Genomic DNA, 72,089 nt, shown 5'->3' with positions numbered 1-72,089 from the left:
GTTCCAGTGGGGTCGGTCTGCAGGGGGGCTCAAAATCCTGTCCGGGCGCTTGGGAATAGGCTCCACAGTGTCTGGCTCCTTCCACGCCCTGGTGGTCACAAGGTCCACCAGGGGGTCGGCCGGAGGGGACACCCAAGAGGTTGACGGGCCTGCTTCGAATGCCTCCAGGAACACTGACTCGGAGGAAGACTTGTGGGCAGACCCCCCCCCCCCACCCGAGCCTAAGCATTTCCATGATGTCTCCAAAGGAGACATCCTCGGGGGGTGAACTTGGGGAGCCTTCCAAGTCCGTGTCCTCTGTTAAGGACTCAGGGGAGTCCACGTGCCGCCTCTTACACTTGCGAGGCACTTCCTCGGGGGGCTGTCCGAAGAGGTCTCGCCAGCAATGTCCTGTTCCAAAGGAACAACCTGGGACATCTAAGCAGGCTGTCCCTGTGGCCGGGTGATGGAAGCCTGGCCCAGCAGAGAGGGAGTGCAGGGCGGAGCCGAGATGAGGGCCGGGGGTCTGGATGCTCTCGACAGAGCCCTCTCCACTACATCGAAGGCAGAGGGGGAGCTGCTCTCCCTGGGCTCAGAGAGCAGACTCCCACTCGGATCTGATGAAGGGATCGGAACCGGCACCGAGACAGTCTGATCCGAGGGACCAGTGTGCTCCAACCTGGATGGAGCCGAAGGCACACTGAATCCCTCGGATCCGAAGCTCGGGCCACGGCTCCGAGAGGTCGGATCCGACGAAGGAACAGACATACTCAAGGGCAGGGTTAGATCCCAAGTATTCAGTACTGTCGGTGCCGACCCACCCCCGGCTCCAACGCTGCCCGGCTCCAAGCGCTCCGAACCCGGGAAGCAGGTCGGAGAAGGAGCTATCTGAGTAAAAAAGGGTTTCGAGCTCCCCCCCGAAGGGCGGGGGGGGAGGGCAGGAGCACTCCCATCTGCAGCTGGGCATGGATGAACCTTATCATCCGGTCCAAGTCTGCATCAGAGGCTGTAGGTGGATCTCGACGAGGCCACCGAGGCAGGCCTGGAGTGCCACCACAATGACCTCGACGGAGATCGGGTTTCCTCCTCCTCCAGTCCCGGGGAGAAGCAAGGCGACCGGAGCCGAGGAGGAGACTACCTGGAAGCCGTGGAGGGAGAAGCCCGCTTAGCTGAGGGGGGCCAAAGCGGAGGCCTCGGCCCACCGCTTGTGGTGCTTCTCCCTCCATTTCTCCCTCCTGGCCTCCCTATCCTCCGGCGCTTTAGTGGGAGTTTGAATCCCGGCCAAAGGGGGCAGGAGTGGCCACCACCACAGGCTGGGGAGGTGCCACGGGAGTAGCGAAGGCCGAAGCCGACTCCGGGGGCAAAAGTCCCGCCAGGACCAGCTTTGACCTCCGCTCTTTCAGTGCCCTGGGGTTGAACCCTGCACAAACCGTGCATCCTGAGGACAGGTGTTCAACCCCAAGTCACCGAACACAGAGTGTGACCATCTGCCGGTGAAAGCTTATGGCCACACTCGGTGCAATTAGAAAAAATGGGCTTTGGGGCCTCCATTTCTCAAGAAAGAAAAAGCTACACAAGCACACCAGGCCCCAAAACACACACACCCACACCCTATGACCAGCGAGGGGAGGAAATACACTAAAAAAGAGAATAAAATTAACCTAAAGGGATCCTAAACACACACGAGTTAAGAAAGGAAAGATTCTGATTTAACAAGTTTTTTTGAAAACTTATTTGAGTCGCCAGAAGCTCTGCAATCCAGCTGTCTCTTCTAAGAGTGGCAAACTAGATCTGAGGTCAATTGGGGTTGGCAGGGGATTATGGGTGAGGGGAGGAGCTAGGAGCTCGGATCCATAGCTGTATAAATAGTTGCCGGCTCGGATCCAAGACCCACAGGTTGCTGACAAATGAAGTCCCTACTCCAGATCAGAAGTTATGCACTTCATAACGTTCCATGTTTGAAGTCCATCTCGCCTATATTCTTGCTGGATGGGTTCGGAACTGGTATTCGGCTCAGACTCTACCTATACTAAAGCTCGAAAGCTTTTTTCTGGCTCGAGGCTAGCCCCTATCCCATGGTGCCTCACAGCAATTCCCCAGATCTAGTTTGCAAGAATCTTTAAAAATACAGGAAGGGATTAGAAACAATCATTCCAGGTGGGCAACAAAGAACAAAGTCAGGCAGCTCCAAAAAGAGGTCCACTAGATCCCCCAGAAACAGGAAGGGGGTTGGAGGGAGGGACGCAAGAATATAGTCTAGATGGACTACAAACATGGAACGTACGTAACTTCTTTAAGTTATGTAGTCCTATCTCGCAGTAATTCTTGTTGGATGGGACAGCATCCCTAGCACCTTTATCCCGGGTGGCTCAAGCAAAGAGACTTCAGCACAGTGGGCCCCAAAAGTGACCTGTCCCGGGAGGCCAAATCCAATTTGTAATAAGTGAAATGTATGTGGTCTTACCCAAGTAGCTGCTGCACAAATAGTATCAATTGGGAGCCTAGATCTAAAGGCGCATGAAGTAGCTACAGCCCTAGTATAGTGACCTTTAGCTTAATGTCTACCAGCTTGTTGATAAGCAAAGGATATGCAATCCGAAAGCCATTTTGAAAGAGTAATTTTTGAAACAGGCAAGCCTTTCCTTTTGCCAGAAAAGGAAACAAAAAGTTGATCAGATTTCCTGAATTCTTTGGTCCTGTGTATATAGAATCTGAGTATCCTCTGGACATTAGTTGGTGAAGTCTATACTCTGATTTAGAGTAGTTTGCAAAAAACACAGGTAGCTCAATGGTAGTATCCATGTTGTGTTCTGAGCATACCTTAGGAAGAAAAGAAAGGTTTGTCCTAAGAGAGACTCTATCCTTGTGAAAAACAATGTAAGGAGATAGAATAGTTAGAGCTTGAAGTTCAGAGACCCTCCTAGCTGATGTTATAGCTACCAAGAACAGGGTTTTCCATGATGACAATTTTAAGTCCAACGAAGAGGATGGTTCAAAGGGTGCAGACAAAGATGAGAGGACTAAATTCAAGTCCCAGGGTTCTAAAGGTTGTTTTATTGGGGGCCTAAAAAGAACTCCTTTTAAGAAGATTTTACAGAGGGAGTGTTGCATGATTGGATTTTCCATTAAACCAAAATGGAAATGGCAGCTAATTGAACTCTCACTGTAGTGGCTGCCACTCCATGAAAAACTGTTAGGAAGGATAAAATGGATTCTAAAGGAGCTGTATATGGATCCAAGCCCTGGTTCGTAGCCCAAAGGGAAAACCTTTTCCATTTGCTAGAATATAGTTTGAGTGGAAGGTTTATGGGATGAAATTAGGATGTGTTTGACCGTTGGGGATAAAGGAACGCACCTGGCTATACGTGGAATTGGAGTAGCCATGCTGTCAATTTGAGGGTGTGGATGCAGGGGTGGAAAGTACAGTTTTGTACCTACCATAAATGTAGATGTTCGAGTACTAATACAACTGCAGTCATAACAGATGGGATTTTCCTGCCGTCAGGCGGGTCCTCGGTCGGCCAAATTCCAAAGTCTACGTTCGGCGTCGGTTGTCGTCGCTTCTTCCCTGACGTCAGTGCGACAGGGGTATAAAAGAACCAGCCGACGCCATTTTCTTCAGTTTTACTTGCCCCAGATGTCAGGTGCTCCCAGAAGGAAGGCAATACATAAATTTTTGTAATAATGCAATATAATCAAAAAACAGTAGTTGCAAGCAAATACACCATAAAAGAATACCCCAATCAGGTTGTATGAGGAGGTGTTAGCCATTAGGCCTGTCCCAAGAGGGGAAAGAGGGAGGGAAACCTGGACTGCAGCTGTATTAGCACTCTAACATCTACATTTATGGTATGTACAAAACTGTACTATGTTCATCGTGCACACAGCTGCAGTCATAATAGATGGGTAGAACCCCAAAGCTAAAAAGGGGTGGTAGGCACTAGGTGGAACTAGGAGCTAGGATGCCCTGCAAGACTGCAGTGGCAAAGCCTGCTCTAGATTTTGAGTATAATGGTAGGTGATGGTGCTTGGAGAAGGTATGTACAGAACTCCAAGTGGCTGCTTCCAAAATATCTTTGGTAAGAACCCCCCTGAGGAAAGCTGCAGAGGCAGCTGTGGCCCTTGTGGAGTGAGATCTGATGCCTGCAGGTACAGTTTTACCATGAAAAGAGTAACAAAAATGTATGCAGTGGGCTATCCATTTTGAAATTGTCTGTTTGGAAATAGACTTCCCTTGAGCTCCTGTAGTATAGGACACAGAGTTGCTCTGATTTTCTGAAAGGCTTTGTTCTGTCCAAATAATAATGCAGCTGTCTGTGAATGTCCAAGGTATGTAGCAGTCTCTCCCCTTTGTTTTGAGGATTAGGGTAAATGGTAGGTAAGTGGATAGCCTGATTCAAGGCCACCCTGGATACTACCTTTGGCATAAAGGACGGATTGGTTCATAAGGAAACTCTGTCCTGATGGAAAATGATGAAAGGCTGCACAGCCATGAGGGCTTGTAGTTCCGAAACCCTGCGAGCTGAGGTGATAGCCAGAAGGAAGGCTGTTTTCCAAGACAAATTATTGCAGTTCTGTTGAAGCAGCTGGCTCAAAAGGAGGCAAGGTCAGTTTTTCTAGAATGAAATTGAGGTCCCAAGCAGGTACTGGTTGTTTCCTTGGGGGTTTTATATTCTTAGCCCCTCAGAGGAAAGTACAGTTTTGTACCTACCATAAATGTAGATGTCCGAACTGGATAGCATCTGCAGTCATAACAACTGGGTTGTCCTGTCGTCAGGCAGCCCTTCGGTCGGCCGGATTCCAAAGTCCGGTCCGCTTCGCTGATGTCGCACTTCACCCGACGTCATCTCTGCTGGTCTCGGTATAAAGGCATCAGCCGACGCCATTTTCCTCAGTCTTTCTTGCCGCTGGGCTCAAGCAGAAGCTGTTCGCAAGTGCCGGTCGGTCAGATCCAGAGATTACTACTACCAATACTCCTTCAAGACTTCTAAAAGCTAAGTACCCGTTGGGACTCTTTCTTGCCTCAGCCGATGTCAGAAAAAGTCAATAACTGTTCAACTTGTGGGAAACAAATACCTCAAAGATTTCCACTCTTACTGTTTGCCTTGTTTAGGCTCAGACCACGACGTAGCAGCCTGTTCGGCCTGTGCTTCTTTCAACCGACGAACGCTTAGACGTCGGTCGGAGTTTGCTGAACAGTTTTCGCTCTGATTTTGCGACATTATGCCGCCGGATCCTCCGACTACCCAAATTGTTAAAAACGAAAGAAAAGACAGACACTTGCGGTCCGCGGTTTCGCCGAAATTAGAAGTTATGTACTCACCATATAACGCATCTGGAGTAGGTATATTCATTTTGTCTGCACTGCAACCTGGGTTATGGATCCGACATCGAATCCGGCCGCATGGTTTTCCAGCCATCCAAGCCCAAGCTCTCTCTCCTCCTCCCCTCTAATGCCCTGCTCCCCCTCAGACCCTCATGACCTCAGCAACAAATAAGCAAAAAAGCAACAATACCTAAAAAGGGGCAAGAAAAATAACAGGGGAAAGGAAAGGGCCAGGGGAAAGGAGGGATGGATGACCCAATACAACTACAACACGGACTGCATATGGTGAGCGCAATAACTTCTAAATCTGAAGTAGGATATTATCATCTGCAACCTGCAGAAACCTGTCCCAGCAGCCTGCAATTAGACCTGGCGCCCTCATCATGGAAGGATAATGATTCTAAGGATGGGATGCAAGATTCAACTGCCTAGACTTATCTAACGATGAGTGCGGAAATAAGCTGAATGCTAAGAAATAAGTGCTGCTGGAATCAGCTGCTGCACAGGAATCCTCGAGCCTGAAGGAGGCGAGGTAGATATAAGCCTGGTGGTGAAGGGCTGAATGCCAAAGCGGCAGACCGCCTTTGAATGCTTGTGAAATCTTTGAAAAACAACAAAAACCACAAAAACAGAGAAAAGGAAAACTTGCTTTAAAGAGAACAAAATGAAATAAAAAATTTGCGATAAAAGGGAAGTTGCCTTGTATACATCTAATTGGCGTCCATTATGTCCTTAAACTTAAAACATCTTAGGGAATGTGACATCTAATTCCAAAAAACACTAAGAAAAAAGAAAAAATACATCTATTGATTGATGGTTGCTTCAGAAGCAATTTTAGGAGGAATTGAGGACGGGAGATCAAGAGAGGATTAGGGACGGTCGGATGAGATACCAAGTAAGGAGGTTTGCTGATGTAGGTTTAACTGAGAAACTGGTCTTAAGTGATGTAATAAGAGAGAAAAGGCTGACCGCTGGGCTGAAATTGAGGTCCACCGGAGTAAGGGACGCCTCGGCAGGGCCCAAGGAGGAAAAGCCTGTAGGACCAAGGGAGGAAGGAGAAGGAAAGTAGAGTTATAGGAAGGGCTACTTGAAGAAAGTGCCTTAAGAAATATTTACCTTTAAGTTGTATTGATAATGAGAACCATAATGTAGTTGTGGTTGAGTCCAATGTGAAAAGGAGAGAACTTTGACTTTTGAAGTGGTTGACTGTGGAACTGTCGCTAGAAAGAAGGAAAAGAGTGGTTAGAAAGAAAGAATGGCAGGGAGAGAGGAAAAACCGTTTCCACACAGAAAAAATGCCCATTTGCTTCAAAAACCTTTCTAGTGGATGGTATAAGAGCCGCCACTTTAAAATAGCCTTAAAGGCGAGAAAATAATAGAGGTGGAATATAAGATGGTGGAACTGCAGCTTCATCAGCCAGAGGTTCCAGGGTTGTGTCAGGAGGAGGAGATGGAGGTTGATGGGATAGAAGGAGATGGGGATGGGATCTAGGATCCAAGGAGGAGGAGAAGTGGTGAGACCTTGGGAAGGAGAACCAGTCGATCGAGGGAGGGAGATGGGAGCTGGAGAATCATTCTGCAACCCACCCGAGAGAATTTCTGAAGAACTTGCAGCATCAGAGGCAGGGTGGTAGGCAGAGGTGTGACAGAAGGGCCACCATGCACCAGATTCTTGGGTGGGTAAGGAGGTATTAGAGCGAAAAAACTCGAAAATGGTGTATTGAGGGTGAGGCAAAAGAAAGCTTGAAGGGGTTCCCCACCGGCCGATGCGAATAAGCGGTCCTTCCTCGACAAATTGAGAGACCGGATGGGGGGTCAGGCGATCTTGACAATTGTCTCGTCCGGAGAGGATGTTGGACCGAATGCGCCAAGCTAGAGAAAGCGATTGGTGGAGGAGATTGCCCATTCCCAATCTCTCATGGCCTCTCGATTGCCCATTCCTGACCTCTCATGGCCTCTGTTGATGTACCAGTACACAGACAGCAGCAGTCTGATTGAAGAAGAAAGTCCTCCCCTGGGAAAAAAAGTCCTGAAGTGCTCGCAAACGCAGAGAGCACTGCTCTCATCTCTAGGCGTGAACATCGTACGTGGTCTGAACTGTCTCCACGGCCTTGTGCTGCCACCACTAGTGGGAGCCCACCGGGCCCCCCGTGGGAGCGTGGGCAGGGAAAGAAAGTGGTAGGGGGGAAGTTAGGGGAGGGGCGGCCTTGTGGAGCCACGAGGAGTGGAGCCACCACAAGAGGGCGGCCTTTGCATGGGAGCATGGAGAGCAGGACCATGCTGTGGGGACTGTAGGCTAAGTGACAGGTGCACTAAGAGAGCCTGAGCAGAGGGAACATATTGAGCCTGCTGGCAAGTAGGAGAAGGCCCTATAGCTGGCCCGACAGAGGAGAGAAGAAGCGACCAAGGGCTGGAACAGAACTTTACCCAGCTACAGCTCCTGAAGATGGAGACAGGAAATCTGTCCTGGTCCAGTGCCCTAAAAGAAGATTGTTAGGAACTCTTACTGGCCTGTCTAGGAGGGCGGCTGTGTGTGGGCTTTCTAGCCTTGCCCCTATTATAAATTGTGAGAAGGGAGAAAGAGGGAGAAAAGCAAGGTGGTAAAGAGATGCCCTCCAAGAGGAAAGGATGTAAGAAGGCAGGTACCCAAGGTGAGAAGATGCCCTGAAAGACCTGCACCCCTCCAGCCTCAGGTGGGCCGCTACCACTGCTACCTGAAAGCCCTGGGGGGGCGGGGAAGAGACTGAACTGAAGGTGACTGAACCCTGGGGCCTGGGGCAGAGGAACCCTGTGAGGGACCCAGGAAACCGTAGTGAGCTTCTCCACTGTGGGAGATGAGACGCTGAGATCTATCGATCGGGCATCCAGATATTTTTCGACCAAGAGAGGATTTTCTTGAGGACAGACAGATCGGGAGAATTCTTCTTTGGGGCTGCCATCGGAGAAGAGAGGTCTAGGGGATGTCTTTTTCCCACTGGGATTTGGGAGATAAAGAACCTGGAGTAGAACCTGGTCTGATCCCATCTGGCCTGGGGAACGCTCTTGGGAACTCCCGGGCCGCTGATGGCCGTCTGGGGAACCAGCGGGCTTCCGCGGTGGGGGAGGGACGCCCCTCAAGACTGCTTTGAAGGAACCCGACGGGGAAATATCCCGGCTGGACCTGGATTCTTCCCCAACGGAAGGTGAAGGCGGACCCTGACTCCCATCCCTGGCCTCGATTTGGAGAACCCCAAGGCGCTGGGTTATGGACTCCCAGCCTACGCGGTGCCCCTCCCGCCCCTCAGAGAGTTCTCGGCTGAGCTGAGTCCTCGCCTGCGGCTCGCGGGCGCTTTGGGCGGCTCCTTCTTCTGGACTGCTGGAACCCGACGGGTTCTCTCTGGAGCAGGCCCTGATGATCCCTGTGGAATCTTGCCTTCCTCTGACCCTTCGGCCTGACTCAGCTGGGGCTTCTGGTGCAGGTTCCCCTGTCGCGACTTCTGCTTGCAGCGTCATTCTGAACCTTCTGGCAACCGCCTCACTTAACGGTGGGGCCTAGCCTGAACCACGCTGGGGCAGCCCTAGCGCTCTCTCAACGCAGCTGCGCCTGTCCCGCACGTCTAGAGGGCCACCCAGCGCTGCCAGAAGCCTACTGAAACGCTCAGAAGGCAAGAGGCAAGCGCTGTACATGAGAGCCGCCGACAGTAGCCATTCCTCGAGACCCCTGAGTGGTCTCGGTGGGAGACAGAACTCTGTGAAGTAGCGTCCTCTGGGGGGGATACCGCTTATTCCTTTAAGCTGAACACCAGGCCTTCCGAAGAAATCTTTCGATCCAACCCGGCTTCCGCCACCGTCCATCTCCCTACATCCGTCTCCGAACTGCCATGGTCCGGTGACTCCTTGCTCGACCGAGGACCTCCCTCTCTCAGTCCGTCACTCCCTCGGCCACGCCAACATCTAAAATACACTCCAAAAACCAAATTTTGGGTCAAGGTACCTTTTAAATTTCACAACTTCAAAGGAAAAAACTTAAACAAATACAACAACATGGCAAAAAACAAGCACTTAGCAATCAGAGAATACAAAGCGTCCAAACAGAACGAGATTAGAGCAGGGCAGAGTAAATGAGGAGGGAGCGGCTGAGGAGCAAAGAACCCAAATCCAGTCACCAGCGTGGTAGTTGATATGAGAGCATGAGGATCCATTGTCGCATCCATAACGAACAGGTTGCACAGGATCCACGGTTAAGCAAATCATGAGTGTCTCGGTTTCGCCGAAACCGAAAGCTGATCAGAGTACAGCCGAATCAATGACTACTACTGAGGTACCGGCTACTTTACTTGAATCGGCCTCAGAAATTACCTACTACAGTGGTTACTAGTGACTTAATCAGACACCATCCCTTTGGATGTCTCTACCCCAGCACGTGGTGCGGCTAGGCCTCCTGCAGCCATGTCTATTAAGGCCTTTGCCAGGGCTAAAGCAGCCAAATCTACTAAATCAGTGCCTGTTAAACCCCCCTCAACCAGGCCCACTTCTAGTTCACAAATGCTTACTCTGGCAGAAGATTTAATATCCTTAATTAGGGGATCTCAATCACACCCAGACAGGGCCTCTCAGCCCCCAGAAAAGAGACCTAGAGCAGAGCCCCTCGAGCCTGTGTCCTCTGATGATTCTGCGGATGACTCAGATATTACAGACCAGCCAGAGGCTCCTTTCTCCAATTATGAGGACTCAGATGCTGAAGAATCCATTCCAGCTGCTTCTCCACCAGAAGAATTCTCCTTTGGGGAAACCTTACATGCCATGAGAGAACAATTCCAATGGCAGGAACAGGATTTCTCAGACTCCAGAAAAAGACTTAGGACTTTTCTGCACCTACCACAACACAGGCCCTTAGCTATACCTCCTGTCCTCTCTGTTGTGGACGATGCATTTAATGATGTTTGCACTGCACCAGATTCCTTACCTCCAGCACCTGCCAAACCAGATAGATTTTACAGGGTGCCAGACACTCATCACCTATTCAAGGCCCCACTTGCAGACCCCAAAACTATATCCCAGGGCCCTAAGGCAGTAGCCTCGACCACAGCAAAAAACCCTATTCCTTCTGAAAGGGAAGCCAGGTCTTTAGACAGATGGGGCAAAAAGGTTTACACCTCTGCTACTCTCTCAGCTAGAGCTTTAAACTGTCAATTTCACATGATACAATACCAAGAGTTTATGCTTGATCAGTTAACAAAAAAGCTATCCTCTGATGACCCTATAGATAAGAAATATCTATTGGAAACGGTTAATAACATACAACAGGTTAGTAACCATTCCTTAAAATGTGGCTATGATGCACTGGAGGCTTCATTTAGATCAGCCATGACTGACACAGTGATAAGAAGACATGCATGGCTGAAGGAACAAGTCTTACCGGATCATGTTAAAGCTAAGTTATTAGATGCTCCTATGGATAAGACCAGTTTGTTTGGTACACCTGCCCAGCAGGTAATGAAGAAAATGGAAGAAAAGGCAAAATCTGTACAAACGGTTAAAGATTTCTTGCAGGTTCAGCCCCAAGGTTTAGCAGGAACTGGCCTGCCAAAATTGGTCCTTTCTTGACTCCACAAGATCCCAAAGGGCAGGAATAGACGGTGCAGAGGCAGAAATCAATCCAGAGGGGTGCCTACAGAGGACTGACAGTGGCAAGGTAATAACAGAGGCACAGGCACAGCCACTACCACTACAACAGGGCAATCACAGTGACTTGATTCTAACTCCGCCTACCAGGGAACAAATAGCAGCACCATTAGGCGGAAAATTAACCTTATTTTCGAAGAACTGGCACGATATCACAAAAGACAAGTGGTTTTTGCAAACCATAGACCAAGGTTACCGGTTCCACTTCCACACTTTACCAGTCAAAAGAGGAATGCCAAACCTGCCTCCAAATCAAAAAACAGAAGCTCTACAGCAGATAATGCAATTAAAGATGAGAGCTGTGGAAAGAGTGCCAAAAACAGAACAAGGCAAAGGATTCTACTCCAGACTATTCCTAGTTCCAAGAAAGGAAAAAAGTTTGAGACCTATTCTCGACCTGTCCACCTTAAACACATACATCATTGTCCCAAAATTCAAAATGCTGACCCTACAGCAACTTCTTCCCATGCTGGGCAAGGAGTGTTGGCTGGTAACTCTAGATCTCAAGGAGGCATACCTGCACGTCCCCATTCGACCAATTTGCAGAAGATACCTCAGATTTCTTGCAGGATCAGAGCACTATCAATTCTCAGCATTGCCCTTTGGCTTATCTACTGCCCAGAGTATTCACAAAATGCCTGGCATCAGTAATCGCCCACTGCAGACTACAGGAATCCAAATTTATCCATACCTGGACGACTGCCTGCTACAAGGGACAACAAAAGCAAGCTGACAACAGATTTACAAAGGGTCATTTACTTGCTACAATCACTGGGATACACAGTCAATTTACAAAAGTCAAGGCTGATTCCATCCCAAACAAGGACATTCTTGGGCAGAATTGGACACAGTAAAACAAATGGCATTCCTAACAGCAGAAAAACAAAAGATCTCCTCTTTACTTCTTGGCACTAACAAACCAGAGCAAGCTAACAGCAAGAAAAGTTCTGCAGGCCTTGGGCTTCATGGCATCATGCATAATCTTGGTTCCACATGCCAGACTGCATATGAGAAAACTACAGTGGTACCTAAAAAATTTATGGTCCCAACACAGGCACAGCCTAGAAGCAGAAATTCCACTAATTCCATGCCTAAAACAGGAGTTCCTATGGTGGGCTCAAGCATGCCAGTCAAACCCAGGCTTACCCTTTCACAACTATCAAGCAAGCCAAACCATCACAACGGACGCCTCAGACCTAGGATGGGGGGCTCACATGCTGGACAAATGCGTACAAGGATTGTGGACGCAGGACCAGCTTCACCTGCACATCAACCTAAAAGAAATGCTGGCAGTAAAACTGGCAATCCAAAAATTCAGACCATTTCTCAAAGAAGGCCATTTGATAAGGACAGACAACACCACAATCATGTGGTACATCAACAAACAGGGAGGCACTCATTCATACCCCCTATGCAGAATGACTTTGGACCTTTGGAACCTGGCACTCAGCTACAACATCCAGTTACAGGCAATGTTTGTACCGGGAAAGGAGAACACTCTAGCAGACATGTTAAGCAGAACCACCTCGGATGCTCACGAATGGATGCTACACCCGGACATCTTCAAGACCATTGTAAAGAAATGGGGAATGCCACAAATAGATCTATTCGCTTCCCCTCTCAATCACCAGCTCAAAAAATTCTGCACAAGGACATTCCATCCACTTGCATCGAAAGTGGATTCGCTCTCCTTCAGCTGGAAAGGCCTGACAGCATATGCATTCCCACCTCTACCCTTGATACACAAGGTATTACTAAAAATCAAGGAGGAACGCCCAAGGATAATCCTGATAGCTCCGAACTGGCAAAGACAACACTGGTACCCATTGCTGAGGAGCATGTCTCGGGACAAAATGTGGTCAATACCCCTGATGCCTTTGATGTTAACTCAGAACAACTACAGCATCATGCATCCAAACCTAAAAACGTTGCAACTGACTGCATGGCACATCACATAGCAGCAACTATTCCAGATCTCTCCCAAAGGGTTAAAGACATTATTCTTGAAGCCCGCAGACCTTCAACAAGAAGGAACTATGCAGGGAAATGGAAAAGGTTTGTCATTTGGAGTGCTGAAAGAGGAAAGGACATCTGTCTTAAGAGGGGGTGAGAGAATAAAGGAGGATCAGTGTTGTATTCTGCAGAAATGGCTGAGGCATGGATTTTGATGGAGGAGAATGAAAGTCCACTGCTTAGCATCTCAACTAGGTATTGTAATATTTGAGGTAAATTCAGTATTCCAGGATTCTGACCCTTTTTCTCATTCCAGGCACAAAACAGTTTCCATTTTGCGGAGTAGGCTTTTCTAGTAGAAGGCCTTCTGGCCTCCGAAATGACATCCTGCACCTCCTTGGAGAGTAGGATCTGTTGTGAATTTAAGGAATTTTCCATGCGGCTAGATTGAGTATTTTCAGCTGACTGTGAAGGGTTTTGAAGTTGTGCTGAGTCAGTAGGAGAGGCATTAGAGGCAGGATCCATGGTGGGGAATGCGTCAGGCTTCTCAGGAGTGGTTACCAGTGTTGTCTTGGCCAGTCTGGAGCAATGAGAATCATCTCTGGTCTGTCTGCTCTGGTTTTTAATAGAACTTTGGGCAGCAGAGGAAGAGGTGGAAAAGCATAAACTGTCACTGTTGTCCAGCTGAAAGTGCGCCCACTTTCCAGGCCTGTGGGTGAAAGGTCCTTGAGCAGAATTTTGCCAACTGGTGATTTTTGTGGGAGGCAAAGAGATCTATGTCTGGCCTTCCCCATGCTTGAATTATCTTTGTAAACACTTGAGGATGCAACTTCCATTCATGTGGATCTATCATTTTCTTTGCCTGGCAGGTACTGTGCTTAAAGTTCGATTTGTAATTCCAGAGCCATGTTCCAAAGAGACATGGCTAGCCTGCATAGGGGGTATAAATGGGTTCCTCCCTGTTCGTTTATGTACCACATTACTGTGGTGTTGTCTGTCCTTATCAGTAGCTGGCCTGGATGCAGTAGATCTTTGAAAGCTATAATAGCATTTATTACTACTAGCATTTCCTTTTGATTGATGTGTAGGTGCTTTTCTTTTTGGGACCATTTGCCCTGAATGCACCGATCTGTCATGTGCGCCCCCCAGGCATACTCAGAGGAGTCTGTTGTGATGACTTGATTTGCTTGAGGCTTGCAGAATGGGACACCTGTGTTTCTTTGGCATGCTTGAGCCCACCACAGAAATTCCTTTTGAAGACATGGAATCAGTGGTATCATTGTTTCTAAACTGTGGCTGTGTTGAGACCATAGGTTTTTTAGGTACCATTGAAGTTTTCGCATATGCAGCTTTGCATATGGGATTAGTAGGATGCAAGATGCCATGAATCCCAGAGCCTGCAGGATTTTCCTTGCAGCCTGGTGAAAGTTGCCAGTTTTCTGAAGTATTGAGTTAGTTGCCCTTGTTTCTCTGGCATGAGGTAGGCCATCTGGGCGTTTGTATCAAAGCTGGCAACCAGGAAAATTGTTTGAGAGGGTATTAGCCTTGATTTCTTTTTGTTGACTGTATCCCAGAGAATTCAACAACATTATTACAAATGCCAGATGTTTCAGAAGTATGTGCTTGCTGTCCGCTTGGATCAGGCAGTCGTCCAGATATGGGTATATTTGTATCCCTTGAAGTCTGCAGTAGGCAATTACTGATGCCAGTCATTTCGTGAACACTCTGGGCGCAGTAGATAAGCCAAAGGGCAATGCAGAGAATTGATAATGGGTTGAGCCTGCAAGAAATCTGAGGTATCTTCTGCAATCTTGTCCGATTGGGACATGCAGGTATGCCTCCTTGAGGTCCAATGTTACCAGCCAAGACTCCTTGCCCAGCATGGGAAGAAGCTGCTGTAATATGAGCATCTTGAATTTTGGCACAAGTAAAAATGTGTTAGGATGGATAGGTCCAAAATAGGTCTCCAATCTTTTCCCTTCCTTGGTACCAGGAATAGTCTGGAATAAAAACCATGACCCTGTTCTTGTGAAGGTACCTCTTGAATAGCTTTCATGTCCATGAGATCTGAAATTTGTTTTTGTGCCTCTGCCCTTTGATTGTGTGGCAGGTTTGGCATGCCTCATTTTTGGAAGGGTGTGAAAGTGGAATCTGTAGCCTCTGTCTATAATGTCCAGGATCCATTTGTCTTTTGTGACAATATGCCAATTTTTCGAAAATGCCAGTTTTCCGCCTAAAGGTGCTGCCATTTGAGCCTTGCTTGGCATGCAAAGGGGAAAGTAATTGGTTCTGCTTTCTGAATGGCTGTGAACTATCCTCACCACCTCTTTGTGTAGGTACTTGCCATTGTCTGCCTCTAAATGATCCTTGAGATTGTCCTCTGCCCCTTGGGCGCCTGTATCTACCTCTTTGGGGTCTGTCCGTGGCTGGAAAGGACCAATTTTTGGAAGGCCAATTTCTACTGAAACGTGGAGGTTGTACCTGTAGGAAATCTCACTGTTTGCAATGATTTTGCCTTTTCCTCCATTTTCTTTAATACCTCCTCAGCTTTAACACCGAATACATCTTTTTGCAGAGGGGCATCTAGTAATTTAGCCTTGACATGATCTGGTAAGGTTTGCTCTGAGCCAGGCATGTCTACATATGACTGATCCTGCAACAGCAGCTCTACATGAGGCCTCAAGCATCAAAACCACATTGCAAGGTAAGTTTACCCACTTGTTCTGCACTATGCATCAAATCCTGCAACTCCTTCAAGTCTGGTTGTTCAGGTTGTGACACTTTGCTTCTCAACTGTGATAACAGAAACTGTTGGTACTTCAACATATGGAACTGACAGTTTAATGCTCTCATGGTTAAGGTGGCCGAGGTGTATACCTTTTTCCCTCCACCTTTCTAAAGCTCTGGAATCTCTCTGAAGGTAATGGATTTTTAGCAGTGGAAGCCTTAATTCCCTTGGGACCCTGTGAAATAGTTTCTGGGTCGGCCGCATGGCTTGTGTATAGGAATTGGTGAGAGTCAGGAACCCGGTAATACCTGTCTGACTTGACTGGAGCTGGAGGTAAAGAATATGGGTTAAGGCAGGCCTCCGAATACACATCATCTAGAATGTCTAAGACAGGAGGTATAGCCAGAGGCCTGTGCTGAGGGAGTAAGAGGAAATCCCCAAGCCTTTTCTTGGAGTCTGAATACTCTTGGCCTTCCCAGTGGAAGTGTTCCCTCAAGGTATGTAAGGTTTCCCCAAGAGAGTAATCCTCAGGGGGGAGACAGAGGGAATGGACTCCTCTGCATCAGAATCTTCAAAAGGGGAGTAAGAATGTTCCTGGTCTTCAGAATGGTCTAAAATAATGGAGGCCTGGTCCGAGGAGGGGGATTCTTCCTCCACTCTGGGCCTTTTGTCCGGGGGGGGGGGGGTTGGGAACCCCTGATTAGAGTAATCAAATCCTCAGCCATTTTGAGCATCTGTTTTTTAGGCATGGGGCTTTGAGAAGGACCCTGTGGAGCCTGTCTTTTAGTATGCATGGCTGCTTTAGACTTGGTGAAAGCCTTGATGGAAAAAGAGGAAGGCCTGAAGACACCTTGAGAGGTGGCAGGTCTGTCTAAACTCGGAGTTTCATCGCCAAGAGTGGCTTCAGTATCTGTAGCCGGGGTATGGGCCGAAGAGCCTGCGACCTCGAGCACAGAAGACACCGCCAATGAAGTGTCGTCGGTAGTCAGGGGCTGCATAGGCGCCTCAGTGAGAACCACACCATCTGTAGTCGGCTTTGGCGTGGTGTCGGTAGAAGTCGTGGACCTCGTATGTCGGTCCTTATCTCTGCGTTTATTTACTCAAAACTGGAGTCAGAGTATCAGACGACATAATGTAATTAAATTATTTGCCAAAATAGTGTTGGGCAAACTCCGCCCGACACTTAGTGCGTTTGTTGAATGTAGCACAAAAACGACAGGCAGAGATGTTGTGGTCTGGGCCGAAGCAAGGTATGCAGAAGGAATGAAAATCCTTACGCGGTATTTGCTTCCCACATGAAATGCAATTATTAACTTTGTCTGACATCGGTCTGAGGCAAGAAAAGTTTCCCCAACAGGGTACTTAACTTTCAAGACGACTTCGGTTGAAAAATATTCGTAATCTCAGGAGCTAGCCGACCGGCACTTGCGAAGTGCTTCTGCTTCGGGCACCACGCGGCAGGAAAGACTGAAGAAAATGGCGTCGGCTGGTTCTTATACCCTTGTCGCACTGACGTCAGGGAAGAAGCGATGACAACAGACGCCGGACCTAGACTTAGGAATTCGGCCGACCAAGGACCCGCCTGACGGCAGGAAAACCCCATCTGTTATGACTGCAGCTGTATGCACGATGAACATCTGTCCCGATTGATGAATCAGATCTGGAGATGGATCCAGAATCCATGGTTCCTCCAAAAGGTAGGGCCACAGGAAACCAAACTTGTCGAGGCCAGTAAGCAGCAATGAGGATCAAGGAACTCCTCAACTCTCTTGCTTTCTGTATTACTTTGGGTATAAGTGGAAAGGCATAGAGAAGTCCCCGGGGGCCAATCATGAACTCTAGCATCCCTGGGCGACACCCCCGGATGGGGAATAAGGGCAAAGTAGCTGCTGCATTTGGTATTCAGGTGAGTGGCAAAGATCACAGCAAGGCTGGCCCCATTTGTGAAAGATCTCTTTCGCAAACATTGGATTCCGGGACCACTCGTGAGGCATCAGAATTGCTCGGCTGAGTTTGTCCGCTATTACGCTGGATTTCCCCGGGATATGCTTTGCTATCAGGAAGTGTTGAGTATCCATCGCCCATTTCCAAACTCTTAAGGCCTCTGCAAAGCAGGTAAGACTTGGTTCCCCCTTGTTTATGTACCACACGACCGACATGTCTGACTGAATCGCAATCGTTCCAGTGGGAAGGGAGCTGGGAAGTGTTTGCAACGCATATAGCGCCGCTCTCATCTCCAGAACATTGATGTGCAAGTGGTTCTCATGGCTTTGCCAAGTACCTTGGGACAGTCTTTCCCAGATAATGCCCCCCCCCCCTATCTGGGAAGAGTCAGTGGTCAAAACTGCTTTCTCTTGGGGAGGAACACATGGACGACCTGTGCCAAGTTATTTCGTGTGACCACCATGTCAGATCCCTTTTGCATGCATTTGTTATTAATATCTGGTGAGATGGAAGGTCTTGCATCAACCATTGTGCAAACAGCATCCATTGGAGAATCCTCATATGTAGATGAGCAAGAACTAATAAGATGGCGGAAGCCATAATCCCTAGGACTTGGACTACTCTGGCCTGGACTAGTTTGTTCAAAAAGGATCTGATCTGACTGCGTAGAGATTCCACTCTTTCCTGTGTTAGCTTTACTGACATGGTGGTTGTGTATTTCTGAGCCTAGATATACAATATGCTGCGAGGGAGAGAAGACCGACTTTTGCAGGCTGACAGTGATGCCTAGGCTGGCGCACAAGGATAGTCTCTCATCCCTGGTGGTAGCAGTGAGGAGCCAGTAGTCTAGGTACGGAAACACCTGCAATTCTTGATGTCTCAGGTGAGCAGTTACCACTTAGAGGCCAAAGGGCAGTGTTCTGAACTGAAAATGGCTGGCTCCCAGCCGGAAGCGTACATGTCTCCTGGAGCGCCTATCCATTTTGATGTGGTAGTACGCATCCAGTTGCCTTTCCCGATAAAGGGAAATATCGACTGCAGAGTGATCATTCAGGACTTTGATTTTCTTACATGCTTGTTGAGCCTGCTAAGCTCTAGAATTGATCTCCAGTCCCGTCTTTTTTGGAACTAAAAAGAATAGAGAGTAAGTTCCGGATCCTACTTGCTCTGCAGGGTCTTCTTGGATGACTTTTGTAGCAATGAGATGACCTTTGATGTTGCACGGTCTAGTTGGATGGGTGGTACATCTGGAAGAGACCAGTTTGTTGGGGTTTTAAAAATAAAGGGAATCAGGTAACCTCTGGATATTACGGTGTGTACCCAACGATCTTGAGTGATAGTTAGCCAGGCGCTAGGGTACAGTGATAGACCCCCTGACTGCCTCCAGAGACAGTCGGGCAACCCCTCGGGGTCGATGGAAGGGATGATCAGAGAAAGTTTGTCTCCCTGATGTTGTGGACCTCCTCTGCAACGAGGGAGGCATCTTCCATTATATCCTCCCCCTCTGTCGCTGGGGGAGGGTTGACTGTGCCAGAGGAAACCCTTTTGGGATTTGTGGAATCACATTTTCCCTCCTGTATCACCCTTGGGATAGGGTCTGGATGGGAGAGAGAGATGGATTCAGACTGCAGATAAGGTTTTTCCTTCCAGCTCGCACCTAGTCAGAGTCTTTCACTTGGGGTCCAAAAAGAGATGAACCATCAAGGGAACGTTAATGAAGGAAGACTTGAAGGATTCCGTAAAATTAAAGACGCATCCACGAATGTCTCCTGAGAGCTATCCCTGCTGCGGCTGCCCTGCTCGCTCTGACACATATGAGATCAGCCTCATGGGAGGAGTTAGCTGTGGAAATAAGGGTGGAGAGCTGCGCGGAAACCATGGCCATGGAATCCGGAGCTACCGAACCCTGGAGGGTTTCTCCTCTTTCAGGAGATCCCTCTGAAGACGAGTGAAATGAGTCGGGTAATTCAGCGATCTTGGTGTAAATGCTGAAGAAAAAGTACGCTTCCTGTACCTATCCATCGTCCTGGACTCCTTGTTGGGAAGATGGATATTAGAAGACTTCTCTGATAATTCCTTCTTGGTGGCTGCTACCACCCTAGCATCAACTGGAACTCCCTTGCTAAGTAAAGACTTGTCCTCAGGTGCTATCATAAATTTGCTTGGCCTCCTCGGGACGGCTTCCACTGAATCTGGAGAGGTCCATGCTTTCCGTGAAATGACCCCCCGAAAGTTGGTCTTAAGGTGGTGTCACCCAAGAGGTTGGGGGTTGGGAGCCAAAGGCCTCAAGATGCACAGATTCATCATCAGTAGGGTTAGAGGTTTTTCAATCACCTCTCTAAGGATTTCTAGGATGTCAGAGAAGGATACATCCTCAGAGGGAGATCTTGGGGGGACCCTTCTGATTCCTCTAAATCAGTGCCGGATGCGAGACTCAGGGGAGTAGACATGTTTCCTCTTACATAACCTCTTCAGAGGGATCTCTCCAGTGGGATAATCTGGGGGAGGTCTCTGAAGAGGGGGCACCTCCAATGGGGGCTACTTGGGCCTCTGGCTCCCTACGCTGTGGGGGTGGTGGGGGGGGGGGAAGAGATTGCTGCCTGCTGCTGGTGAGACAGGTTCCAAAGGAATGGCTTTGGCAGAGGATAAAGCCTACTCTATAGCTTCAAAAGCCTTTCTCCCCACTCCGAGGGGGGCGGATGGTCGACTCCTAGCAAGAGGGAACTGCTCCGAAGCAGAAATGGGAGTCGAGCTGAGTCGAGCCAAAGCTCCGAAAGGGAGGGTCGGTTCCAAAGAGAGCCTAGGGTGACTGTCCCCCTCGAAGTAGACACGAGTGTCAGCTCCCAGAATCCTCTGCTCCAGACTGAGCCATCGAGGATAGAGTAATTGGCTTCGAGGAAACAGGCTGAATCCCCAGAGCTGAAGGGTCGACAACAGAGGAACCAGACGTAATAGGCTTCGAGAGCGAAGCAGTTGGAGGAGGAACAGTGATCGGTACAGTGGACGGCTCAGAGACGTTTGGGTCTGGAGGGATCAATTTTCTAGCCAGAGGATGGATCTGAAAGCAACCTCTTCACCACCCCCTCAATGTCCTCATCTGATAGGGTGCTGGAGGTTCTGGTGGAGACTGAAGGAGACCTTCTTTCCAAAATAGGAGATACAGTCTCGATGTCAGGCAAAACCTTAAGTACCGAAGACAGTCTTGGAATCGATGGAATAGACTGCACCGAAAATGAAGCAGAATCTGAACCGGAACTCCTTGGTTCAGACGCTTTAGACTTTTGGGTCAGCTCCAATGTCGGGGCCAATGATTTTCTCATTGAAGATTTTGGAGCTACCTGACCAAGTTCCAGCTGTTCCTGGAAGGAACTGGTCATGAGACCACTGTCAATATGCTTTCTTTTCCTTTCGTTTAACACTCTTGTACTAAAAGCGTGACAGACTGTGCAAGGTTCCTGTAAATGGGCTTCGCCCAAACAATATACGTAACTGGTGTGGCTGTCTGTAAGAGACTTTCTGCGCACACCTGTCGCATTTTTTGAAGCCCGAAGGGCGATTATCCTAGTTATAGATGACAGAAAAAGGACCAAGTAAAAAATCGTTCTACTTAGCCAACGAGCCAGTAAGACACAACCTTGAAGCTTTTGCGGCAAATGAGATCTGGGGAATTGCCATGAGGCACCATGGGATAGGGGCTAGCCTAGAGTCAGTAAAAAGCTCTCGAGCTTTAGTATAGGCAGAGTCAGAACCGAATACCGGCTCCGAACCCATTCAGCAAGAACTCCAGCAAGAACTATGGTGAGATAGGACTACATAACATCATTAAGTATCCTGTTTTTTGCTTATTTCCGAGTTATTTATAGCACTTTTATTGTCTGCAAATACTTTGCTAGCTAGTTTCACTGTGTGCGAGGTATTAACTAGAAATTTTCTGCAATTGTAAAGAATCTGGTTGGATTTGTTTTTTTTTTTATTTGTTTACCACACTCCCTCTCTATTGGTATCCTGTTTTTATACTTGGCGGCCTTGCAGTTGCCCGCCCCCTACTGTTAATTTGATCTGGGACACTCCTCCCAGTCTAGTGTCATTACCTCATTCTACCTAATCCAGGGAGAACATTTGAGAAGGCCAACCCAGTTAGTTTCTGTTCCTCCTTTCCCCTTTACAACAAAAAACATTTCTAAGCTTGTTTCCCTGCCTTTCCTGTAAGTCGTCTAGTCCAGATACAGATTTGCTGTATCCAGGACTGTGTGCAAGCTTCCAAGCCTGTGTTGGAGGGAATCCTTCTAGCTTAATTTTGTATCTTAGAACTAGCCAGTTTACTAGTTTCAGCACTCAAATCTATTTCTTTGAGCTCAGCACTTGTTCAGAACTCATTGTAAGCACTAAAGCTACAAATTACTACAGCACTCAACTTAGTTGTCTAGAGGAAAACAGTTTTTAGTACTTAAGCACCTATCCAGGCATATCTAAGGGTCAGCTCCCGGTGTTTTCTCCAGTCTACCTGATGAATCTGGGCATCTTGGGGCAATGCAGCAATTGCCTCATGTAGAGACAACCCTCTCCTCCTACCACCCAACACTACAACCTGTGAGAGATGCACTTATATAGCCAAACTGGAAGCAAAGCTCTCTTCACTCAAGACTGCACTAGACAGTCAAGAGAAGTTAAACACTTGCACCACACCACACATCACGTAGTCCCTCAAAACCTACACCACCAAAACATACACACAGAAACACAAAACACACACCTACATTCGCGGAGGCTCTAAAAAAAATCTACCCAAGCAACTGGGACCTCCAAAGCAGAAACGCAAGACAACTCCAACCCCCAACACAACCCAAATGAGATAGCCCACAAACTCAGTGTGCCACTCAACCACAGCCCATAAGACACAACAACGTACCAAACACTAGTCATAAGTGACTATACTCAGGCACACTAATGTTCCACTCACCAGGCTAAACAAAGATAAAGTTATTGTCAGCTGCCTGTCAGGTGCCAGGATCTGCCACATAACGCATGCACTCATGTCACTCCACAACAAATACAAATATGTCTCGGTCATTGTCCATGATGGTGTGAATGACCCGAGACATACCTCCCTGGACTACATGAAGAGACCTGGAGGAGCTGTCTGACCTTGTAGCCGGACAGGTATGACCCTAGCCCTGAGCAGCATCCTTCCATCACCCAGAATGATACCACAGTAGTTGTGTCTTTCGGCTTTTCCTGGTTAGGGGTCGCCACAGCGGAACTCCGGTCCACTAATCATTGGTAGTTGATTTTTACGCTGGCTAAGCTTCTGGTGTCATTCTATAGGGATCCAGTATCTGTCTGCCTGGGATGACATGATCGACAAACCATGATGCTTTGCCAGAGATGGCCTGCACCTGTCGCCCTTGGGATTCCGAATACTGGCTAAGGCTCTTGCCACCCCTACAGCGCCTTTTTTAGGCAAGATGCAAATAACTTCTTTAAGGCAATGTTCAAATGACAAATTCACCATCGTAACAGTTACAAGCAAACAAAATCTGAGGCTAATGCTACTTAATGCTAGAAGTCTAAACCTCAAAATGCACTCACTCGAGGCATTCCTTAAAATGGAGAACAGTCATCTGTGCAGTGACAGAGACCTGGTTCAAGGCTCCAGAGAGCACCCCTGCATTACCAGGCTATAATTCATACCACACCTTTCGGCCACCTAACCTGGAGCGAAGCACTAAAGGCGGAGGGGTGTCCATATTCATTAAGGATATCCACACCTCCAGGCTAGTTGCTCAGCATAATGCATCCAAGATTATCCAAGTGCAACTAACTCTGGGCAAGACCGCAATCCAAACTGTAGCTTGCTACAGATCCCCCACCATGCCCCAGGATTCCCACTCAATTCTTAATACACTGGAAAATATAAGGCTACAACCTAACACCCTAATAATGGGAGATTTCAACTACCCCACCATTAACTGGGAAAACTACTCGTGTACCAACTCTTGTGCTCAATGTTTTCTGGAATTCATAAATTCCAACGCCTTGGATCAACTTATCCACACCCCCATCAGGGGGGCAACATCCTAGACCTGGTCATTACCAACATGGGCAACACATGGTTCCACACCAGATGTCAATTCCTCTGTCAGATCCAACCACAAGCAAATCACCCTAGACATCCACGTCCCACCCCCTATTAGGGAAACCACCGTAAAATATTTCTCCAAAGCCAACTTCACGCTTACGACAAGTGGCAAACTTCACAACACCCATACTGACTGACAATAGAGGTACAACTGCTGAATCCTATACAATTGCACTTTATAAGTAGTTACACAAATGCATGGATCGTGCAATCCCTAATAGAACCAAGATACTAACCTGCAAAACAAGGAAGCCAATCTGGTGGTCCCCTGCCATAAACAAAACAAAAAAGTAAAATCCCATGATTGGAGGAACTCCATGGTCAGCCTCAGTAAGAGGCTGAGATCCCTCAAAATCCTCCAAAGCTAGTTACGAAAATGGCCAAAAGAGCAGTGCTCACGAGTTTATGTAGTCTAAAGTATATCCACCTAATCCCCAATAACTTATCCAAAAAAATCTCTTTACAAAAAAAGTGTTTCACTTTGTAATGTACAGTTCATGATCTCAGATGTAAAACTGGTTTTAACAAATTGAGAACTGTAGAAAATGGTATGTTTAGCATAAGTCTTCCTGAATAAGACATGCTGCTCTAACAACGTGATATTTGGGCAACCATTTGATATTCCAAGGCTCATTAGTGCAGGTTCCAGATTTTTTTTTTTAAACACCTGCATTACATTATCATTTGTGACATAGGCAAGAGTAATCTAACTGTACTAACACATTCATATTTACAAACATTACAGTATTGTATAGCAATATATGCAAATTATAATCTATCAAAGCTCATTCCTCCTCCAAAACACTTTTCTGCATGTACTGTTCACACTATTTCTATTTTTCTAAGTAATTTACTCCTACCCTTTTCTAAAGATCACACTTCCTATTCTTCCATCTCCATTACAATATTTAAAAAATTCAGTTCAAGTATAGCTGGTTTAAATCTTGATTTCCATTTTCTAGTAATTGCTTTTTTGGCAGCAACCAAATTTAAACTCAAGAAGGCCTTACTATGTCTGGACAATTCAGATCCTGAATCCTAGCTCAAATAAATAATTTCTTTAGTTACACTCATTTGCTCATCCAATCTTCCTGACAGAATACTGTGCAGGGAATCTTTAAAGTCTGGCAACTCATTACACTCCCAAAACATGTCCCTAGTTACCTCTTTATTCCCCATCACACCTCCAATATTTGCCATCTACCGGAGGAAAAATTCTTAGGGTATAGAACTATTTCTACAAACACTTTCAAGCAAAAAAAAAAAAAAGTACAGTTTTGTACCTACCATAAATGTAGATGTTCGAGGATCCACATTGCTGCAGTCATAACTTATGGGTAGTCCGCTGTCCTCGGTCGGCCCGAATACCAAAGTATTAGGCTGACGTCGGTCATGGGCGCTCAGATCTGACGTCAGAGCGTCAAGGTATTAAAGCGCATGACCGACGTCATTTCCTCAGTCTTTTCTTGCCCCAGATGTCAGAAGGCCCTAAAAATAAAGGCCAAAAATAGAATACCTCCCTAAAACCATGTACAAAAAACAGCTACAACCCAAATCATGCCACCACTCCAAACTACAGAGGGGAAGGAGGGAGGGTAAATTGGACTGCAGCAATGTGGATCCTCGAACATCTACATTTATGGTAGGTACAAAACTGTACTATGTTCTTCATCTCACATTGCTGCAGTCATAACTTATGGGTAGAATCCCAAAGCAGAGGTAAAGGGAGGCTGGCAAAATCATAAAGCATTGGGGGCTGCCAAAATGCCCTGTAAGATTGCAATGGCAAATCCAGCCCTAGATTTGGAATAAAGAGGAAGATGGTAATGTTTAGAAAAAGTGTGCACTGAACTCCAAGTAGCTGCTTCCAAAATATCTTTAGTAGCTACCCCTTAAAAAGCAGTAGAAGTGGCAGTAGCCCTAGTGGAGTGAGGCCTGATTCCAGCTGGAATCTCCTTACCATGATGAGAACAAAAAGCAATACAAAGGCCAATCCACTTAGAAATAGTTTTGAAACAGGTTTCCCCTGAGAACCCATAGCAAAAGAAACAAACAACTGCTGAGACTGTCTGAACCCTTTAGTCTTGCTCAAATAATAACGCAACTGCCTGTGAATATCCAGAGTGTGCAAAATTTTCTCCCCTTTATTTTGGGGATCTGCATAAAAAGTAGGCAAATGAATAGATTGGTTCAAGGCCACATTTGAAACCACTTTAGGCATAAAAGTAGGGTTAGTACGCAGAGATACCCAGTCCTTATGAAAAATTAGGAAGGGTTCAACTGCCATTAGAGCCTGCAATTCAGAAACCCTTCTAGCAGACGTAATGGCCAACAAAAAAGCAGTCTTCCAAGACAAAAACTTTAACTCAGCCGTAGCTGCAGGTTCAAAAGGAGGTAAAGTAAGTTTTTCCAACACAAAATTGAGATCCCAAGCAGGAGTAGGAGCTCTACGCGGGGGTCTTAAGTTCTTCGCTCCTCTAAGGAATTGCTTAAACAAAGGATGAGAGAATAATGGTGGGTCACAGTCATAGTGAGCAGAAATGGCTGCAGCATGAACTTTTATAGAGGAGAAAGACAAACCCTTGTCCAATAATTCTGTAAGATATTGAAGAGAAACACTCAAATTAGGCCTGGAAACATCAAAGCTCTTTGCTTTGCTCCAAATAAAAAATCTCCTCCATTTATCAGCATAAACTTTCCTTGTACTAGGCCTCCTGGCCTCCAAAATAACATTCAAAACTTGTTGAGGAAGCTGCGACCCTCCAGGTTCTAGAACAGAATATGCCAGGCTGTTAGATGCAGGGACTGAATCCTGACATTGAGGAAATGATTGCCCTCCTGAGTCAAAAGGTGTGGAATCAAAGGCAAAGGGTAAGGAGGTTCCCGTACTAAACTCCTCAGCAGAGGGTACCAGTGCTGTCGAGGCCAGTCTGGAGCTATTAGAATCATGGAGGGCTTGTCTTGTCTGACCTTCAAGAGAACCTTTGGAAGAAGAGGCAGAGGCGGAAAGGCATAGACGTGAAGATTGCTCCAACTGAATGATAGAGCATCCGCTTTCCAAGCTGTGGGATGAAACTTCTTTGTGCAAAACTTTGGCACCTGGAAATTTAGTGGAGAAGCGAACAGATCTATGTCTGGAGTCCCCCATATCATTGTCAACTGTCGAAATACATGAGGATCCAATTTCCACTCGTGGGGATCCACTATCCGTCTGCTCAAAACATCTGCTAAGGAGTTCTGTGCTCCTGGCAGAAACCTTGCTTGAAGAGTGAGTTGTAAACTGAGAGCAGTCTCCCACAAAATCATAGCTTGCCTGCAAAGAGGGTACGAATGGGTTCCCCCTTGCTTGTTGATGTACCACATAACAGTTGTGTTGTCTGTTTGAATCAACACCTGCCCTGGGAGAAGTAAATCCTTGAAAGCCATCAATGCAAACTGGACTGCTAACATTTCCTTCAAGTTGATATGTAAATGTTGAAGTCTGGCAGGCCACGTGTCTTGAACCCATTTTCCATTGAGGTGTGCTCCCCAAGCCTTGTCCGAGGCATCCGTCGTTAAAATCTGACTTGCCTCTGGTCGGGTCACAGAGAGTCCCTTGTTTAGGTGACATTCCTGAGCCCACCACAAATTCCTTTTGAATGCAAGGTATTATTTGAATGACAGTGTCCAGATCTTGGCAGTGTTGTGTCCATACATTTTTGAGATACCATTGTAGCTTCCTCATATGCAGTTTGGCATTGGGAAGCACCAGAATACAAGATGCTATGAACCCCAAGGCTTGAAGGACTGTCCTTGCAGTCAGCCTGGACCGTAGAGACAACTGATGGAAGTAAAGTGTAAGATTCTTTTACTTGTCCGGGGTCAAAAAGGCCATCTGGGAAGCTGTATTCAGTCTCACACCCAGAAAGCACATTTCCTGAGAGGGTACTAGACTGGACTTTGTTTCGTTCACAGAATACCCTAGGCACCTTAACACTGTCATAACATACTGTAGATGATGAAGAAGCTCGTGCTTGTCTTGAGCAAGAATCAGGCAATCGTCCAAATAAGGATAAATTTGTATTCCTCTTAACCTGAAGAAGGCTATCACTGGAGCCAGAACTTTTGTGAATACCCTGGGCGCAGTAGATAAGCCAAAGGGCAATGCAGAGAACTGATAATGTAAAGTCCCAGCCCGAAAACGCAGGAATCTCCTGCAACTTAGCCTGATAGGAACATGAAGATAAGCCTCCGAGATCCAGAGTTACCATCCAGTGATCTTTGCCCAACAGAGGCAGAAGTTGTTGCAACGTCAACATTTTGAATTTTGGAATGTCCAGATATGTGTTGAGGATAGATAAATCCAAGATTGGCCTCCAAGTGTTTCCTTTCTTTGGTACAAGAAATAGGCGAGAGTAAAATCCGAGGCCCACTTCTGACAAAGGGACCTCCTGTATAGCCCCCATTTGAAGAAGCAAAGAAATCTGTTTGTGAGCCTCTACCCTTTACTGAGGAGGAACGTCTGGCATGCCTTGGAAAGGAGGCAATGTGTGGAAATAAAACTTGTAGCCTCGGTCTATAATGTCCAACACCCATTTGTCCTGGGTGACTAGAAACCAATTTCGCTTGAAGAGTGCCAACTTCCTTCCTGTCTGGCAGCTCCTTTGGGAGGAATCTGGCAGCTGGAGATGCAGGTCATTGGGCCTGTTTACGAAAGGACTGGCCCCTGCCCTCACCTGTAGATTGTGCTGGTGAACTCCACGGTCTAGGCCTGAAAGAACTCTGAGCTCTGCCCCTACCACGTCTAGATCTACCCCTAGACTGTGAATCAGAAGAAGGGCAAGTCCAACCCTTAGCAGGCCAGTTCCTGCTAAACTTAGGGGGCTGCACCTGCAAAAAATCTTTAACAGTCTGCATAGACTTAGCCTTGTCTTCCATTTTTTTCAAGACAGACTCCACAGGAGAACCAAACAAAACTTCAGACTGCAAAGGAGCATCTAAAATCCTAGCTTTAACATGCTCTGACAAATTCTGATCCTTAAGCCAGGCGTGCCTGCGAATAACTGAACCAGTGGCAGCCACCCTGGAAGAAGCCTGCAAAGCACCAAAACAACACTGCAAAGCATGCTTACCCACCTGATCAGAGGCATGTACCAAATCCTGTAATTCCTTACACTCTATGCCCTCTGCCAAAGCATCCACTTTAGATTTTAACTGAGTAAGGAGAAAATTCTGGTACTTCAACATATGAAACTGGCAATTCAAAGCCCTCATTGCTAAAGTGGAAGTATACACTCTTACCCCACCTTTCCAAAGCTCTAGCATCCTTATCCAAAGGAACTGGATTCTTCACAATAGAAGCCTTGACACCCTTAGGTCCCTGGCTAATAGTCTCTGGGTCGGCCCTAGGGCTCTTGTACAGATATTTATGAGCCTCAGGCACTCTGTAATACCTATCTGGCTTAACTGGCGCAGGAGGCAAAGAATCTGGATTAAGGGAAGCCTCAGAGAAAACGTCTTGAACAACATCCAAAACAGGAGGTATAGCCAAGGGCCTATGCTGTGGTAAAAACAAAAATTCCCTAAGCCTCTTCCTGGAATCTGAGAAATCCTGACCTTCCCATTTAAAATGCTCCCTCATGGAATGCAGGGTTTCTGAAAAAGAAAAATCATCTGGAGGAGAAGCAGAAGGAGAGGAATCCTCTGCGTCTGAATCAGAATAAGGAGGAAAATCCTGAATGTCTTCAGCCGAAGACTCTGAGTAATCTGAAGCCTGCTACAAACTTTCCATTTCTGGCTCCACCCTAGGCCTCTTTATCAGGAGGGGGCATAGAACCCCTGATTAAAGTAATTAAATCTTCTGCCATTTTAAGCATGTGTTTCTTAGACACAGAACCTGCAGAACTAGGACTGACACCTGTGGTAAGCAAACCAGGCCTGCCTTTGGAAGGTACCTTAGAGACAGAAGAAGGCCTAACCACCTTAGGCAAGGAAGGGAGAACAGTAACCCGAGAGGCCCCCTCAGCCTGACCTGACTCCTGAGAGGCCACATCTTGCAAAACCAACGTCTCCCCCTGAGACTCAGTTGAAACTTCGGCCGGATCAACCAAATCCACCGTAGTCTAAAGAACCGGCGTCCGGAACGGACGAGTCATCCTGCTTGGACTTTAAAGATTTATCTTTGCGCTTCTTCGCGGTAGCGGGCGTCGGGAGGATCCGACGGCATATTGTAATTACACCGCTTACCGAAGACAAGCCTAGCACAATCTAACCTATGCTTAATGGTGCGCTTATTAAATCTAGCACAAAATCGACACCCTACTACGTCGTGCTCAGGTCCCAAGCAAGGAATACAAAGAGAGTTGTAATCCCTATGCAGTATCTGTTTCCCACAAGAAATACAATTATTCACTTTTTCTGACATCTGGAAGTAACTGAGGCAAGAAAAAACAAAAATATTCCCCAACGGGGTACTTAGCCCAACTTGGTTTCGGTCTGAAACTCAGAATACGAAAATTTCAGAACGCCGAACGGCACTTGCAAACACTGCTTCTGCTTTGGACCATGCGGCAAAAAAGACTGAGGAAATGACGTCGGTCATGCGCTTTAATACCTTGACGCTCGACGTCAGATCTGAGCGCCCATGACCGTCAGCCTAATACTTTGGTATTCGGGCTGACCGAGGACAGCGGACTACCCATAAGTTATGACTGCAGCAATGTGAGATGAAGAACATCTAAAGCTTGCAGATTCTGTTGCATATTTGGGAATTGGGAGCCATACATATAAACTCCCCATTGCTTCTTTGTGAACTGCCCATCTAAAACCTCTCTTCTCAAACATTTCTGGCCTCTTCTGATTATTACAGTTTTTGTGCAATATTCTACATGCTATACCAATTATCCTTTAATAGACTATTCTATTCTACAGGCGGCCACGGTGGTGCAGTAGTTAGCATTGCCGCCTCACAGCAAGAGGTTCTCCGGTTCGATCCTCGGCTGGGGTGCCTTCTGTGTGGAGTCTGCATGTCCTCCCTGTGGTCGCGTGGGTTTCCTCCGGGTGCTCCGGTTTCCTCCCACATCCCAAAGACATGCTCCAGGTGGATTGGATACTCTAAATTGGCCCTAGGTGTGCGTGTGAGTGTGCCTTCTGTGGAAGGTTGGGCGCCGGGCTGGCAACTCGACACCGTAAAACTCCACTGCCATTCAATGTGCGGACATGGTGATCCGCTGTGGCGACCCCTAACCGGGAAAAAGCCGAAAGAAGAAGAAGAAGACTATTCTATTCTACATTTGATTAAAAACTCAACCACTGCACGTCTTTCAGATAGGATTCCCCTATCAATTTCTATCTATATTCTGGTATCAATCCCTGAAAGGGAAGGCAGTCACTAGCCTGCAATCCAAATGTCTTCTTGGCCTCTTCCCACTCTATTACCTTTCCTTCTCTAATTATTTGTTCTCCAGTACCTTGGCTCCTTTGCCAGCTTCCTCCAGTAAATTTCTGCCCCCTTGTCTTTTCTCTGGACCCCTAATTATAATCATCCCTATCGGCAGAATCTCCTCTCTCCATTCCTGGGTTAGCATAAAGTATACCAAGAACCAAGTCACTTTATGAATATAATATTTTGTATGACTACTGATATTCTCCCTAAGGAGCCATGTCCAAAATCCGTGTCTTTCCTTCTTGAATTACCTCCATGCTTCATCTCTTTCCACTTAGAAATAACATAAGTAGAAAGCTAGAATTCAAAAAGTCTTGTGTGGCACTGAAATATCCCTTCAAATCAGATAATCCTAAACCTCCTTGTTTTGTTGGAAGGATCAGCTTATCCGACTTGATTCTTGCCTTCTTTCCCTCCCAATTAAAATCCTTCATCTCTCTAAAATTACTATCTACAACTTCTCCTTGGTTGATCCGTGTATAAAACTTAAGGGGCTAAAAACAAATTTACTGTTTCTCTTTTGCTATCCACATCCACAGGAAAGAGCTTCCAGTTTCTTAGTTTTTGTGTTCTCCTGTGTTTAGTCTCTTACCACATATCCTTAGCTGACACGACAGAATCCTTTTTAATTCATACTCCTAAATATTTCATTTCATCATGTCCCTCGAAATATGGGTATTGTTGGACTAATTCATGCGAGTACATCGTTTATAGCTATAGATTTTGTTTTATCTTCATTAAATTTTATATCGCCAAAAAACTGGAACGGTCTCAGAATATTCCACAACACTGATGTGTCCTTTTCTGGTTCCATCAGGCACAAAATAGCCTGGTTCCTCTGTTCATAAGGAACTTGGAGAGGAACCCTCCTAATTTGATTTTTTTTCCTCTGATCCCTCATATCCTTACTAACCTTATTATATCAGGAAATGCGAATGCTTTCATGGTCCTACTCAAAATCCCAGCTTAGCCCGTTTACTACTTTCTTTGCATAAAAGATCTACAAACAGCAGTATTGTCTTGCATTCTACTTCCTTTTGGATCACCATTGCTCTATTAATGTTGCCAAATTGTCAAATGTTTGCATACCCTCCTCAAAACCACAGTTTTGATACTACCTTTACCATTCTTTTAGCCATTACAAACACTTTGTAATCACAGTTTAGAAATGAGATGCTAGCCACCTTACAGTGTTAAAAGGGGGGGGGGGGTTGTGGATGGGCAGGCCTATATGGAGTTGGATCAGATGGATTGTTGCAGTCTTTAGGTATTACAGCCACTACAGCTCCCCCCCCCCCCCAAGATGTTGGTTGCCTCAACTCTCTTTAAAATATTAACCTCCCAGATGTTTATTACTTCGTCCCTCCTAACTTCCACTGGAATACCATCTCATCTCCTCCTATCCTAAACTGTTAGTTGTTGAACCTTATCAATCTGTAACTTTGGAATATTTAAATATTCCATAAATATACACATCTGTGGTTTTTCTTGATTTTTCTCCTCCTCTGCTTTATACAAATTTTCATAAAATTTGCTAAATATCTTTAATACCTCTGCAGGCGTCTGGCTATTTCTTTTTTCTTCTTCTGTTAGGCTCCCCAAGTTGGGCAACAGAAAGTAGGAAGTATTGCCAAATCAGTGTCAATAGTTTTTGTACCCTGGAGTAATAAAAAAAAAAAAAAAAAAAAAAAAAAAGCAGTTTCTTAACAGCAACCTTTCTAAACTCATGCATATTATACAGGTATTTTTTTTCTTTAGCACTCTAATTGCGCTGCCATTTGCTCTGCAAGATTCCTAATATTTTGTAATACTCACTCCTCTAATTATTACTTATTAACCAGACATTTTTCTTTTATTTCTAACCTATTTTTAAACTCTACGTTCATTTAACCCACTCACTAGCTACAACTGGAGTACTTTCTATATTCTCTAATAGCTCCCAGAAAGTACAACTGTGTAAAATCTTACCATAACAGATGTCCTCCTTAATGCTGCAGTATTCATAAGATTGGGACCCCCTGCCAACGGCAGTGTGACACTACCCAGTATACTAAAGCCTTAGCTTGTTTTAAGGTACGCCATACGTCACACATGCTCCTAGTGTAGTGTAGGGCATAAAGGTGACATGCAGATGTACCATCCTCAGAACTGACAGCACCAGTAGGAACACCAGTCCAAGAGAGGGGGGTGGGGCAACAAGTACATCCAGAAGACAAATGGACCAGAGGGAGGTGGGAGGGAATGAATACTGAACAGTGAAGAGAAGGGGATCTAACGTTACGGTAAGATTTTTTTTTTTCACAACTGTACTACGTCTTTCCATTTCACTGTTGTAGTATTCATAACATTAGGGCGAGTGCTAAAGCTCAAGAAGAAACTTGGGAGGAGGAAGGACCAGCAGAGCCCTCTAGTAAGCCAAAAAGGATGGCCCTAGCAAAACCAGACCCAACTCTGGATATTCCATCCAACTTGGTGCTTGGTAAATGTATGCACAAAAGTCCAGGTAGCTGCCTCAAGAACAGAGTTAGTATCCAAACCTTGCAAAAAGCAAGAGATGAAGCCACAGCCTTAACAGAACAAGGAAGACTTCTACCATGAAAGGAATAAAAGGAAACTGCTTTAGAAATTCAAGAAGAAAGTTTGCTTGGACGCAGCTAATCCTAAGGAACTAGGATGAAAGGAAACAAAAAGCTGATCAGATACATTTCCTAATAGTCTTATCCAAATAAAATCGGAGTCAACTATGCACATCCAACATGTGCAACACCTCACTAGCAGACTGTGGAGAAGAGAAAAAATTGGGCAAATGAATAGACTGATTAAGGGACAACTCATTTACCACCTTGGGCATAAGAGAAGCATTAGTACACAAGGACACCCTGTCAAACACCAAAAAAAGGAGGACAAGACTTAAGGGCTTGAAGCTCAGACACCCTTCTGGCAGAAATAAGGGCAAACAAAAGTACAGTCTTCCAAAATCAATGTTGCAAGGAGGCTGAAGCAGCAGGCTCAAAAGGAGTAGAGTCAATTTCTCCAAAAGAAAATTAAGATCCCAGGGAGTATGAACAGGCTTTCTGGGCGGCCTAACATGAAGTAAGCCTTTAAGGATTTGTTTAGCTTCAAATCTAGAAAAGTACAGTTGTGTACAGCTACCATAAATGTAGATGTTAGAGTGTCTTCACTGTTGCAGTCATGACTGTAGGGTTCTCCCCTGCCGGCAGGCAGCCCTCGGTCGGCCAGAATCCCCAAAGTCTGGGTCTGGCGTCGGCTGTTCAACCATGCTTCCCTGACATCAGAGCGCCAGGAGTACAAAGCTGACAGCCAAAGCAATCTTCTCCACTTTCTTGCCCCAGATGTCAGGAGTCCCAAAATGAAAAAGGTCCCATAACCTTTGCAAATACACCTCAGAAGAATGGTGAATAGGAAATACACAAAAGTAAAAATAAGAGGGGACAGGAGGGAGGGAAACCCAGACTGCAACAGTGAAGACACTCTAACATCTACATTTATGGTAGGTGTACACAACTGTACTACGTTCGTGTTTCACTGTTGCAGTCATGACTGTAGGGTAGAATCCCAAAGCTGAAAGAAAGGGAAGTGGTCATAAAGAAGGGGCGGCTAAAAGGCCCTGCAAGACTGCAGAAGCAAAGCCTGCCCTAGACTTAGAGTAGAGAGGTAGATTGTAGTACTTGGAGTTCAGTGCATACTTTTTCTAAGTTGCAGCTACCAAAATGTCTTTGGTAGGAACTCCCCTGAGGAAGGCCGCAGAAGTGGCAGCAGCTCTGGTGGAATGAGTCCGTATACTCCCTGGGATTTGCTTTCCATGGTGTGAATAAAAATCTGATTCCATGAGCAATCCATTTAGAAATGGTCTGTTTTGAAATGGCTTTACCTTGGGAACTTGAAGCATAAGAAACAAACAATTGTTCTGATTTTCTGATGTCCTTGGTTCTGTTCAGGTAAAAACGTAGTGGTCTGTGTACATCCAAGGAATGCAAGATCTTTCCCCTTTATTTTGAGGAGTGGGGAAAAAGGTTGGCAACTGGACAGTGATTTAAAGCCACTTTGGAAACCACCTTAGGCATGAAGGTAGGATTAGTCCTCAAAGATACCCTGTCTTGATGAAAAATTATATAAGGTTCCACAGCCATAAGAGCTTGTAACTCTGAAACTCTCCTGGCAGAGGTTAGGGCTAACAGGATAGCTGTCTTACAAGATAAAAACTTGATGTCAGAAGAGGCAGCAGGCTCAAAAGGAGGCGAGGTTAGTTTTTCCAAAACACAGTTGAGATCCCAAGCAGGAATGGGAGGAGATCTAGGAGGTCTTAAGTTCTTAGCTCCTCTGAGAAACTGTCTCATGAACTGGTGGGAAAAGATGGGAGGAACTGTATTATAATGAGCAGAAATAGCAGAGGCATGTATCTTAATGGAAGAGAAAGAGAGACCCTTACGTAAGATCAGTCAGGTAAAGTAAAATTAAAGAAATGTTAGGAAGAAGAGGATCAGAATCCTGAGCCTGCATCCAGGAACAAAATCTTTTCCATTTTCCTGCATAAGATTTTCTAGTGCTAGGACGTCTGGCTTCCAAAATGACATCCATAACCTGCTTGGGTAGGAAAGAAGAAATCAAAAGCCCTGGATTAACCAGGCCGCCAGGCTGAGAGTTCTGACATGAGAGTGTAGAACCTGACCCTGATGTTGGGACAGAAGGTTCAGAGACTGAGGTAAAACCCAAGGGGGCTCCAGGCATAGATTTTTTAGAGTTGGATACCAAAACTGCAGAGGCCAATTTGGAGCCAGCAAGATCATCATCTTTGGCTTGTCCTGTTTTATCTTCAATAAAACCCGTGGAGGAAGAGACGGAAAGGCATATCCCGAGAGGTTCCTCCAACTGAATGACAGGGCATCCACTTTCCAAGCTTCTCTGTGGAAAGTCCTGGTGCAAAAATTCTGTAGTTGATTGAGATGGGATGCAAAGAGGTCTGTGTGAGGACATCCTCAGACTGCTATCATCATCCTGAATATTTTGGTGTCCAGCATCCACTCGTGTGGATCCGAAAGGTTTCTGCTCAGACTGTCTGCCAGGAAGTTTTGTTTCCCTAGTAGAAACTGAGCTTGAAGATCCAGATTGCAAGCTAGAGCTGTGTTCCATATATCCATGGCTAGTCTGCAAAGGGGGTAGGAATGAGATCCCCCTTGCTTGTTTATGTACCACAACTGTGGTGTTGTCCGTCCGTATTAGTAGTTGTCCTGGTTGCAAGAGATTCCTGAAGGCCAATAGAGCTTTCTGAACAGCTAACATTTCCTTTAAGTTGATATGCAGGTGCTTCTGATCCTTTGTCCAAAGGCCCTGCAGACAATTGCCCTGAAAATGGGCTCCCCAAGCATAATCCGAGGCGTCCGTGGTTAGAATCTGAGTGGCAGGAGGCAGACGGAAGGGTTTCCCTTTGTTTAGAGCACATGCCCTGGACCACCAAAGAAATTCCTTTTGAAGGCAAGGAAGGACGGAGATCAGTATGCCTAAACTGTGGCAATGCTGAGACCATACACTTTTTAGGTACCACTGTATTTTCCTCATGTGTAGTCTTGTATATGGTACAAGAAGGATGCAGGAGGCCATATAACCCAAAGCCTGCAGGAATTTCCTTGCAGATAGTTGAGTTAAAGTTGCCAAGGTTCTGAAAGTTGAAGCCAACTGTAATTGTTTTGATGGTATCAAATTTGACTAAGTTTACAGAGAATCCCAGGAACTTGGAGGTTCTGTACAAATTCTAGATGCTGGAGTAAGACATCCTTGCTGTCTGCCTGAATTAGACAATCATCCAGATAAGGGTAAATTTGAATTCCCTTGAGTCTGCAGTAAGCTACTACTGGAGCAAGGCATTTGGTGAAGACCCTGGGCGCAGTAGACAATCCAAAGGGCAGCGCAGAGAATGGAAAGTGCCTCGATCCGGTATTGAACCTGAGGTATTTTCTGCGATCCTGCCTGATGGGAGTGTGTAAATATGCCTCCTTTAAATCCAAAGTTACCATCCATGCATCTTTGGACAGCATTGGAAGTAGATGCTGTAGAGTAAGCATCTTGAATTTCTGAATCTCTAGAAAGGTGTTAAAGACCGACAGATCCAGGATGGGTCTCCATGAGTTTTGCTTCCTTGGGACTAGAAAGAGCCTTGAGTAGAAACCTTTTCCCATCTCTGAAAGTGGAACCAGTTCTATGGCATTCATAGCCAAAAGAGCTTCCACCTGGTTTAAGGCCTCCGTCCACTGATGTTTTGGAAAGTCTGGCCATCCGCTTGGCCTTGGCAAGGTATGAAAATGGAATTTGTAACCTGTTAAAACCACATCCAAAACCCACTTGTCTTGGGTTGAGTCTAATTTTGATAAAAAAGAGAGATTTTTCCTCTGAGAGGGGCTTCCAGGCAAGAAGTTCCTGTAGCCCAACAGAGGGAGTCATTGAGTTTGTTTCCTTTGAGTTTGTGACCTGTCCTCTCCTCCCCTAGGGGTGGAAGCAGTCCACTGTCTTGGTCTATAAGAAGCTTGTGTTTGAGGCCTTCCTCTGGAGCATCTATATCTACCCCTCTGAGGCCTGTCTGAAGTGGGAAAGGACCAATTTTTTGAAGGCCAATTCCTGCTAAATCTAGGTGGCTGTACTTGTAAGAAATCTTTAACTGTTTGCATGGATTTCGCCTTATCCTCCATCTTTTTAATCACCTCTTCAGCTTTTGATCCAAACAAAACATTATGCTGAACAGGAGCATCCAATAATTTAGCCTTTACTTGTTCAGGCAAATTTTGTTCCTTTAGCCATGCATGCCATCTAATAACTGTGCCAGAGGCCGCAGCCCTACAAGAAGCCTCCAGGGCATCAAATCCAGTGTAAACCATGCTTCCCAACTTGTTCAGTGGCATGCAGTAAGTCATGTAATTCCTTATCTGCACAGGCAGAAATGGAAGTAAGTTTTTGTTTTAAAACAGACAAGAGAAATTGCTGGTATTTTAGCATATGAAACTGACAGTTTAAAGCCCTAATGGACAAAGTAGCAGAAGTGTACACCTTTTGCCCCATCTTTCTAAGGATCGAGAATCCTTTTCAGTAGGAATGGGATTTTTGGCAGAAGCGGCCTTAACTCCCTTAGGACCCTGAGAAATGGTTTCAGGGTCAGCAGAAGGGTTCTTGTATAAAAACTGATGGGAATCAGGAACCCTGTAATATCTAATCAGGCTTAACAGGAGCAGGAGGAAAAGTCAGGGGTTAAGTTAGCCTCCGAAAAGGCATCATCCACAATATCCAAAACGGGAGGAATAGCCAGGGGTCTATGTTGGGGAAGAAGAAAATCCCTCAGTCTTTTCTTAGATTCCGAATACTCCTGTCCTTCCTAGTGGAAATGTTCCCTCATTTCATGCAAAGTTTCCCCAAGAGAGAAATCCTCAGGGGGAGAAGCTGAAGGAATGGATTCTTCAGCATCAGAATCCTTATAAGGAGGGAAAGAATATTCCTGATCAGAAGAAGAAACTGAGGAAACAGAAGCCTGATGAAAGGAATCGTAATAAACATCCTGCCTTGGCCTTATCTGGAGGGGGATGTGAACCCCTAATCATAGTAAGTAAATCCTCCGCCATCTTGAGTAACCGTTTCTGTGACTTGGGAGCCGGTTCAGAAGAGGCCTGTGTTGTAGTCTTTGATTTAGAAGGAGTCTATGCCTTTGTCTTTGGCTTTGCCTTTATTAGAAGCCGAGTAGGCTTGAAAACCCCTTCGGAAACCGGTACCTGCACAGCGGCTCCGGACCCATCCGAAGGAGCATTGTCCGAAGGTCCTGCAACAAATATTTAAAGGCCTGGTTGGCTCCTCATGAGAGTCCGTTTCGGCCATCGGTTCTGAAATGGCCGACGACAGGGGCTGCAAAAGCCCCTCACTGACGGCCGAACCTGAAGCTGGCGCCGCTTGTGCACTATCAGATTTGGACCTCAGAGGCCTGTCTTTATCCTTGCGACGTTTGTAAACTCCGGTAGCCGGAACCGTATCAGACGACATTTTGTAGTTAAAGCGCCTATCGAAGTAATGAAAAGCAAAATCGTACCTTCGCTTAATTGTACGTTGATTGAATCTAGCACAAAACCGACAACTAGCTACGTCGTGGTCAGAGCCTAAGCAAGGAATACAGTAAGAATGAAAATCCTTATGAGGTATTTGCTTCCTACATGAAATACAATTAACTTTTTCTGACATCGGAGTGGAGCAAGAAAAAAGTTTCCCCAACGGGGTACTTGGCTTTGAGTGGAGAAGAAAATCTTCGGATTGAAGTATATCAGAAAAAATAGTCAGCCGACCGGCACTTGCGAACTGCTATCAATGCACGGCAAGAAAGACTGGAGAAGATGGCGTCTGCTGTCAGCTTTGTACTCCTGGCGCTCTGACGTCAGGGAGTATGGTTGAACAGCCGACGCCGGACCCAGACTTTGGGATTCTGGCCGACTGAGGGCTGCCTGCTGGCAGAGGAGAACCCTACAGTCATGACTGCAACAGTGAAACACGATGAACATCTAAAGGAGTTGATAAAGGCAGGCAAGCAGAGATAGCTGGTAAGTGGGCCTTAACAGAATAAGCCAACCCAGCACGGAGTAGATCCAGGTTACGATAAAGACACCAAACAGAAAACCTCTTCATTTGGATATGCAGAATTTTCTAGTATTGGGTTTTGGCCTCCTGTAGGACCCTAAGGACATCCTCAGAAAAAAAGATGTCTAGGTGGAATCAAAATCCTATCACCCAAAGTGTCAGTTGAGGAGTGGGCAGGTGGGGATAAATAAGAGCTCCCTTGTCCTGTGTGAGTAGGTCCACCCTGTAAGGTAACTTGTGGTGATTTATTCTGCATTTAGTCAAGAGAAGGGGGAACTAATGCGGTCTCGGCCAAAACGGAGTCACCAACACGATTTTGGGAGCATCCTAGTGAATTCTGAACAGGACTTTTGGAATGAAGGAAAGGGGAGGGAAAGCTTAGAGAAAAACCCCCTTCCAAGAAAAAGATATGGCAGTCGCCTTCCAAACCAGACAACCTGGGAGTCTGGCACAAAATGGAGAAGTTCTGTTCAGAGGAAAGGCAAAAAGATCCATTTACCCCACTAGTGGACAATGTGCAGAAAAAAGAAGTTATGTACTCACCATAACATTCCATCAGAGTAGGTAACTTCATTTGTCAGCAACCTGTGGGCAGCGGATCCGACCTGGATCCGAGCCGGCAGCTTTCCAAGCCAGAGATCAGAGCTCCAAGCTCCTCCCCCTTACCCATAGTACCCTGCTATCTCCTTCCAATCCTCAGATCGCGTTTGCCCATCTATATAATCTCACAACGACAAAACAACCAGAAGAATCCTAACCTAAGGAATAACAAATGACCTGAAAAATCATCCTAGTGTTCAGGTAATCAAAGAACCAGGTTAGGGGGAAGGAGGGAGGGTCGGTTGCTGACAAATGAAGTTACCTACTCAGATGGAACGTTATGGTGAGTACATAACTTCTTTATCTGAAGTAGGTAACTTCATTTGATCATCAACCTGTGGGACAGAGTCCCCAGCTACCAAAAAACTTGGAAGGTCCTCAAGGAAGGATATTCCGAAGCACTTCAGAGCCAAAAGCCGCCCTTCCTCTAGACACTAAACCCAATTTATAATGAGAGATACAGGTATGAGAGGATGCCCAAGTAGCCGCAGAGCAAATGTCATCCAAGGAAACTCTCAACCACAATGCAGCAGATGTAGCCATAGAGCGGGTAAAATGAGCATGAACCCCTGTAGGCTCTGGCAGGCCAGATAGTTTGTATGTGAGCAGAATGCAATTCGAAACCCATCTGGCCAGAGTCACCTTCGACACAGGCTTACCCAAAAAGGGTTTTGCAAAGGAAACAGAGCTGATCAGACTTGTGGAAGGCAGCTGTTGTGTGTAAATAAAACCAGTCTATGAACATCTAACAAATGGAAGTTTGTACTCCCCTTTGTTTTGATAGTTAGGGAAAAACAACTGGGAGATTAATGGACTGATTGATGTTCACCTCGGAGGCCACTTTAGGTAGAAAAGATGGGTTAGCCCTGAGAGAGACCCTGTCCTTATGGAAAACAAGACATGGGGCTTTAATACAGAGGGCTTGAAGCTCCGACAACCTTCTAGCTGAGGTAATAGCTACCAAAAAGGCAGTTTTCCAGAAGAATTTCAAATCAACAGAAGCTGCAGGTTCAAAAGGAGGTCCAGTCAGAGCCTGAAGGGCCAAGGTTAGATCCCATTTAGGGACGGGGGTTCCTAACAGGTCTTAAGAGAAACGTACCTTTCAGAAAGGTCTTGCAAATCTTGGTGGAAGTGAGGGGACCGAGATTGTCTCCAATGTGAAAATGGGAGATGGCAGCCATTTGAACCTTTACAGTAGAAGAACTGGCCCCTTGCTGAAAAATATAAGATAGGAAATTGAGCACTGCTGGGATGGGAGCAGTGAAAGGGTCCAAATTCCTATGAGCCTCCCAAATGAAAAACTGCTTCCATTTACTATTGTAAACCTTTCTGGTAGAAGGCTTATGCGCCACTACCAGGATACTAATGGCAGACGAGATACCGGGAGACCTAGCAACTAATGGAACTGGATCAACCAAGCTGAGAGATTGAGACTGACCAGATTCGGGGGTTTCAATCCCAAGGATAAGATATCAGATCCAGGATGGGATCCAAGATCCAGAGAGGAGCTATAAGAGGAGTCCGTAGGCACGCGAACCAGGCTTGACGAGGCTAGAATGGAGCTAGGAGGATAATCTTGTTCCCCAACCGACTAGCTTTCTGTAAGAATTTTATCAACGGAAGAGGAGGATAAGCAGAAAGACTGGGTGGCCAAGCATGAACTAGAGTGTCTCTGGGGCTTTCCCCCAAAGGGGGAATCAGAGCAAAAAACTCACTGCACTTCGCATTGGAAGGCGACGCGAAGAGATCGCAGCAAGGCTGACCCCACTTGCGGAAGATCTGTTTCGCTACTAAGGGATTCAGAGACCACTTGTAAGGAGAGAGGATAGTTCGACTCAGTTTGTCCGCTAGGATAGACGGACCCGGAATGTGCGTTGCTAATAGAAAACGGTTGGTGGATATCGCCCAATCCCAAACTCTCATGAACTCTCATGGCCTCTCGGCAAAGAGGGTAAGACCTGGTCCCACCCCCCCTCCCAGTTTGTTGATGTACCAGACCACTGATATGTCTGACTGAATCACAATAGTCCCTGGAGGGAGAAAGGCATGAAGGGCTTGCAACGCTAGAAGCACCGCCCTCATCTCCAGAACATTGATATGCAGAATGGTCTGTCAGAGTCCACGTACCTTGGACAGTTCTGCCCGCGTAATGCCCCCCACCCAAGGCAAGAAGCGCCCATGGTCACTGTGGCTTGGGGTTGCGGCATAAACTGTCATCCTTCCCGTAGCTCTCGAGATTGGAGCCACCACGAGGGAATTTCTGCAAACTCTGCTGAGAGGACTCGGTAAGTAAGGATGGACCACTGAACCTGCAAAGTCCACTGGAGAACCCTCATGTGCAAGCGAGCTAAGGGCATGAGATTGATTGCTGCTGCCATGGACCCTAAAGCTCTCAGGACTAACTCCGCTGATGGGGTAGGTGACTGACGGGCTAAAAACGTGTAAGGTTCGAAGTCTGTCTGATGTCAAGAAGGCCTTGGTCTGAAGCGTGTATTCTGGCCCCTATGAACTCCAAGACTTGAACTGGTTGAAGGGATGACTTCAAGTTTATGGTGATCCCCACTTGGGACGCTAGAAGTACGAAGCAATCCCTGGCTAAGCAGAGTAGATGCCTGGTGGGGGCAGTAAGGAGCCAGTCATCTAGGTAAGGAAAAACCTGTATTCCCTGAAGTCTCAGGTGGGCCGCTAAAACTGCCATGACCTTGAACACCCTGGGGGCTGTAGTGAGGCCGAAGGGTAGGACCCTGAACTGGTAATGACTGGCCGTAGCCAAAAGCAGAGGAACCTCCTGGATTGCCTGTCCATGAGAATATGATAGTACGCATCCTTGAGGTCTATGGAGCACATCCAGTCCTCCTGCAGCAGGGGCAGAATGGATTGAAGCGTGACCATCCGGAATTTCTCCTTGGCAATGAAGAGGTTCATTGTTGAAAGGTCGAGGATCGGCCTTAAGTCCCCAGTCTTCTTTGGCACCAAAAAGAACCTGGAGTAATTGCCTAATCCGGATTGGCCTGGGGGGGGGGGAGGGAAGAGACGTGCTGGATGGCTCTTTCTAGTAGCTATTTTACTAGAAGCTGCAGCCTCCCTCATACTGGGTGGTACATCGGGGAGGTGCCTCAACTGAGGCAGGTTTATGAAAGGGATTGAGTAACCTCTGGATATTATTCGAAGCACCCAGCGATCTGTTGTGATGGGACTCCCATTGGGCCAAGTGCTTCAAAAATTGCCAGAGAGGAGCAGTCGGGCAACCCCTCAGGGTTGCTGCGTGGGTCGGTCAGAAAAAGGTTCCTCCGACCCAAAATTTTTCGCCCCCCCCCCCGCCTCTGGGCCAGCGTCCACCTTGTCCCCCTCTGCCTCTGAAGGATGAAGGGTCCGGAGCACAACGGGATTGCTGAGACTTCCGGAACCCACATCTTTTGTCCTCTAGTTCTTGGAAAAGGACCTTTGAGGAGCAGAGAAGCAGACTCTGGCAGCAGACCGCGTCTTCCAGTCTCTCTCTCGCTCTGAACCAATGTGTCGCAGACGGTCTTCCCAAACAGGGTAGAACCGAAGGATGCGTTCACGAAGGATGCCTTGAAAGGTTCTGCAAAGTCACAAAGCCGGAACCAGGCGTGATGCCTTAAGGTGATGCCGGACCCCAGAGTGGCCATGCAAGCCGAGAAAGTCCGTTTGTCCTTGGCAGACATGAACTCAGGGGGAGACTCTGCATATTTTCACCAGATCCCGCTGAAGTCTAATTACATGGGCCAAATAATTCAGCACCCTTATGGAAAAGGTAGCTGAAGCAAACCTCCGCTTCCCGATACAATCCATCATCCGAGACTCCTTATCAAGGGGGATGGATCGAGGAACTATCCTGGGCAAGTTCCTTTTTGGTGGCTACTGCCACCACCATGGCATCTACCGAGGAACCCTTACTCCAAGCTATCCTATCCACAGGGGGACTAAGAATCCTATCTGGCCTCCTGGGGATTGGCTCTACAGTGTCTGGTTCCTTCCACGCCCTGGTAATGGAGGTCAACCAGGGGGTCGGCCAGAGGGTACACCCAAGAGGTAGACGGGCCTGCGAATGCCTCCAGGAACAGACTTGTCCGAGGAAGGTTTTTGGGCTGACCACCCCCTCCTTTAAGCGAAGCATTTCCATAATGTCTCCAAAGGAGATGTCCTCGGGGGGAGGTGACCTGGGGGAACCTTCCCCTTCCTCCAAATCAGTGTCCTCCCCGAGTGCCTCCTCTTACACCTACGTTTGTGAGGGGCCTCCTCGGTGGGACTGTCCGAGGAGGGCTCACCAACAGTGTCGTGTTCTGCCAGTGGAACTGGCTGGGGTCTCAACACAGGCTGTCCCTGGGACTGGATGATGAAAGACAAGCCCAGCTGCAAGGGAGTGGGGGCGGGATCCGAAGAGCGAGCAGGGGGTCTCAAACCTCTCGAGAGGACCGTCTCCACCATGTCAAAAGCAGAGGTAGCGATAACTATGGGAGCAGACTCAGACTCCTCTGATCCGAAGGCTCAGAAACCCGATAGCGGATCAGAGAAGGAGCTATCGGGGCAAAAAGTGGGGCTGAACTCCCCCCGGGGGGGGGGGGCAGCAGCACTCATCTGCAGTTGGGTTAGGAGAAAATGACGCATCATCTGGTCCATATCAGCATCCGAGAGGCTATGGGTAGACCTAGAAGAGGCTGCTGAAGCTGGCCAGGAGGATTGCCGCGATGACCTTGAAGATGGTCGGGCCTCCTCCTCCAGCTTCAGTGAGAAGAGTGGAGAATGGAGCCCAGGGGAGGAAGGCCCAGAGACTTTCTGGGGTGAGGAGAGCAGCTTGGCAGGTGGGGCCGAGGGGGCAGAGTCGGCCTGCCGCTTGTGGCTTCTATGCCTCTCTTTCTCCCTCTCCCCTTTTCTAGAGTCCCTCTCTCCCCGAGAGGAAGGGGGAGGTAGAGTCCCAGCCAGGGGAGAGGGGACAGCAGGCTGAGCAGCCACAGCCACAGCTGTAGCCACCGAGGGAGAGAAGGAAGCAGAATCCACGGGTAGGAGACCCGCCAGAATCAGCTTATTCCTTCTATCCCTCAGGGCCCAGGGGGTTAAAGGCTGCGCAAATTTGGCAACCCAATGACAAATGCAGTACCCCCAGGCAGAGGATGCACAGAGTGCGGCCATCCACTGGGGAAAGCTTATGGCCACACTCAGTGCACTTAGAAAAGATGGCCTTTGGGGCCTCTGCCATGAATTCTTAGTAAAACACACACGTGCCCACACAAACACCCAAGGGAAAAGGGGTGGTCTACTAGGCTTTAAACTATGAGGGAACGGTAAAACTCAGGGGTTTAAACTAAATTATACTATCGACACACACAAAAACTAAGATGGAGGAAAATCTACTTACAAATCGCCTAATGCTAGGAGCTCGAGAAACTTGTTTGACAAAGCCGTGGCAAATGAGATCTGAGGATTGGAAGGAGGTAGCAGGGTATTATGGGTAAGGGGGAGGAGCTTGGAGCTCCGATCTCTAGCTTGGAAAGCTGCCAGCTCGGATCCAGGTCGGATCAGATACCCACAGGCTGATGACCGAATGAAGTTACCTACTTCATCACATCCCTGTCAAGCATCCATATGTGGGACTGAGTTAAGGACCTGCTCAGAGTGTCTCCCACAGTATTTTGACCAGAGGGACTGTAAACTGCCTGAAGAGTCACTTGATGCTGGATAGCAAGTTCTCACATTAGGAGTGCTACCCAAAGATAAGATCTTGTCCCCTTCTCCTGTTTACATACCACCTCACTGTGGTATTGTCTGTAAACACCTTGGGAAGTCCTGGGGAGAAAAAAAATAAAAGAGCCTGAAGTGCCAGAAGAGCTCTCATCTCTGACTTTGATGTGCTTTTTCTTTTTAAGAGGCAATTGACAATGATGTGCTTTTTCTGTTTAAGAGGCAACCACACCCCCTACACCTTTAGGAAGCCAAAAGTGCTCCCCAATTCCACATCTGAAGCATCTGTGAACAGCTCATGAGGGAAGAGAATGAAAAGGGAGCCCTTGATATAGAGGCAACTGCTGGATCCACCACTGAAGTTGCTTCCTGAGACAAGACAGAAGAGGAACTACAAATTCTAGGGGATGCGCATGTTGGAGCCAAACTTGCTTCAGAAACCATTTAAACTTTCACGTGGAGTTTGACTAGAGGAAGCATAGGGATGGTTGATGTCAAGAAACCCAGAGCTCCCAGAAATTCCTCGACTGTTAGAGGTCAGAGGAAGAAGCATTTGAAAGAAGGAAATGAGTGTCAAGGCCTTGGGAGGAGGCATGGATGCGAGCACAGGCACAGTCTGTATCCTGTACCCCAGAAAACCATGATCTTGAGTCGTCAGAAAAAGACTTTGAAATTTACTGTGAACCCCAGGCTTTGCAGAAGGGAAATGGCAAAATGAAGACTGTGCAACAGGATCTCTGGAGAGGATGCCTGAAATAGAAGGTTATCATAGTAAGGAAAGACATGGATTCTCTGAATCCTGCAAATACAGGAGCAAGACATTTGAATACCCTTGGGGCAGTGGACAGGCCAAAGGACAAAGCAGAGAAATGAAAATGCCAGGAAGCAGAAAAAAGTACAGTTTTGTACCTACCATAAATGTAGATGTTAGAGTGCTAATACAGCTGCAGTCATAACAGATGGGTTTCTCCTGCCATCAGGCGGGTCCTTGGTCGGCAGAATTCCAAAGTCTAGGTCCGGCGTCGGTTGTCGTCGCTTCTTCCCTGACGTCAGTGCGACAGGGATATAAAAGAACCAGCAGACGCCATTTTCTTTAGTCTTTCTTGCCCCAGATGTCAGGTGCTCCCAGAAGGAAGGCAATACATAAAATGTAATAATGCAATGCAATATAATCAAAAAACAGTAGTTGCAAGCAAATACACCATAAAAGAAAACCCCTAGAGGGGAAGGTGGGAGGGAAACCTGGACTGCAGCTGTATTAGCACTCGAACATCTACATTTATGGTAGGTACAAAACTGTACTATGTTCATCGTGCATACAGCTGCAGTCATAACAGATAGGTAGAATCCCAAAGCTAAGAAAGGGGTGGTAGGCACTAGGTGGAGCTAGGAGGAGCCAAAATGCCCTGCAAGACTGCAGTGGCAAAGCCTGCTCTAGACTTGGAGTATAATGGTAGGTTGTAGTGCTTAGAGAAGGTATGCACAGAACTCCAAGTGGCTGCTTCTAAAATATCCTTGGTAGGAACTCCTCTGAGGAAGGCTGCAGAGCTGGCTGTGGCCCTGGTGGAATGAGTTCTAATGCCTGTAGGTACAGTTTTGCCATGAAAGGAATAGCAAAAGCGTATGCAGTGGGCTATCCCTTTTGAGATTGTCTGTTTGGATATTGACTTTCCTTGAGCTCCTACCACATAGGCCACAAAAAGCGGTTCTGATTTTCTGAAAGGTTTTGTTCTGTCCAAATAATAACGCAGTTGTCTGTGGATGTCCAAGGAATGCAGTAATCTCTCCTCTGTTTTGAGGATTAGGATAAAAAGTAGGTAAATGTACGGCCTGATTTAAAGCTACCCTGGATACCACTTTAGGCATAAAGTACGGGATGGTACGTAATGAAACTCTGTCCTGATGGAAGATGATGAAAGGCTGGACAGCCATAAGAGCCTGTAGTTCTGAAACTCTACGAGCTGAAGTGATAGCCAGAAGGAAAGCTGTTTTCCAGGACAAATATTGTAAATCTGATGAGGCAGCTGGTTCAAAAGGGGGCAAAGTCAGTTTTTCCAGAATGAAATTAAGATCCCAAGCAGGTATTGGTTTTCTTGGACGTCTTAAATTCTTACCCTCTATTAAGACAGTTCCTCAGAGGGGCTGAGAGAATAAAGGTGGATCAGTATTGTATTCTGCAGAAATGGCCGAGGCATGGATTTTGATGGAGGAGAACAAAAGTCCACTGCTTAGCAGTTCGGCCAAATATTGTAGTATTGGAGGTAAATTCAGTTTTCCAGGGCACTGGCCCTTTTTCTCATTCCAAACAAAAACGTTTCCATTTTGCAGAGTAAGCTTTTCTAGTCTATGGCCTTCTGGCCTCCAAAATGACATCCTGCACCTCCTTGGAGAGCAGGACCTGCTGTGATGCTAAGGAATCTTCCATGCGGCTAAATTGAGCGTCTTCAGCTGACTGAAGAGTTTTGAAGCTGTGCTGAGTCAGAAGAAGAGGCATTAGAGGCAGGGTCCATGGTGGGGAATGCGTCAGGCTCCTTAGTAGTGGGTACCAGTGTTGCCTTGGCCAGTCCGGAGCAATGAGGATCATCTTTGGTCTGTCTGCTCTGGTCTTCAATAGGACTTTGGGCAGCAGAGGAAGAGGTGGGAAGGCATAAACTGTCATTGATGTCCAACTGAAAGAGAGCGTCCACTCTCCAGGCCTTTGGATGGAAGATCCTTGAGCAGAATTCTGTCAATTGATGATTTTTGTGGGAGGCAAAGAGATCAATGTCTGGCCTTCCCCATTCTTGGATTATTTCTGTAAAAACTTTTGGATGCAACTTCCATTCATGTGGATCCGTCATGTTCCTGCTTAGGTTGTCTGCCAGTGTGTTTTCCTTGCCTGGCAAGTACTGCGCTTGTAGTTCCATTTGTAAGTCCATGGCCATGTGACATGGCCAGTCTGCATAGGGGATAAGAATGTGTTCCTCCCAGATTGTTTATGTACCACATAACCGTGGTGTTGTCTGTTCTTATCAATAGCGGACCTGGTTGATTGATGTAAAGGTGCTTTTCTTTTTGGGTCCATTTGCCCTGAATGCACCGGTCTGTCATGTGCGCCCCCAAGCGTAGTCCGAGGCGTCTGTTGTGATGACTTGATCTGCTTGAGGCCTGCTGAATGGAAGACCTGAGTTTGTTTGGCATGCTTGAGCCCACCATAGAAATTCCTTTTGCAGACATGGAATTAGTGGTATCATTGTTTCCAAACTGTGGCTGTGTTGAGACCATATGTTTTTTAGGTACCATTGTAGTTCTCATATGCAGCTTTGCACATGGGATTAGTAAGGTGCAAGATGCCACGAGTCCCAGAGCCTTCAGGATTTTCCTTGCAGTCAGCCTGGTGCAATTTGCCAGTGTTCTAAAATATTGAATTAGTTGCCCCTGCTTCTCTGGCGTGAGGTAGGCCATCTGGGTGTTTGTGTCCAAATTGGCACCCAGGAAAATTATCTTCCGAGAGGGTATTAATCTTGATTTCTCTTTGACTGTGTATCCTAGAGAGTTTAACAACATTATTACATAAGCCAGATGTTTCAGAAGAATGTGCTTGCTGTCCGCTTGGATCAGGCAGTCATCCAAATAAGGGTATATTTGTATCCCTTGAAGTCTGCAGTAGGCAATTACTGATGCCAGGCATTTCGTGAATACTCTGGGCGCAGTAGATAAACCAAAGGCAATGCAGAGAATTGATAATGTATTGAACCTGCAAGAAATCCGAGGTATCTTCTGCAATTTTGTCTGATTGGGACATGCAGGTATGCCTCCTTGAGGTCCAATGTTACCAGCCAAGACTCCTTGCCTAGCATGGGAAGAAGTTGCTGTAGAGTGAGCATCTTGAATTTTGGTACGAGTAGGAATGTGTTTAGGATGGAAAGATCCAAAATAGGTCTCCAATCTTTGCCCTTCCTTGGCACCAGAAATAGCCTGGAATAAAAACCTTGACCTTGTTCGTGCGTAGGTACCTCTTGAATAGCTTTCATGTTTATAAGATCTGAAATTTGATTTTGTGCCTCCGCCCTTTGATTGTGTGGCAGGTTTGGCATGCCTTTCATTTTTGGAAGGGTATGAAAATGGAATTTGTAGCCTCTGTTTATAATGTTCAGGATCCATTTGTCCTTTGTGACAATATGCCAATTTTTTGAGAATAGTGCCAGCTTTCCTCCTAAGGGGCTGCCATTTGAGACCTGGTTGGCATGCAAAGGGGAAGTCATTGGTTTTGCTTTCTGAAAGATTGCGAGTTGTCCTCACCACCTCTGTGTAGGAGCTTGCCATTGTCTGCCTCTGTACGAGCCTTATGTTTGTCCTCTGCCCCTCGGGCGCCTGTATCTGTCTCTCTGGGGTCCGTCTGTGGCAGGAAAGGACCAGTTTTTGGAAGGCCAATTTCTACTAAAACGTGGGGGTTGAACCTGCAGAAATTCTCACAGTTTGCATTGATTTAGCCTTTTCCTCCATTTTCCATAATACTTCCTCAGCATTTGCCCCAAATAGTACAACCTTTTGAAGAGAGGTGTCTAGTAATTTAGCTTTGACATGATCAGGCAAGGCTTGTTCCTTGAGCCAGGCATGCCTACATATGACTGAGCCTGTAACAGCAGCTCTACATGAGGCCTCTAGAGCATCAAAACCACATTGTAAGGTATGTTTACCCACTTGTTCTGCACTATGCATCAAATCCTGCAACTCCTTCATGTCTGGTTGTTCAGGTTGTGACATTTTACTTTTCAATTGAGATAAACTGTTGCTATTTTAGCATATGAAACAGACGGTTTAAGGCCCTCATGGATAAGGTAGCAGAGGTATATACCTTTTTTCCCTACCTTTCTAAGGATCTGGAATCTCTCCCGGAAGGAAACGGGTTTTTGGCAATGGAGGCCTTAACTCCCTTGGGCCCCTGTGAGATGGTTTCTAGGTCAGCAGCATGGCTTTTGTATAGAAATTGGTGCGAGTCAGGAACCCTGTAGTACCTGTCAGGCTTAACTGGAGCTGGAGGGAGAGAGTCCGGGTTAAGGCAGGCCACAGAGTAAATATCTAGGATGTCCAGGACAGGAGGTATAGCCAGAGGCCTGTGCTGGGGTAACAAAAGAAATTCCCTGAGCCTTTTCTTGGAATTTGAATAATCCTGGCCTTCCCAGTGGAAGTGTTCCCTTAAGGTATGCAGAGTTTCACCAAATGAGTAATCCTCGGGGGGGGGGGGGGGATACAGAAGGAATAGATTCCTCTGCATCAGAGTCTTCAAAAGGGGAGTAAGACTGTTCCTGATAATCAGAGTGCTCTGAAATAATGGAGCCCTGATCAGAGGAGGGGAAATCTTCCTCCACTCTGGGTCTTTTGTCCGGAGGTGGCAGAGAACCTCTGATTAGAGTAATTAAATCCTCAGCCATTTTAAGCATCTGTTTCTTAGGCATGGGGCCTGGAGATGGGCCCTGTGTAGCTGGTCTCTTAGGGTGCATGGTAGCTTTAGACTTGGTGAAAGCCTTGATGGAGAAAGAAGAGGAAGGTCTGAAGACACCTTGAGTGGAGGTGGACCTGTCCACATTCTGTGTTTCAACGCCAAGCGTGGCTTCGGTATCTGTAGTCAGGGTGTGGGCCGAGGAGCCTGCGACCTCGGGTACAGGAGACCCCGCAAAAGATGTGTAGTCTGTAATCGGGCTGCGTAGGTGCCTCGCTGAGAACCGGACCACGTGTAGTCTGCTTTGGCGTGGTGTCGGTAGAGGCCGTGGACCTAGAGTGTCGGTCCTTGTCTTTGCGTTTAGACAAAACCGGAGTCGGAGTATCCGACTACATAGTATAGTTAAATGCTTTCCCAAAATAATGCTGGGCGAACTCCGCCCGACGCTTTAGTGCGCTTGTTGAATGTAGCACAAAAACGACAGACCGAGACGTCGTGGTCTGGGCCTAAACAAGGTAAACAGAGGGAATGGAAATCCTTATGCGGTATTTGCTTCTCACAAGAAATACAATTAACTTTGCCTGACATCGGTCTGAGGCAAGAAAAAAGTTTCCCCAACGGGGTACTTGGCTTTTAAGAAGACTTCGGCTCCAAATTTTTTTGTAATCTCAGGAGTTGGCCAACCGGCACTTGCCAACTGCTTCTGCTTCGGGCACCGCGCAGCAAAAAAGACTGAAGAAAACGGCGTCTGCTGGTTTTTATACCCCTGTCGCACTGACTACGACAACCGATGCCGGACCTAGACTTCGGAATTCGGCCGACCGAGGACTCGCCTGACGGCAGGAGAACCCATCTGTTATGACTGCAGCTGTATGCACGATGAACATCAAAGATTTCCTGAAAAGGGGATGAATTGGAATATGGAGATAAGCATCTCTGAGATCCAGACACACCAAATAAGGCTGAGGAAACAGAAGAGGGAATGAAGTCTGAAGGGACATTTGAAAGGACGGCACCTTCAGTAAAATGTTTAGATGGGACAGGTCCAAAATTGGTCTGCCAGTACCCTCTTTCCTGGGCACTAGAAACATCCTGGAGTAAATTCCCCCTTTGAGACAGGCATTTGTTGAATAGTATGCAGAGTAAAAAGATCCCGAAGCACCTCTGGAAAGAAAGACAGTTGTTCCTGAGGGGGCTAAGGAATACCCATAAAAGGGGGAAGGGATTTCCAGACCATGAAGTACCCCTGGTGAATAATGGGCAGGACACAGGAATCCTGAGTAATCTGTAGCCAGAGAGGTGAAGAGAAATAGGAAAGTGGCTAGGAATAACGGGATGGTCAAGCAGCACCTGGTTTATCTGCAAAATGAGACTGAGGCACAGAAGCCTGAGTAACTTTGGCAGGAGGAGCCCACTTACCACCCTTTTTACCCTTAGGAGGAGGGCGAGACTGCCTGGGAACAAAAGGTGACTGACTTAATTTCTCTGGAATTTAGGCACAGGAGAAACAAACATGTTTAAGTTCCTGTAAAGCCTTACCATTGTCCTGAAGAGACAAAGCAGGAGCAGCTTCACCAAACAAGAGTTTATCATCAAGAGGAGCATCCATCAACTTAGCCTTAATATTAACAAAAGGTTGAAGCTGAAGCCAAGAATACCTTCTCATCACGGACCCAAAAACAGCAGCCCTACAAGAATCATCAGCTGCATCATAACTACACTTCATGGAATGATGAGCCACCTGGGTAGATAAGCCCTAACTGAGAAAGGGCAGAAGTCTTACCCTCAGAGTCTGGAAGGTCAGAAACACCCCGTCAAGCCAGGGATAAGACAGCCACCAAATACCTGGACATTTGGGGCTGATAATCAACAGCCCTAAAAGCCAAGTGGCAGAGGTATAAACCTTCATGCCTAGCCTTTCCATGGTCCTGCTGTATTTATTAGAGGGCAGTAAAGTACAGTTGTATACACTTACCATAAATCTAGATGTTAAGAGTGTATTCACTGTTGCAGTCATCAAATTTGGGTTATCTGCATGCAGGTAGCCCTCAGCTGGCCTCAATACCAGAGCCTTGGGATTTCTGCATCGGATGCTGTCGCTTCTTCCATGACGTCAGGTCATCAGGGGGTATAAAACATGCAGCCGATGCCATTACATCAGTTTTTCTTGCTCAGATTTCAGGTGCCCCCACAATAGGAAGCAATTATATGGTGTGGAACCCCCCCCAGCAAAAAGCAAATACATACAGTATAAAATATGCCAAACCAAAAGGACAGGTGAAGCAAAGACAATCAGGGGGCTGGAGGGAAGGTAACTAGGACTGCAACAGTAAATACACTCGAACATCTACATTTATGGTAAGTGTACACAACTGTACTATGTTCTTAGTGTTTCTTAGTGTTTCACTGTTGCAGTCATCACATTTGGGTTGATTCCCAAAGCTAAGGAAGGGTGGAGGTAGATTAGGGCTCGCAATCAGACCCAGTAAGACTGCTGTGGCAAATAAAGTTCTGGATTTAGAAATGATAGGCAAGTGGTAATGCTTGGTAAAAGTATGTACAGAGCTCCAGGTTGCAGCTTCCAGGATGTCCCTTGGTAGGGACTCCTCTAAGAAATGCAATGCAGCCCTAGTGGAATGTGTTCCTATCCCCTGTGGGGTAGGTTTTCCATGGTGCTTGTAGCAGAAATTAATGCAGTGTGCTATCCATTTGGAAATGGTTTGCTTTGAAATAGCCTTCCCCTCTGCCCCTGCTAAAAAGCCAACTAGCAGCTGGTCAGATTTTGAGAGGCCTTGTCCTGTCCAAACAGAATCTAAGCTGCCTGTGCACGTCCAGAGAATGCAGTATCCTTTCCCTTTATTCTGAGGATTAGGGAAAAAAGTAGGCAAATGAATGGATTGGTTTAAGGCCACACTAGACACCACTTTGGGCATAAAAGATGGGTTAGTCCAGAGGGAAAACCTGTCCACATGGAAGATAATGAAGGGTTCCACTGCCATAAGGGCCTGAAGTTCAGACACTCTTCTTGATGAAGTGATGGCTAAAAGTAAAGCTGTTTTCTGAGAGAGAAATGTCAACTCTGCTGTAGCAGCTGGTTCAAAAGGGGGAAGAGTAAGCTTTTAGAATACAAATTTAAGGTCCCAGGCTGGAGTGGGAGCTCTCCTGGGGGATCTTAAATTTTTGGCTCCTCTAAGAAACTGTTTGACTAGAGGATGAGAGAAGAGGGGTGGGGCTCAGTATTATAATGAGCTGAAATGGCTGAGGCATGAATCTTAATTGAAGAGGATAGGCCCTTGTGGAGCATTTCTGTTAAGTAATCTAATATATGAAGTAAGCTGGGCACCGTTGTGCCCATCCCGAGACTGGCTCTAGGAACAGTATCTTTTCCACTTCTCTGAATAGGATTTTCTAGTATTAGGCCTCCCTGCTTCAAGAATGACATCCAGCACTTGCTTACTAATGGTTGGTAGAGGTGAGCTCAGGGGATTAGCCAGGCTTCAAGGTTCCAGGTTTGAAGCCAAGGGTGCAGAATCTGGCCCACTTGCTGGGACAGCAGGGAAGGGGTCTGGGGGCAGGTGCCATGGTTATAGCACTCAGACTGCGCAAGAGGGTACCCAGTGCTGGCGTGGCCAGTCTGGTGCAATCAGGATTTCCTTGGTTTGTCCTATTTGATCTTTAGTAGAACCTTCAAGAGGAGAGGCAGAGGGGGAAAGGCAGAGACTGAGAGGCTTTCCCAGGTAAAGGACAGGGCATCCACTTTCCAGGCTTGACTGTGGGGAGTTCTGGTGCAATATTTGTTCAATTGGTAGTTCTGAGGGGAAGCAAACAGGTCTACCTCTGGTGTCTCATTTGCTCCTCAAAAGCTTGAATATTTTGGGTTCCAGCTTCTATTCATGTGGATCCATGAGATTTCTGCTGAAGTCATCTGCCAGTGAATTTAGTTTGCCTGGCAGCAACTGAGCTTGTAGGTGCACTTGGCTGCTCAAGGCCGTGTTCCATAGAGCCATGGCTAGTTTGCAGAGTGGGTAGGAATGGGACCCCCCCCCCCGCTTGTTTATGTACCACATAACTGTGGTGGTCTGACTATCAATAGTTGTCCTGGAAGAATAAGGTCTTTGAAGGCTGTCAGAGCATTCTGTACAGCTAACATTTCTTTTTGATTGATATGCAGTTGCATCTGCGTTGGGTTCCATTTGCCATGAATGCACTGCCCTGCCATGTGAGCCCCCCCATGCCTAGTCTGACACGTCTGTTAGGGTTTGGGCGGCAGGGGGTAGAGTGAAAGGGAGCCCCTTGTGGTTGCCCCTTGTGATTGCAGGCCTCTGCCCTCCAAAGGAACTCTGCCCTTAGACAAGGAATGGTAGGAATTGTTTCCAGGTCCTGAGAATGTTGGCACCATAGACTTTTTAGATACCACTGAAGTTTCCTCATATGCAGTCTTGCATATGGAATTAACAGAATGCAAGAGGCCATAAACCCCAGAGCTTGCAGTATTTTCCTTGCAGATAACTGGGTTTTTGTGGCCAATAGGTTGTCAAATAAGTTTCTCTGGAGTGAGGAATTTGAAACAAAGTCATCTGTTTAATATGAAAATCGGTAGGCCTGAATACACCCTCAGAAGCCGGTGCCTGCACAGCAGCTCCGGACCCATCCAAGGTAGAGACATCCACAGGTTTCATAGTCGAAGCATCTCGCAGCATACCGGACTCCGAATGGGTCTCAGTAGAGGGCCTGCGAATCTGTGGAAGCAGATATTAGGGGCTGCGAAAGTGCCAGAGTACCGGCAGACTGGCGACTAGCTTAACGGAAGAATAGTTGGCAGTTTTGGAATTATGTGGTCTGTGTCTGTCTTTATCCTTACGTTTCTTCAGAAGATCAGTAGTTGGATGGCTTAACGAAGCCATTTCGGAGTACGGAGAGCGAAAGTATTTAGCTACAAAAATAGCCTGATGACGAATAGTTCAGGTATTGAATAAGGCACAAAACAGACTGACGTTGTGGTCTGGGCCTAAACAGGTGATGCATTAAGAATGAAAATCTCTGAGGTATTTGCTTTCCACAGGCAAGATAATTAACTTTTTCTGACATCGGTTAGAGCAACAAAAAAGATCCCCAACGGGATACTTATCTTTTAGAAGACTTCAGGTCTGAAACTCAAACGAAAATTTCAGGAGTTGGCAGACGGGCACTTGCGAACCGCTTCTGCTTCAGGCACTACACGGCAAGAAAGACTGATGTAATGGTGTCGGCTGCATGTTTTATACCCCTGATGACCTGACATGAAAAAAGCAACAGCATCCAACGCAGAAATCCCAAGACTCTGTTATTCAGGCCGGCTGAGGATTACCTGCAGGCAAATAATCCAAATGTGATGACTGCAACAGTGAAACACTAACATCTTGGGTGAAGAAAGCACTTGACAGGGCTTGTCAGAAACTACAGATACCATTGAGGGGTCAAGCAGGATGACACTTGCACAAAAACACAGTCCTCAGACACCCTATAGAATCTATCAGGTTTCTTGGATGCAGGAGACCGACAGCCTGGAGCTTTAGATAAACATTAATGCAGCCAGTAAGGCAACCAGAACAGGAGGAACAGCATAAGGCCTAGGAAATTCCATCTGCAGCAACTCCTAGTACCTTTTTTTGTACCTCAGAAAACTGAGCTCAATCTCATTTAAAGAACTCCATCATCCTTGAGATTGTGTTCCCAAAGAAATCTTTTTAAACTGAGTACCAGGATTAGCAGACTCCTCTTCCTCTGAGCCACAATCCAAAGGAGAGGGAATCTGGGAAGAGCAAGCAAGGGATTTCCTCATCCAAATCTGGCTGTTACTCAGAAGAATCCTATTCCATGGGTCTTAAGAGAAGTAGACGATCAAGGGAGAGCTGAACAAACTTCCTGAGGAGGTTTCAATATCAAAGCACTAAACAAACCCTGAGTAAAGGACTTGGAACAGATGTAATTTGGTGTCTTTTGCTTTTTTCTTCAATGGACGTCCCTCTATAAAATCTGAAAGGCTCTGACCCGGGACAGCATTCAATGATGGTAGTAGGGACTCTCCTATGACTAATGTCGGAGGAACACCCCTAGGCTACTCTGAAATGATCAGCTGTGGTTTCCCCGAATGATTAAGCAGATGTCTGCAATGCCTCCTCAGATGTGCTTAAAGTCAAATCCCTGCCAGCCTCCAACCTGGTCGTGGCACAGGAATCCAACAATAAACCCAGGCAAACCTCCGGGCATTCACTTGCCTTGGAAGAGACATCCCACGAAGGATGAAGAGACAGAAGATTCCAGCCTCTTAGCCTGCTTCACAGATGGCTGTCCCTCAAAGCAAGAATTTTGCACCATCTTTTCTTTCACAAGAAGCTTAAGATGCTGATTCTCAAGATAAAGCAACAAAGAAGTCTGCTATGCAGGATTTTAGGTACAAAAGCCTGACAGATGGAACAGCATGCATGGTAGTGCAAAGTGCCAAGGCAAAACACACTCCGTGGCAGTCCTTATGGGGAACCTGTCTCCCACACTGGTTATTTACCCTTCTTGGATGATGTGAAACCCCACAAGCAACAAACAGAAATAAGTAGAAAGAAACCCCAAAGCGCCACTTATCTGCAATGGCTCGGTGAAACCAGCAACGAAACTTTGGCATTCAGACTAACAGACAGCATTCGGACCAACAGCAAAGAAGTTTTGAGAATGGTATGTCTGGACATCACCTTTATGCCCTATGTTATGCCGGGAGCATGTGACACATGGTGTACCTTAAAGCAACCCAAGTCTTTGGTATACTGGCCAGACATTGGGCCGCTCTTGGCAGGGGATCCCAATGTTATGCATACCCCTTTCTTTTTAATAGATAGGTGGGAAGCTCCAGTTTCATCTCTACTTCATTATCTTGCATTTTATCTTCGTAATTACTGGGGCATGATCTGAAATAGTCACTGGATGTGTATCAAAGTTCATGTTATTGTGAATATAATTTCTATCAAATCTAGTTCAGTTATTGTACCTTGGGGAATATGTAAATTATCTATGTGATCCTGCTGAATATTCACGTCCTTCATACCAAATATTTTCACAAATTTCTTCAGAAATGTTAAAATTTTCCCTTCTAGGTGTTCTGATGCATTATTGCAAATCAAATTTCAGTCCTCACCTGTAATATTCCCTGCTGACAGCAGATCATTTCTCCCAGTATTTTTTAAGCTCCAAAACTGCAGTTTTAGGTGAAATGCCAACATATGCCAGTGTAATCCTCATCCCTTCCCAGTTGTCTTTTACTACTATACATCTGCCATTATCTTTTTTTCCATCCATCACTGCTGGCTCTTCTCTGGCAATTAGTATATGCACACTTCTCCACTGTCCCTGATATTCTGCAAAATATAAATTCTGAAATCCTTTATCAAATTCACATTTCCAAATGCATCTCCTGTAGCATTGCTATTTGCATGCTGTATTTAATACAGTTAAGTATTCTTTCCTTAGTTATAGTAAGACCACTGACATTCCAAGATAAGGAAAGAGTGACCATTATGGCAAGAAGCAATTATTCCCACCTACTGTATAAGGCAGCTTTTTTAAAATGCCCAATTCTAGCTTTTGTAATACATGCATCCATTGTCTGGCAGGATAATCCTTTATACAGCTTTTTCTTAATTTTGGAAAATGTGTCACACTTTACAAGACTTTTTAATAAAAACCCTCAAACAAGAAACTAAGCACACGCCCAGAACAACCCCAAACATATTAATGCAACACACTTAACCATATAAATCTTCAAATGATGAAGTTTAACTGATGTAACAAACATTTGGGCCAAACAGATAGCTGGTAACACTGGCTCTAGTTAACCTGTTACTGCCTGTGCTTCTACTTACCAACGGGTGTAGGTCGTCTTTTTTTTTCTTTATTCCCCCTTCCCCAAAGATATGAAGACTAATTGCATACTTTCAGAAATTAACTTTTAGCCACAAAGAAACCAGCTGGTTTTTTAATGCCCAATTATCAGCTTGCCTCGATGGAAAAGTAAGAAAAAAATATAAATGAAAGCCTTTATTGCAGCCTGAATTCCAAGCTTTTGGTGGTCTCATATTTACTTGCTTCAACTGCAAATTCGTTACTAAACTAAGCCAAAGCATCTTAATCCAGACATTCACATATACAGAAAGTAAAAGAAGACATCTCAATATATATTATGGTCTGTGTACTTTTATACCCACCTCAACAAATCAAGATTACAGCCCATTAAACATGCTTTTGTCTAGCTTTTCTTCTCTTTTTGCACTGTAATGTCTACATTTCTTAATACCAAAATGGAGAAGGAAAAAAGCACCCGTTTACTTTTTTGCATACAAGAGCAACAAAAATACTTTACGGTACAATATGCAGTTTATATTGTGGAAGTATGCAATGCAGATTCTAAAAAGTTTCATACAAATACTTTTAAGAAAAGCCGATTTTCAGTTACCTTTTCCCTCCTCCCCTCAGTCTTTCCAAACATTAATGACATCTTGTGAGGCAAACATCTGTCAGTTCCAGACAAGTTTATCAAAGTCAACAAAAATCAACTCTTTCCACTTATTCTTATACAGCAGTATTTCACAAATGTTATTCACACTTTGCAGTCTCACATGTAATATCAGCAGAAAGTTGATCCTGACTAAACTGGAAGAACGGCAAATATTAAAAATTAGAGACAGAAGTGTTTGTGGAAAATGATTATTCACTGTACACCAGGAAGAAGAGATGAAAATATATCCCAGTAATCAGGGTATGTCAAGAGGCAAGTGCGAGATTAAAGCTGCTGTATTCATCAGTCTTCAGAATATTTTTTTTTTCCTGGAGAATCATGGACATTTTTTGACTTGGAACAGGCTAAGGAAAAATACAAAAATGTATCCAACAAAATGTAAGCCATCAAAAAGGAGGCTTTGCTTCTCATTCTTTTGATAAGCTCAGACTGCCAATGAAACATTTTCCAGTGTGAATGCTTGACAGACTGGAAGAAAGCACAGGAGTTGACCAGAAGAATCAGACATTGGACCTAGTTTTAAAACGGAATAGAGTTTGGTGTTGGGAGATGAAAATGAACAGGAAGACCTGGAACACTGAAATTAGTAAATAAAAGTGAGATTATAAAGCTTCAAATGACATCTGTGAAATATGATTTTGCATGAAAAAGTGGCTACGAAAGACTGGACTACTGCTGACTTAAACTTATGGGTGGGCTGCAAAGCATATACCCCACTTTAGGTCATTAATGTTTAGGACACTAATGTAAAAAGGTAACGAAGTTAAAAATGTTTGTTCTTAATACTATCTGTATAAACATTCCATGATATAAACTCCATATTATACAATAAGGCAGTCTGATGTAGTATAATCAGGGACATTTTAAATTTGGCACGGGGGATGCTTTTCCGTAATTGTTTATGTGATAGATATTGAAGTAAACAAGTACTTTTTGGTTGTAAAAAATATATGTTTTACAATGCAATAAGAGAAGAAATGCTGGATAAAAATAGTTTAAGTTAGCATGCTGTGACCTTGGGCTGCTGAGGTGGAACATGGGGTACAAAAGTGCACAGATTACATTACATGCAGATATGAGATGTCTCTTATTTTTGCAAAGGTGAATGTCTGGATTAATGCCCTTGCCTTAATCTATAAAAAGTTTTTAAGCAAACAGGCTTGAAAAACAAGACAAAATGATGAAATCCATGAGAACTGCCAAGTTTCTTGCATTTGCAATATTAACTTATTTTTCTCCATAAACAAATATTCAGTAGGAGTCATGCCTGCAGCTGAAAGCAATTGTACATTTTGTGCTGAGTGAAATTGCAGAGATTCCTTCATGCTTCTCCACATTTGTTAGCTTTTTCCCTCTCATTACGGACCACATTAACATGCTGATGAGCCGTTTGCATTTATAAGCAATTAATGAGAATTCTGAGCACTTTTTGCTTTGAGAAATGCAAAAGGTAAAGGTACAAGGGCAAAAAATTCAGTGAAAAATATAATTTAAAATTACTGGAAGTGAAAGAGATAGCAGCTTCCTTAACAGCCTTATTACTTTAATGCATTTAATAGAACAGTGTATAAAGTTGGATGTATTTAAAGACAGCAAGGGTTAAACGTTAATGTTTTCTGAAAGCATAGAGGCTGTTTTCCACTTTTGGGAGGGGAAAGTGGACAAGAAAAGTACAGACAATGTAAGTGGGAGCACAAGTTGTAACAAGTGCTTTAGCATCAAGTAATTTTTAGCTTAGAACTCAAAAAAAAAACTTCCAAACTCAAAATAAATGAGTGCAAGGAAACAAATGAAAATGTTTGCGCTTTTGTTCTATTTTAATGTGTTCAGAACTTAATCAGAAAAACAAAGTGTAAAAGCAGTGAAGACATTTAAAATATCCACCCCAAGTCAAATCTTACTGATCAGTCACAACCACAATGCTTCACAAGTCCTTAAAGTGATACTAATTAAAACATTTTACAGCTTAAATACAACAAATCAATATGAAGCTTTTACCAATATGCCCAATAAATAAAAATATACATGTATATAAAAATATATACATGTAAAATCCTGTATAAATCACCTTAAATCAGAGTCTCTGTGCAAGAATGAAACACTTGCAATTTAATATGTTCATTAAGACCTGGTGGGGTCTGTTAGCTGTGAACCTCATGGCATTCAAGCAGAACAATGTAATTGCCCACAAAACCTTCTGTGATTACCTGGTCCAACACACTAAGTTTTCTAAAACCATCAGAAGGAAAAGAATTCTTTGCAAGTGTGTTGTTTACGTCTCTCTTTTTAATAGCAAACATATGCCCATATATATGTTTGGAAAGTTTCCCAACAGTCTTTTGTATATAAAAACTGGTAGATTTACAGCTGGCTATGTAAACACAGCAAGGGTTGTAGTCACATCTGTTCCTAGCTGTAACGTTTTTGTCCACACCTTCAATGAACACACTTGAACAGTCACTTACCTGTGCAATATATGCGGAAATGTTCCCCCTCTCCATCAAATCTTTGTTTCAAGATTTTTGGTAAATAAAACATGGTTTACTAACCAAGTGTACTAACCATCTCAAGGTTCCCTTGGATAATTTTCTACTTGTTTAATGTCTTTATTAATCCCTATGTCAGTAGAAAGTGGGACAGGGGATGCCCCTGTGAAACTGTTCAATCGATCAAAAGCAGTGTTTGCAGATGTATTAGTGCACAGTAAATCTCACTTCTTGTTGGTGCATCTGAGAATAGCTTTGGCTTTCCCACCTCTCAGCATAACTACCTCTTGGATTATGTTGTCCAATAGCATCGCGGAATGACCTCTGTTTAAAAACTGACTGCATTTTCAGCCTCAGACAAAAAGACAGTATTCAATGCTTGTCCATATGTACTGACCTTTTAATACAGACTCATGTGGAAAGGATGTAAGCTGGTGTTTTGCAAATATCTGTTAATAAAAAGTACCTTTTCTGTATATTTCACTGCCTAATAAACCAGTATTTTTGTCGATTTTTAAATGGACATACAAGTAATAACTGTCCCTACCTTTGCCACTGATGGTCATCTTCTTTCGGCTGTTCCCGTTAGGGGTCACCACAGCGGATCATCTGTCTCCATTTCTTCCTGTCCTCGGCATCATGCTCTTTCACACCAACCGCCTGCATGTCCTCTCTCACCACATCCATAAACCTCATCTTAGGCCTTCTTTTCCTCTTACCTGGCAGCTCCATCCTTAGCATCCTTTTCCTAATATACCCAGCATCCCTCCTCAGCACATGTCCAAACCAACGCAATCTCGCCTCTCTTGCTTCGTCTCCAAACTGTCCAACCTGAGCTGACCCTCTAATATACTAATTCCTAATCCTGTCCCAGCCTAGTCACACCCAGTGCAAATCTTAACATCTTTAACTCTGCCACATCCAGCTCTGAATCCTGCCTTTGACAATGCTACAGTCTCCAACCCATATAACATAGCTGGTCTCACTACCCTCTTGGAGGCCTTCCCCCCTTTCACTCTTATTGGTACCAGTCTGCCACAAATCACTCCTGACACTTCTCCACCCATTCTACCCTGCCTGTACCCTTCTTCACCTCTCTTCCACACCCACCATTACTCTGAACTGTTGATCCCAAGTACTTAAACTCATCCACCTTTACTAACTCTACTCCCTGCATCCTCACCATTCCTCTACCCTCCCTCTCATTTACACATATATTCTGTTTTAGCCCTGCTGACCTTCATTCCTCTCCTCTCTAAAGCACATCTCCACCTCTACAGGGTCTCCTCAACCTGGTCCCTACTATCACTACATATCACAATGTCATCTGCAAACAATCCATGGGGCCTCCTGTATAATCTCATCTGTCAACCTGTCCATCACCACTGCAAATAAGAAAGGGCTCAGAGCTGATACGTTTAAGGTGGAGGTGGGATTACATCAAGTATCCGTCACTCCCACCGCAGTCCTTACCAATGTCACACTACCCTTGTACATATCCTGTACCACTCTTAAATACTTCTCTGCCACTCCCGACTTCCTCATACAATACCATAACTCCTCTCTAGGCACCCTGTCATACGCTTTCTCTACTTCTGACCTCTGTATTTCTCAAACACTACTCTCAAAGCAATTATTGCTTCTGTAGTGCTCTTCCCTGGCATGAAACCATACTGCTGATCACTAATCACCTCCCTTCTTAGCCTAGCTTCCACTACTCTTTCCCATAACTTCAAGCTGTGACTGATCAATTTTATCCCTCTGTAGTTACTGCAGCTCTGCACATCACCCTTATTCTTAAAGATAGGTACCAAAACACTTTCTCCACTCCTCAGGCATCCTCTGACCTTCCAAAATTTTATTAAACAATCTGGTTAAAAATTCCACTGCCATTTCTCCCAAGCACCTCCGTGCTTCCACTGATGGTAAACTTCAAAAAAATCTGGCGCATTTGGGTACTCAAAACAAGTCAAACAGCACTTGTATCCCTCCAAATAAAAAACAAATCAATAAATCTTTTATAGAACACAATTTTGTCAAATTATATGTAGTGATGAATGTGTTCCCAGCTGGCCATCACCAAGTTGGCAAATACTAGGGCTACACCATAGCAACACTTGTGTGTATTACTGGGAACAAGATAAAATATTTAACAAATGGTGTTGATCCAAGATGCATCTAAAGAGGTGTGCTTTGCAAGCTATTCTCTGACCATCTCAATTCCTTCATTTTGTTTAATGCAGGTATACAAGTAGACCACGTCAATACTTGTATTCACCCTTCTCTGTCAGAATGAGATTGAGATGAAACATGCACTTTTCTCCTACTGAATCATCCAAAGATGGCATGCCTTTCTGGCACACCAAAGTTGCACAAAGACTGAACTAACACACCTTTCAGACCTATAGTTGTGGCTGATTTTTACAAAACTAACCAATTTCCATCTTTCTTTTGCCTAAAGACTCCTGGAATTTACTGTAACTTAAGGGATTTAAATAGCTTAAACCAGGATTTTTTTTTTTGAGCGAGTACTAATGTGGTCTCCTTATACACCTGCATTAAACAAACTGAAGGAATTGAGATGGTCAGAGAATATCTTGAGTACAGCTCTTTAGATGTACCCTGGATCACCATTTGTGAATTACTGCATCTCGTTGTTTAAAGGAAAGATAAACAAAGTGGTATTGCAATGGGTGCCCGTGTAGCCCCAATATTGTTCATTAAAGATAAATCATTTGATTTTTATTTAGAGGGGTACAAGTTAGGAGTTAAATTCGTTTTTTGATGACCTAAATGGTATGACTGATTTTCTGAAGTTTACCATCAGTTGCAAAGGTAGGGACATTCACTACTTGGATGTTCATTTAAAAAAACAACAAAAATATTGGTGTCTTAGGCAGTGAAATATACAGAAAAGGCACTTTTATTAACAGATATTGCCAGAACACCAGCTTACATCTTTCATTACATATGGCTCAGTAGGTTGACAAAGATAGACAGGGTCTTTTTGTATGAGACTGAAAACTCAGTCATGTTTTTAAACACAGGTTATTACCTCACTGCTATTGAGCAACATAATCCAAGAAGTGATTGTGCTGGGAGGTGGGAAAGCTACACCTATTCTCGGATGCATCAATAAGAAATGAGATTTACTGTGCCCTAATACATCTGCAAACACTGCTTTTGATCAGCAGAACATTTCACAGGGGCATTCCCTCTCCCAATTTCTACAGACGTGGGAATTAAACATAATAAAATTGGAAAATTATCCAAGGGAACAATGACATGGTTACTAACCTTGGTAGTAGACTACATTTTATTTATAAAAAATCTTTACACATTAAAGATTTGATGGAGAGAGGTAAAAATTCTGTATAGATTGCAACAGATATACTGAGCACTTTTAAATGCAGAAATAAGTCTTACAGATACACAAGTGACAGTTGAAGTGTGTTCACTGAAGGTGTTGACAAAAACATTACAGCTATAACAGATATGACCAACTCTTGCTGCATTGTTTACATAGCCAGCTTATCAATCATGTACCAGTTCTATTCAGGAGAGACTGTTCGGAAACTTTCTGAACATATACATTGGCTATTAAAAACAGATGTAAACAAAACTCTTGCAAAGCATTCTTTGTCTTGTGATGGTTTTGTATTGAACCACGTAAGCACAGAAGGTATTGTGGAAAATTAAAGCGTACACATTAAGGCATTTTATTCTTGACTCCAATTTAAGATGATTTACACAGGATTTTACACACACTGGGCACAAGTTTACACATACCTGTTAAAATGCCAGTTTTTTTATATAAAAAATGAATCCACAATAAATCAAAACTTTTTCCACCTTTAATGTGACCCAATTCAATTGAAAACCAAACCTGTTTGGAGCAAAAATATAAAAAATAAAAAATGTACAATAAGTAAACTACTGTTGAAGCACCTTTTTATTTAAAGCATTCAGTCTTATTGGGTAGGATTCTATCAGCATGGCACATCTTGACTTGGCAATATTTACACACTCTTCCTTGCAAAAGCGCTCCAAATCTGCCAGACTGAGGACATCTCTTGTGCAAAGCCATCTTCAAGTTACCCCACAGATTTTCTATTGGATTTATGTCTGGGCTCTGGCTGGGCCATTCCAAAACATTTTCTTCTGGTGAAGTCATTCTTTTGTTGATTTGGATGTATGCTTGGGGTCATTGTCATGCTGAAAGGTGAAATTCCTCTTCAGCTTCCTAGCAGATGCCTGAAGGTTTTGGGCCAAAAGGTACTGGTATTTGGAACTGTTCATAATTCCCACTACATTGATTAAAGCCCCAGTTCCAGCTGAAGAAAAGAAACCCCAACTCATGATACTGCCACTACAATGCTTCACCGTGGGGATGGTGTTCTTTTGACGCAAAGTGTTGTTTGAGCCAAAAGCACCCTTTGGAATTATGGCCAAAAAGTTCAACCTTGGTCTCAGACCATAACACATTTTCCCACATGCTTTTAGGAGACTATGTATTGTTTTACAAATTTTAGCCAGGCCTAGATATTTGTGTGCAAGAAAAAGCTTCAGTCTTGCAAACCTACCCCATAGCCCAGATATATGGAGAATACAGGAGATTGCTGTCACATGTAGTACACAACCAGTACTTGCCAGAAATTCCTGCAGCTCCTTCAGTGTTGCTGTAGGTCTCTTGGCAGCCTCCCTGACCAGTTTTCGTCTTGTCTTTCCATCAATTTGAGGAACATCCAATTCTTTGCAATGTAACTGTCCCACATTTTCTCCACTTATTGATGACCGTCTTCAGTGTTCCATGGTATATCCAATGCTGTGGAATTTTTTTTTGTACCCCTCTCCTGACTGATAGATTTCAACGAGATCCCTTTGATACTTTGAAAGCTCTCTGCAAACCATGGCTTTTGCTGTAGCAGGCAACTGAGTAAATGTCAGGACAATCCTACTAGGACAGCTAAACTTTGAGGTTAATCAGTCTCTAATTGATGGCAGGTGTGTACCCAAGAAGACTGAATATTGGTAATTAAATCAAGAGGTGCTTAAACAAAGTATTAGTTTAAGGGTGTGCACATTATGCAACCAGCTTACTGTACTTTATTTACGGTACGTTTTTAATTTTTTATATTTTTCCCCAGATCTGTTGTTTTTCAACTGAATTGTACATGTTATAGGTCATATTAAAAGGTGGGAAAAGTTTTGATATGATTTACTGTGGTCTCATTTTTTATATCACAAAAACCTGGCATTTTAACAGGGGTGTGTAAACTTTTTATATCCACTGTACATACACACACACACTTGCATACATTCTTATTTATTGGTTATATTAGTACAAGCTTCATATTGTCAATTTATATACTTGGCTGTAAAATATTTTAATTAATATCAGTTTAGGGACTTGAGGTATCGTGGTTGTGACTGGTCAGTAAGATCTGACTCTGGGTGGATGTTTTAAATGTCTTCACTGCTTTTAAACTCCTCTGTTTTTCTGATGAAGTTCTGAATGCATTAAAATAGAACAAAAACACAAATCTTAGTTTCCTGGGACTCTTAGCCTGTGGGTACAGCTGTTATTTGGAGCAACTGTTGCAGTCTGAAAAGTTAAGCTTCATTTCTTGAAGACATGCATAGTTTTGTGCATGTGTTCTATGTAATGAGGTTAGGTGGTGTCCTGAAAATGTATATAGTTTTCGGTTTGTCTGTTTTCAGTAAACCAAAAAGTCTTAATTTTTAACAAAGGTTTACATGGAGATGACAAACAAATGTATAAAAGATCAGCCTACCAAATAGTGTGTGTATGTAACAAACAGAAGTAAAGATTCAAAAAAACTAGTGTAACAGATGGAAGTAACTTATAATAGCAATACAAAAGGAAGGGAGTGTGTCTGTTCTGAAACACACAAGGTATTTTTGTCTTTTGTAATAAAAATAGGTGGAAGCCCTAATTTAGAAGCCACTTCTGCACTGAACCGACACTCCCTCCCTTTTGAATTCCTCAAGCAACTCTGAAAATGCCCCAGGGATGTATGCATGTGGAAACTGTTGCATGTACTTAGATTTACACAGTTCCAGCACAATTTTAAAGTCGCTTTTAATAAACATTTTGACTGGCAATTAAGACAACGCGGATTATTCGCCAGGCATTAATGAAAAACTGAACTTAAAATATGTGCTCAGATGGAGCAATTAGTAATTCAAGCATATGTTAATATTCAGTTCTTTGAAATGCTTGCCTTGCTTTACATAACTAGTTGAACCGAAATGCACCTTCCTTCTAAATTGACAGTTTATAAGTTTCACTACTGCTTTTCACCTTGCTAACTACTGGTTAATAATTTTTATTACTAACTGCTTCCTAACATATTTACACTTGTTTTTTCCTACTGACTGCTTATTCTGATGAAGTTCTTGTCGCTTAAAGGACGAAAGCGCTAAACACTGGTTCTCCCTGTAATTATTTATTTTCCAGTTAAGAAGTTTGTTATTGATAAAATTTAATCTAAGGTGTTTGAACAGATCTTTGCTAGATCTATACATACATATCTCATTCATATCTATATATCTATATCTATATCTATAATATATATATATATATATATATATATATATATATATATATATATATATATATATATACATACATACATACATACACACACATATATATACATACACACACACGCGCGTTCCCGGCTGCCAGCCTTCAGCCGCCAGGAGGATGACGTGATTATACCGTTGCTCCACGACAACTACGAGCTACTATTCAGCCATGTGCCACAGCAAGCACAGCAGCGGGATGACATGTGGCAGGATATGCGCAGAGGGTGAACAACGTGGGTGTCAACAACTGCACCTACCAGCAGATCCGCCGACACTGCACAGACCTAATACGACACGCGAAACAGCATGCCGCCGCAATCGCCAAAGAACAAGGTGGGACAGGTGGTGGGCCACCAAGCCAGCACCCACTCACACACACGGAGGAGCTCCTGGCCAGTCTGGGGACACCCAGGGAACATCATGCAGAAACACTCGCTGCCATCGTGGAGGTGGGTGTCTCCCAACCAACGAGCCTGGAGCTGCCTGGTAAGTCAGTCTTGCATGTGTGTATGATAACTGACGTAGGTGTGGGTGTCACAGTACACCACATAATGTAACACATGCCAGGTATATGGCCACACAAGCTGCATACTACAGTATGCTACATTGTGTTTGCAGACATGTGCATAACACATGCTACCACAAAGGTACATGATGTGACATGCACAGTGCTTACTGTGGCTACAGTAATGGATAATGTGTATACTGTTGTGTCGCCCCTATACAGGTACCTCTGGCGTGTCGCACAGCCATGGTTCTGTCACAGGTGAGACTGTTGCTAGTAATAGGCATGTTACAGTGTATAGATATTCCCCATGTGGCCAGGAATGACATGCACACCTGGGTCTGCTCCAGTCACGGTATACAGGTTGCACCACCCGACACACACGCCACCCATGTACAGTAGATACAACCGTTAGTATACACCGGCATGACACCACATAACCCATCGGTGTGATATGTGCAGTCAGTTATGCATACAATGGTGGAGGTGTTCTACAATGGCTGCATATGTAGTATGCATCGGAATGCCATTTGCGGTATGCACACAGTACCACATAGTGAGCTGTGATCTGGCCAGCACACAGGTGTTACCAATGTGACCTATGCCCCTGCATTGTGTGCACACGTTGTGACATGGCACATAACATGTCCCATGCACGTGGTGTTCTGTCTGCAACATTGTCACCATGACATGACCTACGCACGACATAGCAGACATCCACAATGTCTGCATAGCCTTCGGGATTGTGACACCTCAGACTAGTATGGGTGCATGTCACATGGGCCACCACAGGGATGTGTACACGATGCCCATCACACACAATTGTCCATGACCCAGTCAAACATGACCATGGGTGATACCCACAGGCATGTTGCCACACAGTACATCTGGAGGGGGTAGTCACCATTGCACTTTGTCCACACATAGTGCGATCATAGCTGTAGTGGACCACCTGTACATCTGATGTGGTACACCAGACAACCGCAATGCCTGTCTGCAGCCACTGGAGGTGCCACCAATGTTTACCATATACGTGCTGTGGAACAGCATGACTGTGTTGCAGACATGGCAATGCAATGCGTCCATGTTACGCATCGCACAGAAACATACCTGTGTCTTGCTGCCATGCAGTGGCACAGTGCCTGTACTCCCCACTGTATAGCTATGTGCACAGCTCACACCAACCACACCTGCACAGACATCTTTGTTACACATGCATTCTATCTGTAGCCTGTACACAACAATGCACTGTGATGTCCAGTTTGATGTGGTGCATGTGGTGGGACACCATTGTCACATGTCCACATGTTATCGCACATATTGGTGGAGTACATGACAAAGTGACGCCAGCCATGTGTACTGTTAACCTGCCTGTGGCCACACGGTGTATCACGGTGATGCATGCAAACTACCATGAATGTGTGTACTGCATGCCTACTGAAATGACACCTGCTTGATATAGTGTGCACCCCAGGGCAGTATGCATACTACCACTATTAATGTCTGGCCTGCAATCACTGAGCTGTGGTGTGGGAATGCTGCATGCCATCTGCAATATCACATGCATGATGTGTCTGCGTGTGTGTGCGCGTCTGCGTGTGTGCGCGCGTCTGCGTGTGTGTGCGCGTGTGTGTAATGTATCTTACAGTATGTCTTTGTATTCACAGGTGGTGTAGGTGCGTTACCCTCCTGCGGTCCATCTGATGCTAGTGTCCCCACAGATACTAGCGGTGATGACCATATGCATGAGGCACAGGCAGGGTTGTCACGTGCAGAAGCTGTGCCATTGATTAACATCCCACCTATGTCCCCTTTATCTCCGCACACGGTTCAGATGCAGACACATACCACATCACCGTTACCCATAGAGGAAGGACAGTCAGCGTCTGTTGGCATTGAGCAGGAATGTGTGGTGGCTACAGAAGGTGCGGGTACACACCATGTTGCCAGTGTAATGACTGGTGATGTGCCACACAGGCATGTGGCTGGTGCTGCTCGTAGGAGGAGCTCTGGTAGACATGCACCTGGCGTACAGGGTACAGCAGCTGGTATCACCAGACGCATGTTCCAGACTGTAATGGCGGCACAGGCACGTGCTGAACGGCAGAACCAAGAAGGACAGAGGCTGCAGAGGGCCGCAATACGTTCCCTAACTGAGAACATCCAGTCATTGGCAAATGCTCAACAGCAGCTTGCTGATGTTCTGGATAGGCGATTAGGTGAGATGGTTGGAATCCTCACCGAGGCATGTCAATCCGCGAGCGTGAGCTGTCTGTGCTGGAACACCTGGTAGGGGTGAGGCGTAGGACACGTGGCCGTAGGCCAGCAACACCACCTAGTGCAGGTCGACGTGTGCATGCCACCTCTCATGCCCACACAGTGCCGGTAGCAGCAGCAGTGCAGCTGGTGCTACACCAACCACACCAGGACACAGCAGGCCACGTGGA

This window comes from Protopterus annectens, chromosome 1.part2 (genome assembly GCF_019279795.1).
Source record: "Protopterus annectens isolate FY-2018-M chromosome 1.part2, PAN1.0, whole genome shotgun sequence".
Lineage (NCBI taxonomy): Eukaryota > Metazoa > Chordata > Ceratodontiformes > Protopteridae > Protopterus > Protopterus annectens.
This window is presented reverse-complemented; position numbering follows the sequence as displayed.